Source organism: Maniola hyperantus, chromosome 9 (genome assembly GCF_902806685.2).
Source record: "Maniola hyperantus chromosome 9, iAphHyp1.2, whole genome shotgun sequence".
NCBI classification, from domain to species: Eukaryota; Metazoa; Arthropoda; class Insecta; order Lepidoptera; family Nymphalidae; genus Maniola; species Maniola hyperantus.
Window position 1 is genome coordinate 15,413 of NC_048544.1, and position 60,948 is coordinate 76,360.

At 43.1% G+C, this 60,948-nt stretch overlaps 2 protein-coding genes across 12 annotated transcripts; both read right to left on the reverse strand.

Annotated features, from left to right (window-relative positions):
- Positions 1-15,478: 15,478 nt before the first annotated feature.
- On the reverse strand, positions 15,479-47,527 carry LOC117985123 (protein tramtrack, beta isoform-like). 7 transcript variants are annotated; one of them, XM_069500868.1, is made up of 11 exons: positions 47,047-47,315; positions 39,848-40,175; positions 38,311-38,483; positions 36,621-36,730; positions 36,227-36,352; positions 35,582-35,772; positions 34,492-34,537; positions 20,997-21,160; positions 20,255-20,505; positions 16,315-16,372; positions 15,479-16,001 (listed from the first exon to the last, which is right to left on the reverse strand). In XM_069500868.1, exons 2-11 carry the CDS (start codon positions 39,905-39,907, stop codon positions 15,906-15,908), a joined length of 1,275 nt encoding a protein of 424 aa, XP_069356969.1. In that variant the 5' UTR covers positions 39,908-40,175; positions 47,047-47,315; the 3' UTR covers positions 15,479-15,905. The 7 variants fall into 7 exon arrangements, with proteins under 7 accessions (XP_069356969.1, XP_069356970.1, XP_069356965.1 ...); XM_069500869.1 differs by having other exon boundaries at positions 16,311-16,372; positions 47,047-47,314; XM_069500864.1 differs by lacking the exons at positions 15,479-16,001; positions 16,315-16,372; positions 20,255-20,505; positions 20,997-21,160; positions 47,047-47,315 and adding exons at positions 26,725-32,760; positions 33,312-33,861; positions 47,390-47,527.
- Positions 47,528-49,590: 2,063 nt separating this feature from the next.
- Positions 49,591-59,418, reverse strand: Rpn9 (regulatory particle non-ATPase 9). Of its 5 annotated transcripts, none has more exons than XR_011237068.1 (10): positions 59,265-59,418; positions 59,078-59,191; positions 58,147-58,282; positions 56,761-56,909; positions 52,958-53,117; positions 52,725-52,831; positions 52,499-52,577; positions 51,918-52,058; positions 50,754-51,437; positions 49,674-49,812 (listed from the first exon to the last, which is right to left on the reverse strand). XR_011237068.1 is itself a non-coding variant. In XM_069500529.1 (9 exons), exons 1-9 carry the CDS (start codon positions 59,378-59,380, stop codon positions 49,720-49,722), a joined length of 1,095 nt encoding a protein of 364 aa, XP_069356630.1. In that variant the 5' UTR covers positions 59,381-59,418; the 3' UTR covers positions 49,591-49,719. The 5 variants fall into 5 exon arrangements, 3 of the variants coding, with proteins under 3 accessions (XP_069356630.1, XP_069356629.1, XP_034827855.1); XR_011237067.1 differs by having other exon boundaries at positions 49,676-49,812; positions 50,583-51,437; XM_069500529.1 differs by lacking the exon at positions 50,754-51,437 and having other exon boundaries at positions 49,591-49,812.
- Positions 59,419-60,948: the final 1,530 nt, after the last annotated feature.

Genomic DNA, 60,948 nt, shown 5'->3' on the forward strand with positions numbered 1-60,948 from the left:
GGCAAGAGATGATCAGGATCCGAAGGTCTACTCGATGGATGGAAAAAAAATTCAAAATGGCGGAATTTTTTTTTTCATACAAAAAATTTTATTATTCAAAATGGCGATTATAGACCTCGAGAGCTGCTTTAGCAGCTCGAGCAGCGAGCAAAATACTAGTTATTATTATTATACTATATATAGCTCAATTACCACTCACTCACTCACTGATTGACATAATTGTTCTCCTAGAAAGAGACAGAAAATGATATAATAATGTATGGGAGATATGTTCAGAAGTGGGATTCGACTAGGGAAAAATTATGACATTTCAGAAAAACAAGATGGCGGCCGACCTGACTTTTGTAACTTTTTTGTTTTCCAACCGATTTTGTTACAACTTGCAACAATTGAAGATATTAGTAAACGGTTTTTAGAAAAAGTGAAAAAAATTTGAAAAACAAGATGGCGGCCGAGATTTTCAAAAAATTCCCTCCTGTAAAATTTTGTATGAAACTTTTTTTTTTCACTTACGGTTTCATATAGAAGACAAAGATTTCTTTAGGGGAACACATGGAGGGAGCTGATGATTGAGGATTTCGGAGGCGGGTGAAGGGCACGCTCGAGGTATTGAAGATAGGTGGGAGGTGCTCGACCAAATGTCATTCGAAACCTCATCCAATTGCCAAAAATTTTAAAAAAATTTCAAAATTGTGGAAAAAAGATGGCCGCCATACAAATTTCGTCGGCGTCCATCTCGGAGGGTATGAAAGATGGAAGAGTGGTTTCTTGGCAAGAGATGATCAGGATCCGAAGGTCTACTCGATGGATTGAAAAAAAATTCAAAATGGCGGAATTTATTTTTTCATACAAAAAATTTTATTATTCAAAATGGCCATTATAGACCTCGAGAGCTGCTTTAGCAGCTCGAGCAGCGAGCAAAATACTAGTTTTTTTATTATATATAGCTCAATTACCACTGACTGACTCACTCATTGACATAATTGTTCTCCTAGAAAGAGATAGAAAATGATATAATAATGTATGGGAGATATGTTCAGAAGTGGGATTCGAGTAGGGAAAAATTATGACATTTCAGAAAAACAAGATGGCGGCCGACCTGACTTTTGTAACTTTTTTGTTTTCCAACCGATTTTGTTACAACTTGCAGTTATTTTAGATATTAGCAAACGATTTTTAGAAAAAGTGAAAAAAATTGGAAAAACAAGATGGCGGCCGAGATTTTCAAAAAAAATTCTCCTGTAAAATTTTGTATGAAACTTTTTTTTTCACTTATGGATTCATACAGAAGACAAAGATTCCTTTAGGGCAACACATGGAGGGAGCTGATGATTGAGGATTTCGGAGACGGGTGAAGGGCACGCTCGAGGTATCGAAGATAGGTGGGAGGTGCTCGACCAAATGTCATTCGAAACCTCATCCAATTGCCAAAAATTGGAAAAAAAATTTAAAATTCCGAAAAAAAGATGGCCGCCATACAAATTTCATCGGCGTCCATCTCGGAGGGTACGAAAGATGGAAGAATGGTTTCTTGGCAAGAGATGATCAGGGTCCGAAGGTCTACTCGATGGATGGAAAAAAAATTCAAAATGGCGGAATTTATTTTTTCATACAAAATTAAAATTTTTTTTTATTTATTCAAAATGGCGATTATAGACCTCGAGAGCTGCTTTAGCAGCTCGAGCAGCGAGCAAAATACTAGTTTTATTATAAAGGCACACAAAACAGGTTTCAGCTATAAATGGTCTAAATAAAAATAAAAAACAATAGATTAAGATCTAAGCGGTAACCCTTAATATGTGTACACAACAATGTTTAAATAAATGTATGAACTAACTAACTGATAAGATACAATTTATAAAAACACAGAAAAAAGAAATACAAGAAAATTAACTATGAAAAATATACTTAAAGTGGAGAAGATGCAAAATGTTGATTAATATGTTTTTTAAATGTGTTCAAATTATTATTAAAAATGTCAATATTACGGTTAGCTGTGAAAAGATCATTGTACAGGCGACACATACGGACAACGGGATTGTAAAAGGAAGTATTATTCTTATATACACTAAAGGCAAAAGGTCTAGGGTTTCTAAATCGGACATTATAATTAATATTAATCAAGGACAGCAATACGGGAGAATCTATTTTGGAGTGAATAATCCTATGTAGAGATATTAAATGATAATACTTCCGGCGAAATTGTAAAGTTTGTAACCCAAAGTGTTTCAGTCTGTCGTGGTAAGTGTTTCAGTCTGTCGTGGTAAGTGTTTCAGTCTGTCGTGGTAAGGTGTGCGCCTATGGCCGAAATGATGCCGATAAGATAAAATGCGAATAAATTTCTTTTGTACGCTTTCTAAGCGATGACAATGAACTGCATAGTACGGAGACCATATTACAGAATTATATTCCATTATACTTCGAACCATGGCTTGATAAAGATGTATCGAGCTAGAAGGCTTTTTAAAATTCCTCGTCGATCTTAAAATAAATCCTACCAGTTTGTTACATTTGGCAATTATGTGTTCGTAATGATCTCTAAACGTCAATTAGTCATCAAAAATGACACCAAGATCCTTAGCCGATGTCTTTCTTGTGAGAGTTTGACCTTTCAAAGAGTAATTAAATTCAATCTTCTTAGATTTTCTTTGAGTAAAGCTGACCACAAAACATTTATCAATATTAAGACTCATATGGTTATCGGTGCACCAGTCAGCAACAGCGTTCAAATCATCTTGAAGACAAAGAGCATCATTTATATTGTCAATTGATTTGAAAATTTTGAGGTCATCGGCATAAAACAAACTCTCACAATGTAATTTGTCTACAAGATCATTGACGAATAGGTTAAAGAAGAGTGGACCTAAGAGAGAGCCCTGCGGGACACCCGAGGTGATAATGGTTGGTGACGATACATGCCCTTTAATGGCTACTAATTGTGATCTCTTAAGTAAGTAAGATTGCACCCATCGTAAGAGGTTGCCACAAATACCATAAGCACCTGGTTTATGACAAAGAATTATATGATTGACCTTATCAAATGCAAAGATTCAAAGATTCAAAGATTCAAAGATTCTTTATTTGCGGAAACATTTTACAACGAGATTTTATTACATAAAATTGTCCAGTAGAAATGTTTCGCCTTAAATATTAGGCATGCCTTGGAGAAATCGGTGTAAATTGAGTCTGTTTGACCTTGCCTAGCAAATGACCTGCAAATAAAATTTTTGTATTCTAACAAATTAGTCGTAGTAGAACGATTTTTAACGAAGCCATGTTGTTTTGGTTATGATAGGGAAAACGTGATGGTAAATACTGTCGTATACAACCGACTCTAAAATCTTCGAAAAACAGCATAATATACTAATTGGACGATAGTTTTCACATCGCAACCGGTCTCCGGACTTAAAGATAGCTATAATGTAAGCTGTTTTCCACAATTTAGCACCTGCACACCTGATTGAAGCGATAAATGATTACAATAACCGGCCGCGATAAATATTAGTACTACTAGGTATCAAGTAACTACTTATCTCAATTTATATTTATTATTATTTGACGATTAAGTTTCATAAATACTAGGTAACTAAAACCTCTTTGTAGTTTAAAGATGCTTAGAAACAAGGACAGTAGAGTGAGATGCCCAAATGTCAGTACCTATCTGTGGCGGGAAGCGTGTACGGTGTCGTCCCCGCGCGGACGGACTTCCGCTGTGTTATGTTGCGTGTGTTAGCGTTGTTGTTCTGTGTCAGCGTTATGGCTCATTGTTCGCCGCGATAGGAACTTCGCGCGCAGATGCTCGCAGCTCGCTACGCTTGCTCCGGCGGTCCCCGTGCCCCGCGCCCCGTGCCCCGCGCCCCGCGCCCTGTGCCCCGTGCCCCGCGCCCCGTGCCCCGCGCCCCGCGCCCCGTGCTCCGCGCCCTGTGGACGCTCACAACCTTGCAGCTGAGACCGGTCGATTTACCACTAACCACAGGCGATCTCACAAACCACAGAAAATGGCCTCAAGATGGTAACATTTTTAGGGTTTCATAATATCTCAAAAGGAAAAAAAGGAACCCTCGTAGGATCACTTTGTTGTCTGTCTATCGTGTCTGTCAAGGTAGGTAGGTGTTATAGCACGAGTAATAAAGGAATATTGACCTTTATTACTCGTGCGACACATCCGTCATGCGTCACGGCGACGCAACAGCGGCAGTAGGCTAGGTACAGCGAGCGAGTCGCCAGTGTGACGTCACGAGCTTGTGTCGCAGTGAAAGTGCGCGCCGACTGACCGCTGTGTGACCGTTGTGCGAGAGCCCGGCGTGCGAGTGCGGCTTTGGCGACGAGGATAGGCACCATGTGCTGTGGGAGTGTCCCCTTTATGAGGACTTGCGAGTGACGATGTTGGATGGGATCGTACGCGGGGAAGCGGGGCCGGTCTTCCACACGGACCTCGTCTCATCGGCGGGGAACTACAACCGGCTACGGGAATTCGCGCACCATTGGCATAAGAGGCGAAGCAGCTCGGAGCGTGCAGGTGCCAGGCCGGCACCACGGAGGAGCAGCAGCGGAGATCACAGCTGTATTAGTGACGTCTAGCCCCCAAGGGGGGACAGTGAGCATAAGGGACAAGGAAGAGACAAAATAATTTGTAGGGAGTCAAGAAGGCGCCCCGGGAAATGTCAAGAGCAAGTACCGAACGGGCGCCCTCCCGCGATTCGGCCCATATAACCGAGAGATTGGTGGGGCCATGGGAGGTGGAGGGTTGACCGCTGTGTGACGTAAGACGTGGGCGCACGTCCCAGTTATGTACCTGCTTATTGTTTGTGTACATGTGCGATATATTGCACCGGTCGGTATAGAGGCTAGGGCGCCTTCCAATTAGATATCTAAATAAAAACGCGCGACTGCAGCGCTACACCCGCGCCGCACATTGGTTCATCGATTCAAATTATATGGGTTTACAGAGCAGCGCGGCCGCAGCGCTGTAGACGCGCTTCGTGACAAATGTGAAGGTGTGAAGCACTCTTGTTTCACTCCATAGGTGCGCGGGGGGGACGGGGGGGGGGGGGGGCACTTCCCACTCGCGAGAGATTCCCGCCATTGTCCGTCGCGGCGGAACTCGGCGGCAAACGACACACGGTGGTCTATTGTCTCTGGCCGCGTGATGGGAAAGCTCCACCTGACGGAAATGCCTACCGTTGTGTTTTCTTTTAAGATAACAATTTACTCAAGAAGTGTACACAGGCGGCAGAAGGTACATCATTGAACTTGGGATCCCAACTACAAGGTACTGAACATCTAAGCCGAGGGGAGCCGGGAATTCCTGATGGTGAATTGATATTGTATACGTCCCCCGATTGCCATCTCGACCTGTCGCATACCGTAGTATTTGTATAAAATGGACAGATGGCTGCAGCTAGGTATATTGTCAGGTGACGCAAGTAACACCCGGTAGCGGCGGAATGCGTCGCGCCGCCATCACACTTTCCGGTATCGACGCAGCACGCCACGCCACGCCACGGCACGGCACGGCACGGCACGACGTCGGAACACGCCGCACTACACACTTGTGTTGCAGTTACGCCACACTTCCTGGCATACTAAGTCCCTTCCTTCCGACTCCATCCTTTTTATTGTCTAACAGAGTGAGCATGACATTAACTGTTATCATCCGTTAGTTGTGTAGGTAGGTAGGTAGGTGCCTACTGCCTAGTGGAGTCCGGAAGTTAACTCCATCTCCGAAATTCCTTATCAGTTCTTCGGCAAGATGAAATCAAAATCGGTCCCATTTTAATAAATAATAATTAAACCTGGTTGCGGGGCGTCTATTCTAATGTTTATCTCTAAACTAAATTTAGAGTAGGTACTTACCTGCTTCTTTATCTTTTTAATATTGCTAAAATTAGCCGAAAAATTAATTTTAAATTTAGACTTTTAGTGCACTCTTAAAGACTCTAAACAATAGGTTCACGACCTTCACGACTGACACCTAGTCACGAGCAAAGACTACAATATTATACTGGGTAGTCACGAGGTGTGACAATTCGAAATTAAATTAGATATTTGTCTGTCCATTTCTTATTACACTGGTAAGAGAAAGGAATAAGTAGGTAGGTACTTACTCTAAAGCTACATATGCATCAGTAGGTACCATTATAATATTTGCTTTTAAAGTCAATTACTAAACTGATTTACTCGTAAGTCGTACCTAATTTACAAGTTACATTAAACCTAAAAAATAACATACCTACTTAAATAATAATACCATGATGTTAATAATAACTTACATAATGTTAATGTGGTAACTCTGAGAACCCGCTCCTCCCACAGAACTGCACTTTCACTTATTTCTTTGAAACACGGATTTAGTTCAATCTTGTAATGTTCCTCCAAGTAGTGTTACAGTTAGTTAAACAGCGTAAATAAGGACGGTTGCGGAAGTGTACCTACCACATGCGTACGTCGCTGCAGACTGCCAAAACACGAATGAATTCGAATTTGGAACGAAACGAACGTAAAACGAAAACATGAATGAATGGAGGATTAAAGATACCGCTTAAAGTCATAAATCATTTAACACGCAAGATACTTTATGCCGTAAGACAATGCAATAAGTTTTATATTCCAGAAGCGCGAGATTTGCAAGTAGCCAGCTACGGCGTCGGTTTACGTAGGAGCCGGATGCGGGTGCGGTTTCGTTGCTCTTTCGCGCGTTTAAATTCACAATAGCGAGAGCGAGATGCAGGATTGTTTTTGAGAATCAATAATGAATTCACGCATCCTGTCAGCGTGTGGCTCTGAAACTAATCGTTTCCGCATTGGTACACAATTTGAAGAACAACTTATGTGCACGAATCTTCATTTTGAATATAAAACTCTATTGTGACACAGATAAAGTATGTTTTACTTGTAACCGTCGTGTTGTACTTCAATTGTTGATGTGAGTGTGCAGTTTTGCTGAGTCGGAATCAACGAAGGGCGCCGGTCGCTTTCCGAAGCTATTTACAGTTTCCCGCCAAACTTATTTTTGGAAATGGCGGACGACAGACGTATAACTACTTTTGCTGACGATTCCCTTTAAGGACCTACTTAATTAACGTTTATATTACGTTACGCGCCTTCCTGTCATGGGAAGTGATTAAAATGATTAATTACCTACTTATGGGGAAGGATTCATGCCCGCGACTTCATTCGCGTGGGTTTAGTTTTTAGGGTTCCGTATCCAAAGGGTAAAAATGGAGCCCTATTAAGTACCTACAGTTCATTTAGCGAAACTCATAAAGCATTGTGCGCGCCGGAAGTACCTACCTACAACTTCAATAGATAGGACTACATTTGTGACAAACAATCGAGCTCACCCGGCGATGTCCGCAGTACTGAATGTCGCAGCTCGTGGTCCACAGTCGCTCACCAGCGTGGATGACAACGATCTGATACCTACTGCTATCACTTCAAACGTTCGAACTGGTACCTACCTGTAGTAATTGTTGCTCAGTCTTTTCAAACTTTCATTGTAAACACTTCAAACTATGTATTTCAAAGACAAAAATTGAGTTAGTTCCGTTCATTTGTCCAGCAGTCAGCGGTCAGCGGTCAGCGGTCAGCGGTCAGCGGTCAGCGGTCAGCAGTAACAATGGCGCAACTTGCTACATTATGGATTTTTGTAGTTCGAACCCAATTATCTGTAATACCTTTCCCATTTGTCAAACCATTAACTAGTTTCTTGTAGAGTGTAGGTTGATTTCAGAAAGGGTTTTAGTTTCTAGACACTACCTTGTTAGTTTTCGTCCTAGAAAACTATATACCTACCTAGATAATTCTATTGTAATGCAAGTACGTTAATTGAACTTTTGTTACCAAGAAAGTTGGTGCACGAGCGGCACGAGCGGCACGAGCGACACGAGCGACACGAGCGACACGAGCGACACGAGCGACACGAGCGACACGAGCGACAGCCACCCAAGTCAGTACCTTCGTCCTTACATTGTACCGAATAAAAAGGAATCTTAAAAACATTTAGGTACCTAGGTACTGACTTAAGAAGTGGCTAACGGGGAAGAACTTAGTATTCTGTGTGATTCTGCGCCGGTAGATAGATCTAAACTGAATCTAGACACAACACAGATTAGCTTATCTGTACGACACAACAAGGTGCTCGGTGCTCGGTGCTCGGTGCTGACTCCACTTTACATAATGTGGCTATGTTGTGTGCTTGTACACAATCTCTTGCACATCTCGGGAGCTATCAACTCAAGTTTGTTTACATTCAGAGAATGAGACTGTGAGCGCACACCGCACACCGCACACCGCACACCGCACCAGCGCCAACAACAGAGCGAGATAAGATGAGAGGAAGTGGCTCTCTGCAGGACGTAACTAATTGTGCCAAGACGTTCATATAATACACATAAAAACGTTAGGACGGGCCCCACAATATGTTCGGGGAACCTTTATACAATAACAAGTCGGGCTGCGGCGCGGCGGATGCGGACGTCCTTCGCGCGCCGGAAGAGGTCGTCCGTTTCATTGTTGTCTTTATGATACAGTATTACGGTAGGTAGGTAGGAAGGAAGGTACGTTTAAAGGGATTAAGGGTTTGTTTGCATAGTTTTTGAAAGCATTTAGTTATTAGGTATAAATACAATAGCATGTCCGTCGCCTGTGTCGTCGTCTGTGTCGTCGCCTGTGTCGTCGTCTGTGTCGTCGCCTGTGTCGTCGTCTGTGTCGTCGTCGCTCGGTAGGATTGTAAGACGCTCGACGAACAGCGCAAAGTTGAATGTTTGTAACATCAGGCTCAAGAGATATAATATACTGGCGCCAGTTTCCTACTCATTCATACCTACCTAGTTAGTTGCTTCTGTCCGGCGCCGCGTCCTCTCACATCACAGCAGCAGCTCAGCTCCGTGGAGCTGTGCGCTGTGCGCTGTGCGCTGTGCGCTGTGCGCTGTGCGCTGTGCGCTGTGCACAGCACGGCCTCGGTGCTCGGAAAAATAATGTTGAATTTCTGGATTTGAGTTGGATAGATTTTTAGTGCGTAACGTCGTGTAATTGTGCGTGAAAGTTTTAAATTTGTGCGTCCAACCAATAAGTAGATATTCGAAAAAAACGCGTTCTGCCAGGAATACGTCATCCCAGCTACACATTTTTTTCCCAATGGACGTACGAGAAAAAAAATAGGTCCATGAATTAGTGCGTTTTAAGAGGTAAATGTGCGTGCTAAAATTAAATTTGTGCGTCATAACACTTCGAAGATATTCAGTTTTTTGCTGGGATGACGTTTAACCATTTCTTATATCTTTTAAACGGTTAAACTTATAGATGTGATTTTTTTACACATGTTGCTATGAATTTGTGCGTAATGTTTGTAAAAACAGAATTCAAAAAAAAAATTATCGTTTAGTATTTATAATTAAAAAATAAAATAACGTTATTAAGTCCTAGTACTTTAAATATGACCTATAAAGATTAGCTTCTACTGTTGATTTGTCCCTTATAACTGCCCACAGTATCATATCAAGTTTCATTGGAGTATTTTAAGTATTTATTGAATTATGAAGAAAATTACTACGACAGGACTACGATATTTTTCGACATTTAATTGGTCGAGCTTTTTATGAGTTGGCTAATTAAAATTTCTACCAATAATTAGTGCGTCAGCTCATTTATCCATCTACAAAAATATAGCCCAAAACACAGATAAATTATAGAGATATAATCAAAAAACCTATAAGATGCACAATACAATGATAAACCGACAAAGTTTGAATAGCCACAAAAAAGCGACCGTGTCTTATATCGTGCTAACCTTCCAAAATTGATAGTATTGTACCATTACTTTTTTCGCCCTTAAGTACAGGTGCGTACATAAGAGTTGAGAGTGAAAATTAAAACAACAGAACAGTTCAATATATTTTTTATTTTCTAAGTTTTAGTTGATCAATATTCTGACTGAATACCGATTGTAACTTAAGTAGGTAATCTAAAATTATTGTACCTAGATAATCAGTATATAAGTTTCTAGGTAGTTACTAAAATATGTAAGCAAGAAACAGACTGACGGACCAGGGTTTTTTACTATTTTGGTACGGAACCCTAAAAACATCAGTCAAAGATTTAAAGCTTAGCACATTAATAATAATACCATTTTGTACGAACTAACTTGTTGTTTCGAACCCATCTGGGGTCCTTTTTCCTTTTTCTCAATTCTTTTGCAATGTGGAAGGGAAGGCAAGTATTTTTTTTAAACTATTCCAAATTTTAAATACAATATTATGTCAGATTTGACAGACAGACTACTCCTCGATTGAGGGCACCCAATGTTCATTCTTCTGATTCACGATTGAGTGGCCAAAGCAATCTGATTTCTTGAGGTGTAATTCCGGCCTTATAAAGCAAAAACATTCACTTTAATACTCGTTCAAACTAAGAATACCCGGCCAATGATCTCCGTTTGTCAACTGTCACTTGAAGTCATCGTTCGTTCTCGAACACGAAGGAACAGTTTTATTGCCGTGTTTTGAAGACGAACGGGTGGCTTAGTTTAACAGTTTCCAGAAAACTCTTTTGTTCAATTATGGTTTGTGACCAGACAATAGGACTGTTTGCTTTTGTTTGTTTAAATCCCGTGGGAACTCTTTAATATTTCGGAATAAATGTAACGGGTCACTTATGCAAAAATCACGTCAATGTGTAGCTCTGTTGCGGTGTGATGGACAAACCAACAAACAAACACACTTTATAATAATGCACGCATTTATAATATTAGTATGATTAATAAAAAGCTTAATAATTTTGTGCGCACATGTAGGTACCAGAAAAGAAATGGTAAAATAAGGTTAGCACGATATAAGACACGGTCGCTTTTTTGTGGCTATTCAAACTTTGTCGGTTTATCATTGTATTGCGCATCTTATAGGTTTTTTGATTATATCTCTATAATTTATCTGTGTATTGGGCTATATTTTTGCAGATGGATAAATGAGCTGACGCACTAATTATTGGTAGAAATTTTAATTAGCCAACTCATAAAAAACTCGACCAATTAAATGTCGAAAAATATCGTAGTCCTGTCGTAGTAATTTTCTTCATAATTCAATAAATACTTAAAATACTCCAATGAAACGTGATATGATACTGTGGGCAGTTATGAGGGACAAATCAACAGTAGAAGCTAATCTTTAGAGGTCATATTTAAAGTACTAGGACCTAATAACGTTATTTTATTTTTTAATTATAAATACTGAACGATAATTTTTTTTTGAATTCTGTTTTTACAAACATTACGCACAAATTCATAGCAACATGTGTAAAAAAAAATCACATCTATAAGTTTAACCGTTTAAAAGATATAAGAAATGGTTAAACGTCATCCCAGCAAAACACTGAATATCTTCGAAGTGTTATGACGCACAAATTTAATTTTAGCACGCACATTTACCTCTTAAAACGCACTAATTCATGGGCCTATTTTTTTTCTCGTACGTCCATTGGGAAAAAAATGTGTAGCTGGGATGACGTATTCCTGGCAGAACGCGTTTCTTTCGAATATCTACTTATTGGTTGGACGCACAAATTTAAAACTTTCACGCACAATTACACGACGTTACGCACTAAAAATCTATCCAACTCAAATCCAGAAATTCAACATTATTTTGCTGGGATTACGCACACAATGGAATCATTATGCCTATATTCGTCGACAAGTCGAGACGGCAATTGGGTTATGAGACGGGGGGCGCCCCGCACCAAGTTAGCGCGGGGCCTGTGCGGGTGTGCGGGGCCTGTGCGGGTGTGCGGGGCGGTCCCTGCCCGATTGCTATCTCGACATAAAACAACGGTGAAGACAAACATCGGTCGTGAGGAAACCTGCATGTCTGAGAGTTCTCCATAATGTTTCTGATGTGTGAACTGCGAAGGCAATCCGCATTGGGCCAGCGTGGTTCGACGATTGTCAAACCTTTCTCATTGTGAGAGGAGAGCCGTGCTCGGTAGTGGGCCGGCGAGGAATTAATCGACGATGGTGACTAGGTTAGTGGTGAGGATGCAGGTACAAATGAAAGCCAAGTTGTACACAAAATATTGTATTGATCGCATCTACGCCCGGGCGCCTATCGCCTGCCGCCTGCCGCCTGCCGCCTACTGCCTGCCGCCTAGTGCCTAGTGCCTAGTGCTGCGTCTCTACACTCTACGCATATTCTATGCTACTTATATACATTGTACAACACGAGCCTCTGTATCGCCATGACACATACCTCTTGCAACGCGGACTTGAGGCGGTGCTGCCAGCTCGTGGTGACGGTGGGCAGACAGCACGGCGTGCGTCGCCGTCCTCGACGAACCTGGCGACGCACCTCTGTATCGCCATGACACATACCTCTTGCAACGCGGACTTGAGGCGGTGCTGCCAGCTCGTGGTGACGGTGGGCAGACAGCACGGCGTGCGTCGCCGTCCTCGACGAACCTGGCGACGCACCTCTGATCGCCATGACACATACCTCTTGCAACGCGGACTTGAGGCGGTGCTGCCAGCTCGTGGTGACGGTGGGCAGACAGCACGGCGTGCGTCGCCGTCCTCGACGAACCTGGCGACGCACCTCTGTATCGCCATGACACATACCTCTTGCAACGCGGACTTGAGGCGGTGCTGCCAGCTCGTGGTGACGGTGGGCAGACAGCACGGCGTGCGTCGCCGTCCTCGACGAACCTGGCGACGCACCTCTGTATCGCCATGACACATACCTCTTGCAACGCGGACTTGAGGCGGTGCTGCCAGCTCGTGGTGACGGTGGGCAGACAGCACGGCGTGCGTCGCCGTCCTCGACGAACCTGGCGACGCACCTCTGTATCGCCATGACACATACCTGGCGACGCACACTGCAGTATTGCCAGTAATGGTAGGTATATATTCATGTCGCTAGTACCTATAGTCCGCACAAACTGACAACTCACGCGCCATTTGAACTGTAGGTATGTGTCTCTTTCATGTCAAAAGTACGATTTTAGTCCTAATTTTAAAGGTGAACCGTACTTTTGACATCACAGTTGACACATAGAGTTAAAATGGCGAGTGAGTTGTCATTTTGTGCGCATTATAACTAACTATGCTAATGCTACAACCCTCCCTCAATTTCCCCGAGCAATATTTCACTGTCAATTTAATTTGCTTATAAGATTTGTGTACAAACAGACAAACGCCAATGAATAAATATTGAACAGATATTCCACGACCACAAGTCCCAGACGCCAAGAGTTTTATGTACAAGTACCTAAATCATAGATGAAGTATATCTACTGACTACGTGCAGATGTGTCACGCGGAACTCGGCGATTCCTCTGCCGAGCGAACAGTACAAAAATATCAGAAAAATATTATATTATTTTATTATAGTTGCCATTGAACTATCAAAATATTTCGGCTTCTCTATTTTATCTGTGCATCTATTAACCTTACCCTTAGTACGAGTCCGACATCTCAACTCGATACACGTCAAAGTTACAGTGTTTAAGCTCGAGCGAGAAGCTCTCGTCTCTCAGGAGCGGGACCTTACGTTATGTTACGTCTTGCGAAATTCGAAATATACTGACGTTATTGAGATGAAAATTCATACTAAGAGCATTGTATCGAACAAAATAAATAAAAAATTATAAATGGACAATAAATAATTAATTAACACACGGACCGCCGGCGTGACGCGGATGTCGACGACAGCGAAGGGATGTGCAGAATCTACCAATATGAGCGCTTCGTTTCTCACTGCACTGTTCAGCCGAGCTCAGCTATGTAGACGACTCGTCCTCGCACTAGCTCAGTGTGAAGGCAGCTTTACACCGATTCGACTGACACATTGGAACATCTACATCGCCACAATTATTGTTCAATACACACTTGGGTAAGTAGTAAGTACTCACAATACACACTTGGGTAAGTAGTAAGTACTCACAATACACACTTGGGTAAGTAGTAAGTACTCACAATCTACAAAATAAATATCATAAAAAGATTTTAAGATATATTACAAGCGAGTTTGTTCAAAATATAATATAATACTGGCGTTTATTTACATTTGTATGAAGCAATGCTGACCGTCCACCGGACAGAAACCCCCCTACCACAATGTGCAGCAAAGTCTGCCATCTCGACTCTGCGAGGGTTTGTGTCCGGTGAGTGAACAACCTAAGCTGCCTATCGACTGTTAAACTAATAGTAACATTTAAACTTATAACTAAGACTAAAAATGCGGCCTTAGACCGAAGTATTATTAATACTTTCAGTTTACTAGCAAATGTATTAACAAATTGCAAATGTATTAACATTGCAGTGTTTTTATTTTTTATTTTTTTCATATTTATATTTTTAGCTTTAAGTTAACTGGCAATCCCGCACTTGCAAACTTTTAAAATGCATGTCGGTTTGCCAGTAATTGGGTGTACACTCTAAATTTTTTCTCTGTGAATTGTAATTGTTATTTTATAATATGTGTACTATCTGTTGGCAAACCAATAAAAAAAAAAAAAAAATGCAGTCATGTTCTACTAACGAAACGACACGCTACTCTGATCCGAACCCGAGACACCGAAACGATACGGCTCGCGAGAGGGGCTCCTGCAGTCCTGACTCCTGCCTACAACAGCCACGTAGTTCTATTGGTCACAGTTACCGACTGACACTTGCTCACTATTGGCTGGCATGCAGGCACGCCTAACGGGATTATTGCCAGAATGTCAACGGACGCGCTGGTCCCCTGGCCTCGTGGCCTCGTGGCGTCAGTATCGACACTATTTCGAAGCATTCTTTCCCGGGTTCGGAGCGGAGCAATGCACAAACAGTCAAGCTCAGTCATGTGTCGATAACTAACAGTTTGAGATTCAATATTTACAACATAGGTATGAGTTGGTATTTCACCCACGACCCGCGCGATGTTCGCACATCGCCTATCGCCTACTCGCAAGTCGCAGCTACGAATGTACAGTGATTTTTGAACTTAACTCAAACACGAAGCTTAAGATAGTTTTTTGGAAATTAGAGTGGCTTTTCAGCTTAAATACAATTAAAGTCACTCTGTAGGTATACTTATGTCCACTCTGATATTTTTACAAGTCCTTTGAATCGATGCGATTTTTCAGAAAAGCTAACATTCAGCGAACGAAGCAATTCTACGATTAACATTAAATAATATCATCGGTAGGTATCAGGTAACACAAAAATATAATAACTTTTTGAAAACTCACTACAAATACATTTACATAATAATTAGGTATTGCTGTAATGGTTGTCTTCCCGCGGCAGAAACATTTGCCCCCAGAAGTACCACAGACACAGTCCACAGTGAACTAAATACTATCGAAACATAGAGTTGAACTTCATTACTTAATAAATAGAAAAGTTTTTGTTTAGAATTATTGATAATTTAAAAATAAACCATCAACTTGAAAACGTGAGAAACAATAGTAATTCAGTAGACATAACGTAAACAGTAAGTAAATAATAACGTAACGTAAATAGTAACCATGACATCTTACAAATATAAGTTTATGACAATTAGGAAGAGCAAAATTTTATCAATTCTGAATAATTTGAGTTTGAGTTTGACAAAATCATTTCGCTTCGGGAAAACAACCATTACAATTTCAGCGTATATAAGCGGTTAACCGAGGGTGATGGAAGCCACCCAGTGTATAAGCGGTTAACCGAGGGTGATGGAAGCCACCCACCACCACTTGCACCCGAGAAATCAAAAGGTTACATAACCCGATATCTATACAAAAGATTTTTTTATATTAATAATGTTTACAAATAAAAATGGGTAAGAACTTTTGAAACAGTTTGCGGTCTGCGAATGCGAAGCAAAGGCTCATCGGAGCCCTGCGCTGGTTCCGTGGGGGGCTCGCTGTCGGGGGCTTGCAGCCGGCGCGGGGTCGGCCTAGGCCGGGGGGTCCTGCAGCGCCAGCATGTCGGGCAGCTTGAAGTGCTGCATGTGGAAGGGCGGCTCCTCGGGGCTACTGCACGCGCGCGCCAACTGCAACACAGCCCCTCACTGAACACCACTCGTGCCGGCAAACTAAATAAACAGTTCTAGGAATGGCCACTCTTGTGTGTAGCGCCGCCAAGCGATTTGGCGTCCGGTAGGAAGCCGCGTACGAACCGATAACTGCCTTACCTCTTCCAAGTTAGCACGCTTCCATCGCACACTACTAGAGATTGTCGCTTCGTTGCAAATCATGAACGTTTTCAGGGTATCTTGGGAGTAATCGTCCAAATGTGAATTTGGCGAGTAAGGGCCAGTATAGTGCCAGTATAGTGCCAGTTAAGTAGCGTAGGAAATTACCAACATGAGAGTTGCGCCCGCGCCGCCGCCGCGGCAGGATGCCCTTGCGCGCCATGAAGAACCTGCCACAAACACACAGCCCATTGAGCCAAACATAACATGACCAAGTTACATTATTAACTCATAACCGGCACTGCACGTTCGTCTGGAAAAGGACTTAGCCAAAATAAAGTGACTTTGAATGTTAAACTAACATTAAGTTATTTATCTATAATTAATTTGGCTATTTATATTCCTTTTTTGCTGAGTATTGCTAGCACCTTTTGTAAAAATCCACATCATAACAAACAGTTTCTCATTCACACTCATCACACTAACACTTGCATTCTAAATTTAGTCTACACACAATTTACTAATCAATGCATAAAATATATTTCTTCTTTAATTTGCATGCAACTACACATATACAACACACAATATTATTATCACACCCAGTCTGGCTTTAAAATAAGCATTAAAATTATTTCGTTTCGAGTTCCAAGCAAATACTATCTTTTGTATCCGAACAATTTAATCTGTCTTAAATTGCTTACATTATTATTATCTCATATTATTACAATATTATCTATATATTCATATATTTATTCAATATTTTGGTACTTATTCCATACTGACGGGCGCTAATACAATTGATATATTATACCAGAATGTCCGTGGTCTACGCACCAAAACAAACGAGTTTAGACAAAACATCTTAATCCATGATTACGACTTAATTTTAATCACGGAATCATGGCTTACTAGCGGTATCTATGATAACGAGATTTGTGACAATAGATACGATATCCTACGATGCGATCGAAACCAGGAAACGTCTACGAAAAAAATGGGTGGTGGAGTCCTATTGTGTGCATCAAAGAAGTTACATATCCAACATCAACGTGAGTGGATCTGTCCAGGTGTCGAATCCTTATGGGCAACAATACCAGCTGAATCACTGAAAATTCAAGGGCACCGCAATCTTCATATTGTTTTAATATACGCGCCACCAGACTCAGAGTTGCCTATTCGACTTGAGTCAATCTCCTCTAGTCTCGTTGAAATTCTGTCAACCCACACCAATGACTACTTAATCTTAGCTGGCGATTTTAACTTATCGAATGTTACGTGGACCGATTCCGGCCCCACTCTACAAAAACGTGGCACAGTGGAACTACAAAATGCTTTTTTAAATATTTTAGACATATGTAACCTTTCTGGCTTGGCACAACATAATACTATTTTGAACATTAAGGGTAATACTTTAGACCTCTTGTTTAGCAATGTTGATTTTGTTGTTCACCACGGCCCTAATCCTCTCGTTACAGAAGACGTATATCATCCATGTCTGGAATTTAATCTTTCAAATCTACTTATTCATAATACTCGCCAGAAACCCGTTAAAAGGCCCAATTTCTATAAAGGGGACTATGTTAAAATAAATGAATACCTATCAGAAATTAATTGGCACGATGTACTAGTAGCTGACTCAATTAATAAAATAACAAACATTTTTTACTCCATTCTAAATGATGCCATAAATAAATTTGTCCCAGTTAAAGTTAAATATAAATCTAATTTCCCTGTATGGTACTCTAAGTCTTTATCTCATATAGTGAAAGAAAAACTTCAAAAGCACAAGCAATGGAAACAAAGTAGAAACCCTCGCGATTACGACGAGTTTGTAATACTCAGGGCTCGACAAAAACTTGTACAGAGCCAGTGTTACACCTCTTACACTCGGCGTATGCAATGCTATATCCGTAAAGATCCTAAACTTCTCTTTTCTTATACAAAATCCCTAAGAAATAGTGAACAAGGATATCCCACTAAGCTTACTCTGGGTAATACTACTTACTCAGATGAAACTTCAGCTTGTAACGGATTCAGTCAATATTTTGAGAGTGTCTTTGTAAAACCGGCTAGCTCGTACGATGTAACAAGTTCTATAAATATGAACCACTGTGAAACCATTTGTAAAATTACTGTAAGTGAAGATGATGTTTGTAAACTGCTGAAAACTTTAAAAACGAATAAGGGAGCGGGTAGTGATGGCATTCCACCTGTTTTTCTAAATAAGTGTGCTATCAAGTTAGCTATACCGCTCTCCATAATTTTTAACCTGTCCATTAATGTCTTCAGCAGTTTCCCTGACAAATGGAAAGAAGCACATATAGTACCCATACACAAAAGCGGATCAAAAACCCAAATAGAAAATTATCGACCTATATCAATCCTGAACGTGATGAGTAAGTTATTTGAAAAAGTGGTCTACAGACATATACGCCCCATTATAACTAGATCTATTCCATATGAACAGCACGGTTTCATGAAGAATCGTTCTACCGTTACAAATTTGGCTGTTTTCACGGATTACGTACTACAGAGCATGGACGACAGATGTCAAGTGGATGTGGTCTACACGGACTTCGAAAAAGCATTCGACCGTGTAGATCATGTTATCCTACTTCAAAAACTAAGTGTACTTGGCATAAATGGGAGCTTGCTCCGGTGGTTCACTTCATACATTAAAAACCATATGCAAGCAGTTGTCTTGGGTAGTGCTAGAAGTGACTTCGTGACTATACCCTCAGGAGTACCTCAAGGGTCCATTCTAGGCCCCCTTTTATATAACGCCTATATATTTGACATTGGAAGCTGCTTCCACCATGCGCAATACTTAATGTTTGCGGATGACAAAAAAGTTTTCGCCAAAATACGTTCCATTGAAGATTGTTATAAATTACAAAAAGACCTCAATGCCTTGACAGAATACTACGCAAGGAACAGGATCTCAGTTAATGTTAAAAAGTGCCACCATATAACTTTGACTCGTAAAATAAATATAATTGAATTTGACTACATAATCAATGGCACAAACTTACCCAGAGTGACTACCGTTAGAGATCTGGGTATCCAACTTGATACTAAACTTTCAATGGATGTCCATATTGATAAGGTAGTAAATAGAGCTTACAAACAATTGGGTTTCATCAAACGGGTAACCCGTACTTTTAGTAATGTGGAATGCATAAAAACACTTTACTTCGCGTATGTCCGGAGTATTCTAGAATATGCGTGTAATATCTGGTCGCCTCAATACATAATATATGCCCATAGGCTTGAAACCATACAGAGGCAGTTTCTTAAATACTTAGCTTTTAAAGACTTTAAAAAATTTAATAGTTATGAGGAAGCGTGTACTCACTACGGTATCGGCTCACTGGAACATAGAAGGGAACAATGTGATATGTTGTTACTGCAAGCAATTTTAACCGGCTCAATCGATTGTCCTAGCTTACTCTCAGCCTTTTCATTTAATGCTCAACCTTCAAGAACGCGTCACACGCGCCTTCTAAATGTTCCCAAATCTAACTCAAATTATGCGCGAAATTCTATAATTCCACGCTTGGTACGTACTTATAACAATCAGTTCGCTGAGTTTGACTTATTTTACCTATCAAACAATAAATTTAAAAAGGAATTAAGAAACTATCATCGTAAAACAAAAAAAAGTAGCTAACATCTAAATATGCATGCAATCATACACTCCCATTTACACACACACATGCACACACGCTCACACATACTCATAAGCACACACTCTCACACGCATACACACACACATACAATCATACACACACTGTTGTAATTTTATTTTATTATTGTATATACCTACATTTATTCTAACTCTATTCTGTTAAAATAGTTTAATTATAATTTTAAGTAATCTCTTTTGGCCTTCTGTTATACCTAGATTTAAATTTAAATAATAATTATGTATTTACGCTGTTGATTACTTTCAAATAAACAAAATAAAAATAAAATAAATGACACCTGAACAGACAAGACAAAATAATAAACAACAATAATATAAAAGCCTGGTGGACATTGTAATGTGACAATTCGACGAAGTATACAACCATGTTCACAGAGTATAACTGACATAGTCGTGTAGTACTCACCGTATGGTGGAGATGGGAATGTTGAACTGCTCGGACACGGTCTGGAAGGTGGAGCCGCGCGACACGCAGTCGGCCGCCTGGCGCAGCAGGCCCTCGCTGCGCCGGATGCGCTTGTTGAGCCCGCACTCCGCGGGGCCCGCGTCCGCCGCGCGCTCCGCCAGCTGGATGACGTTGACGGCGGGCGCGCCGCCCGGCGTCAACGTCAGCAGCCCGGGCCGCACCTCCACGAACGGGCCGCGCGGCGACGACGCCTGCAACGTGCCATTCAACTACGTGAGGTACTTCTCGTTCTATCGTCGTTTCAACTTCTCAAACAAACTTGTGGTTGTTTGCAAAGTTTCCACTAGGTTGCTACAACAGGACATAGATGTGGAAAATAACTCGTGCTATACCCTGTTCATCGAAACGAGCTAATAGGTAAGTAAGAATCGTATGGATTTAGGCAATAATAAGAATTATTCTTGTATTTTATTAATTCTACGATGAAACCGCACGTCATTGGTCGCAGATAACGGACGTACGGCATGTCCACGTCGCGTGTCGCGCGTCACGACCGGAATGTCAGTGTTATCTGTCTCTAGTGCGGTGCGGCGTCGAATTAGCTCAGCCATACACAACTAATCGTACTGCTGTCCCTTTCACGACCTTCGCCGTAGAGAAGGATAGCAATTCTAAACTGTTTTACACCTATATCTATCAATAGAGATCGTGTAAAAGCATTGCGTAGCAGTAATGTACGTACGGTGGGGATCTGGTGGATGATGAAGGCGGGCGGCTCATCGCGCGTGTCGTAGTTGTGGTCTCCGGCTGCGGCGCCCGCGCCCGCGCCTGCCCCCCGGCTCGGCCGCTCCTCCGCCTCCGTGTCGCTGCCCTCGTACTGACACTGCACGTTGGCGATCGCAAACTCTGAAACAGGATGTTATACAAACTCCTTCGGAACAGAACGTGTCGAGTCGTATCGCAGCGTCCGGCCTCTGCCCTCTCCGAGCTGGTGCAACAGCACATCAGTCTAGTCTCAAGTTCTGAACTTACCATTCTTTCTTCGATTTTGTCGCCTCCCCAGATGTTGTATATGAGGCGGTTAAAGTAAGGTTACCGTTAAAGTTAACTTAACCACCAACAAATCAATCAGTCTTACACTGATATCTTTCGCGCAAAGAAACGCATAGTCCATATAAAATGACTTCTCACGTGCCATTTTAACTGTATGGGTCAACTGTCATGTCAAAAGTAACATGCTAACCTTCAAAATAAGCTCTTAATCATACTTTTGATTGACACATATAATGGCACGTGAGAAGTAATTTTTTACGCATTATATACGCTAAGGCACTATCACGAAGTAAATCCAGCATCACGGCGATCAATCAGTCAGTGTCAAGTGTGCTTAGTATGAGGTTTCACATTTCACTAACGTTGATAGAATAATTCAAGTTTCGAAGCACATTGGTCATTGGCGCCAGAGTAAAATGAACTTAATTTAACTTAAAATTCAGTAAACTGATTTTAATTTTGCAAGGTTTCCGCTTAGAACGGACTGCTGGCTATGAAATGTGAATGTATGGACGAAGGTTAATTTTACTTGAAAGCGCAAGTATTTCAACGCTCACGGCTCGAATTCTGTAAACGTTGGTGAGATGTAAAACTCACACTAAGCACACTGCTGTAGAAGGTGGGGTAACGAATAGGTCATGTTATACTATGCTCAATGGGACCCATTTAATGATGGGTCTATAATACTGGTTCGGGAGTTACTGAAGTACGCTGAGAGCATTGCATGAATATGTCATTCAATGTTCTCAGCGTACATATTCAAAATTCTTTGATCTTTTATCGTTTTGTATTTTATGTCTTTTTTCTTGTACCTTTATTTGTATTTAAATTTATTATTAATCATCTAGTTAGTGTAAGTGGCACTGCCGTTCTAATTAGATATAAAATAAATAAAATAAAATAAAATAAAATAAAATAAAATAAAATACAACACCTTCCTAGTTACTATTGCTTGTATGTATTTTTATAAAACTATACTATACATGAAATAATAGAACGGATCAGTTTAAATAGTTTTATATTTATTTATCTTAAAATATAATATATTCTTACAAAGTTACAACACCGTTAACCTAATCGTTGCTGTCAAAATTAACGTAAAAATCAACAAAAAATCAACTAACCCTTTGGAATTAAGTGATCTACTTTGGTTTATAGGAACTAAAAGTACAAAACAATTTAAACTAAAATGTTAATTGGCACCAAAAAAAGCTATAAGTACCTACCTACTTAATTATTATAATATTTTTCATTCCTTTATTGTTTTTAATATTCTAGTCTGTAAGGGGAGAGCACTGATGCCTATAACACGACTGTACAACTCACTTTAGGCATCGGTGGCTTAACCTAATTTTGGTTGTAATTCTGGTGAAACAATAAATTATTTATTTATTTATTTATTTATTACGACATGCTGCGAACATCATAATATCACTATGGCGAAAAGCATATTCTTTGGACAGAAAATAGAAATTTTGGATAGACTGTACATTCCTCGAGTACGTGTATCACTGGAGGGACGATGGTCTGCCAAAGCAAAGTACAGCGTGAAGTTTTCCCGCGGCAGAACGATTTGCTCTCAGTGGCAATATCGAAACACAGTCATTTTAATAAAAATGTTTTTGTTTTAAAATAATTTTACTAAACTCGAAAGCGTGAGAAACAATAGTAACTGACTTATATAACGCATTGTTAAGTCATTTATTGATTCTAATAATTATTTTATATTTAAATCATTTGTATTAACAATACAAAATCATTTCACTTCGGGAAAACAACCACGTTGTATGAGAATGAGGAGTGTTCACTTTGCGCGCCCAAATGTAACTTGTGACTGCACACTCCACACGGCAGAGCGGGGCGACTGCAGTCAGTCAGTCACAATAGCGACTTAGTATTAGGTACACTGGACCCAGCACTCCTATTGCGTATCTCAGTGCACATCTAACTTACTTATTTTTAGACTAGCAGTGTTTTTTAATTGCGGGATTCATGCCTATTCACTCTTGATTTGAAGGTATTTAAACGCGCCGCCCGCCGTAGTGGCTCGTATCACATGCTCGTCGATTGGACGTTGACTACAAGATGTCAACGTTAGAAACAACTGTACGGTTACAGTACCTCGATGGCTATACTACTCGCTAGACTATCACCTAGGTTCAGTGCTGATAACAACTCGCCAAAGCTGCCCAAAAACTTGTATTACAAATTTAGAGTTAAAATTTGTTGGACATTTTGCATGGTGTATAATTAAATTGCATACCGTATCCACTTGTTACGCAACAGGCCGGCAGGAGAACGAACACTATCGTTGTTGACTCGGCGCGTAGCCTGTAGCCATAGCCTTCACTACTTTCTCATGGAGCCGCTTCATGCTTGCGGCAAACGACATACAGCAAGCAGCGGCAAACACCACACAGTACTTTTATACAGTGTTTGGCGATGGTTTGGCTTGCAGCGCTTCGGACTGGACGACGAGGCAGGTATACGCCAACATCCGGCCACACGCGTGCCAGTGCTTGTTGTATGTTGTTTACCACAAGCATGAAGCGCATCCATTAGATTTGTCACATATTAATGTTGCCGTACACGAATTTATTTACTAGTTAATTAAAGTTTAGTATTTTTAATTTTTATTAGTAGTTTTTAAACTATTCTTTACATTTTCTTACCTACAATATTTTGAAAATAAATAAATATCAGTTGATAAACCTACCTATTTAAAAGCTAATTTTGACACCTGGATCCTTAAATAACAAATTAGACTAGACAATTTACAATGGGGCCGATTCTCTAGTACACAATCTCTAAACTAAACGAAATTAACAGGTCTAAATCTAATGCTATCCTTCTCCGCAAGCAACATTATGAAAGGGATAGCAATAGATTTAGACGTGCCATTTTAGTTTAGTTTAGAGATTGTGTACAATGGAATTAGCCACTAATGTAGGACTAAGTATCAGGTAGGTATAATATCATAATACATCATTTGTTATACTATAATAAATTATTGAGGTTTGGTATTTTGTATTCGATTTACAACTAGTTAATTGTTTAATTGTAATCGCTGTTCAAGATTAATAATAATAATTATTCGTAGTTAGGTAAGTTTGTAAGTCCAGTCGGAAGTTATAATGGTTATCATCCTGCTTGCAAACTGACTCTTTAAACACAATTGTTAAAGTTTATAGAACTGAAACAAATGGTTTTTACTTACTTATGTTTGATACACGTGTAGGTACATCTTTAAGTTAATCGTTGTTACCTGTCAAACCCCTTGCCTAAGGCTCGCCTTTTAAGCTTTGACTAACTTGACCTTGACTTGGAAATACCTAATTAAATAACCTAGCTCCTGGAGCTCCGTCTCGAGCGTATGAAACACGTCAAATAACCTAGCTCCTGGAGCTCCGTCTCGAGCGTATGAAACACGTCTAGTGGTGAAGGCGTCAGTGCATTTAATATGAGATTTTAAATGTCACCAAAGTTTATATAATTTCAAGATTCCAAACAATCCGAGCGCTGGCTATAAATATATGGACAATTTTGAGCGTTTGGTTCTCTCGTAGCCTTATTTTTAAGGTATTTATTCTGAGAGTTAACGTAATTAATTATCAATTATCATCAACTGACAAACAAAAAGAGTATACAATTTGAATAAACGATTTGAATTTAGAATTTTGCACTTAAGGTCCATTTTACTTTATCGCTGGTGTTCCGACGCTCGAATACGTTGATGAGACGTAAAATCTACTAAGCCTACACCACAGAGTAGGACACTTGGTCTGAATGTCAACTTAACAATGGCTCGAAACAGTGAGTGGTGCTGTCGGATCCGTCGACGGTCGAACTCGGTGTCACAACGAAACTAGGCAATGAGGTAGTCTTAGTTCCGCGTTCCTCAGCGTCTGTTTATGTATGACGGACGATGTGTTTGCATTTGTCTGAGCCAACAGGGAATTACCAATGGTGACCAGTATCTATTTGAACTTGATTTGAAATAACGCGACGCGCATTATAAGTCTTGCATTGCTATCTCTCAGCTGACCAGTGGCTCGGAGAGACTATCGAGTAAAAACTTGCTATTTATTTAAACGTTTTTGCAAAATGATCCTTCTTCTTCCAGGTGTGAAAAGTACCTACTATTAAAAATTGTGTACCTCTCATAGTACATATCAAGTTTTGAGTACATTGTTCAGTCGTTATCACAACGCGCCGTCGAACCTCTCCGACCGCGTCTCGGCCATGAGGTCGAGCGGGTCCAGCGCCTGCGCCGAGCGCGCGCCGCGCCGCCCCTTGGAGAACTGGCTCTTGATGTCGTACTTCTCCATCCAGTTGCGCAGCGTCTTGCGCGGCACGCCGAACTTGTTGGACGCGGCGTACACGCTGTAGCCGCGCTTCACGGCGATGAGCGCGTCGCGCAGGTGCTGCGACGAGTACTGCTTGTACGACTTCTCCTGGAACACGTCCGTCTCGATGTTGACGATGGCGCTGGGGCGGCGGCCCACGAGGCGCGGGCGCGCGTGCACGTCCAGCGGCACGCCGTGCACGTCGATGAAGTGGCGCGTCACGATCTCCGTGGACGTCCGCACGCCTGCAACCAGCGAGGAGAAGAAACGGCCCTTAGTGGTGTCGGTACGACTCTAAACTGCCACACGAGACTGTCTGCGAGGGCGTTTCTTTTCCTGGCTTCCTACAGGCGTGGGAGGGGGGCGATGTAAAAAGCGAGGAAAAGAAGCTCTACAGTAGTCGCTAGTCTGTGACTTTTGATACAAACGTTTCCGTGGTTTCTAAAAAGGTACCTTCTATGCGAACACGTCATTTTCGTTTTTTCTGCAAACTTTATTGGAGTTATGGCACAAAATAGCTGGTAATTTATTTAATAAAATATCGTTCGCACGAAAACAGCGTGATTTAGTTCTTATCTCTTATTTCATACACTTTAGGTACTTTATTTTGTTTTTACCTAAGTTCCACTAAGGCTTCCGACTCCCGAGGCAAGAGTAACATTTCAAGTTAGCTAACATGACAAGTACCTATACGCAAGCGTGTTTTAGTTGGGACGTCCTCATACAATCTGAGTCAACATCTCTCTCTCTATAGTATAGATCTCATTGTAAGACATGGCGCTCGGTATAAGTTTTCAAGTTAACCAACGTGACGCTGGATACGGTGATGCGCCTAATTTGTACGGATCACGACGACACGCGGCGGGTTCAAAATTGCATCACAACATTTATTAACTAGAAAACTCACAATGGGATCAGAACGATTACAACTAAACTTTAAGTAGAATATATATTATTATGTTTAATATGTGTAAGTTTGTAGTTAAATAAATCTAGGCATAATCAACGACATTAGTGATTAGATGCCTGCTTCAGCCTTGAGAGTTGAGGCGCAAATAAAAATACCAGTGGTCGTATGTATATATTTATTTCGTTAAACCCTCAATATAGAACTGATACAATGATTATAATTATATATCTATGTAATAATATAATAATCGGGCGGACGATTCACATATCATACATTTACTTCAGAGAAGTGGTCGGAAGTAACCAACTACAAACATCAGCCTCGAAGAGAAAACCCTTCAGTTTCTTTCAAATTAAGATATTTGCAATGATGCAGCCCAGCATCAAGATTGAACAGATGAATATGTATGCGGAGTTTCTCTACGTGACCAAATCGGAGATGAGGAGATCTGCAGGCGAACCAGAGTAACCCACACAGCTCGACGGGTCGCGAAGCTGAAGTGGCAATGGGCAGGGCACATACATAGACTTTGGGGACCCAAGAGCTACTTCGCTTCGGAAAGCGCAACATTAGCAGACCCACTAGGTGGACAGATGTCATCAGACGAGTCGCCGGGAGCTGCTGGATGGCGGCGGCGCAAGACCGTGGCGTGTGGAACTCCCAACGAGCGACCTATGTCCAGCAGTGGACGTCTATCGGTCGATGACGACGAAAATCACTTGGATTTCTTAAGACATAATACTTATAGGTATGTAGTCACGTTACGTTTGTTAACGATTTACGTACGGTATGTTGTAAAAAATTGGACGAGCGGGCACTTCGAGATGTCGGAATGGCATTTCATGCACAACTAGGCATCGGGACCACTGCAACGCCTCAACAGCTCGACCATACGAGTGGACTGAAGTCCTGCAGGTCGGAATTGTAAACCCCACTAATGTCGAACAGCTACTCCTAGCGCAAGCTTTATTTCTAATTGGAGGGGAAAGGGGAATATTAGTCATGATTAACATGGCTAGTATTGTTTTCAAAAACAAGTATGCGTGTAAATGATAAAGGATATATAAACAAGGTGACGATCTCATCATCGAGTACAGAAACAACACGGAGTAGTGTCGGCGGCGCGCTCCCTCCCACGTGCGGTGCCGCGGCCGTCGCGCGTCGCGCGTCGCGCGTTGCGCGTCGGTAGACACGTCTAAATACATTTTATATTCGAGAGTAACTTCAAAGTGGCGTCGCGCGTCGTATCGAACTGAGTCGTTGTGATGGTAGCTAGGTGGGAACTATCCTGTATCCAAAACTAACAAAAGACTGTGCTGCATGTTGAGCCCACTGTCCGACATTAAGGCGCATGTTGAGCCCACTGTCCGACATTAAGGCGCATGTTGAGCCCACTGTCCGACATTAAGGCGCATGTTGAGCCCACTGTCCGACATTAAGGCAACGGTGGGTCATGGAAAGGTGCTTACACAATAGACGGATTTTTTAATTTTAAAGCGTGTGATAAAATATATTAAAATGTTTCGCTAATTTTGCATGCCTGATTATATACCTAAGGTGCAACATTTCCACTGGACAGACACAGACAGACAGTAGGTATACCTATTGTATAGTAATAAGATCTCATTGTAAAAGATGTTTCTGCAAGTAAAGTATCTTGAATGTCATATGAAAGCTATTGAGGCGTAGGTACTTTACTTCAATGGCAACCAAAGCTCAAATCGAGCGCCAAAATAGTTCAGTTTTTTGAAAATAGTGAAATGAACGCTTACAGCTTTCATATAACATGGGTCTCAACTCTCATCACTGTTGGACAGTAATCATAATATAGAAATTCCCATGGTCCTTTTAGAATAATATCCCAACTAGATCCGTCCTGGTATGGAACCTAGGATCTCCTATTTACACGAGACCCCAGCTGCGTCCAAGAGGTCATCAAACTTTAGCAGTTTTCTATTTCCACAAAGACTAGACGGATGCCGGAAGGAGCGCGCCACGGCCGCCATGGCCGCCACGGTCACCACGGCCGCCACGGCCGCCACGGTCGCCACGGCCGCCACGGTCACCACGGTCACCGCGCACAAACGAAACGAACATAATACTGCGAAACAACACTGATGCATTACATTATATGTACATAGCCTTACGTCCTACGTTACATGTATATACTATACTAATAGGCACTTCATGGATCTGGATCGCGACACGCGCGCCATATTTCTACTAATATTTTCAACTGGCAACACCGAAAAATTCTTTTCGTATTTTATAATTAAAGTTTTAACCGATTAAAATTAATTTCATTGTTGAAAGGATTTTCAACAATGAAAAAACTTTATGGTTTTGTATTATTAATAATTAATAATATTATTAAGTATGTATTATAGCCTTATAGGTGTGTAGGTATGTACCTAGGTATCAACAAAATGTCGCCCAATGAAATTACCAAACAGAAATATGACTCGCGAGCGCAATACCCCAAGTACAAGTTATAATACTGCGAAAGCTAGATTCGATAACATCCACACGTAGACTATATCGCTAGTACGAGTCGATGTCATCGCAACTCACTTCCGACGAGCGAGCTCGCGCTAGGGGTACAGGAAGTTGTAAACAACCGAAACAATACTCGAAATAAACTCACTAGATATAAAATGTAGGAACATATCATTAGTTGCAGGCCTCCAATACTTGTGTGCGAGTGGAGAGGGAGAGTGGACACAGAATACACCCCGGAACACAAATCTTCATGGTTTCATTGTATCTCGGTGATACAAAATGGCGTGTGCCGCATTTATGGACCGTTTTCAATACATTTATTGCGTTCCTATTTTATTTGTGCACTGTATGGTGACAAGTTTCATGTTATCGTGCACGACATTACTGGGCACGATCCAGGCCAGTCGCTAAGAAATTGTCAGTCAGAAAAAATCTGACGCGTGCCATACAAGACACTCTGCTCTTATATTTTTGATTTTTGATGTTCGATCTGCATCGAGTGCAACAGAATTTTCCAGCGGAGAATGTCCCATAATGTGGGGCACCGTGGTTAAAAGACGACATAGAGTTGACAGGCTGATTCCGTTCACTCAAGATTACACTTCACTCGACGCACGGCCTCAACAGTTGAGTGCGGGGCTCCCATGTCGGTGGGGGCTCCCGAGTCGGTGGGGGCTCCAGTCTCCACTCGACGCACGGCCTCGACGGAAACTACTAAACGCTTATCGAAAATCGATGAATCAGAAACAAAACATCGATAAGTACTAATTATATTAAGTACGATACTTTAAATAACAAATAAATTACTATTCCTATCTGTAATAATCACTAAGCATAATATATATTTTGTGACAGCAGACGTTTTACGTTGAAATCAGTTTCAAAAAGTTACGAAAACAAGTACAAATCTAAAATGTACTTATATTTTTAAATGCCGATTGTTTTATCTACGAAGCTTATTTCACACTACCGGATATAATTAAGATACATTGTAGTCCAGTCAAACAAAATAGACATTCAAGGTTACAATAATTCGCATAAAGCAAAAAATTTGTACGAATGTTGGTAACACCAATACTGATATCATTTATATCCCGTAGTGTGAAATGAACTTAAATGTTAAAAATAAGGTCACAGGAGGAGCTCGTAAGCAGAAATTGTTCTATACAATATGAATACCAAAATATACATATTTTTGAATGAAGCCGGTAGGTACTACCACAAAGCAACTGCTGTCACAATACAAATCCGTAAATTATACAAAAATTACGCTAAAATTTCATTTTTTAAGTCTTTTATTTATCTTCGGACGAAGTCCATACAAGCACACGAATTTCATAAAGGCCAATTTCACGTTTCTACTACAATAATTAACTAATAAACTACATTCTTGTATTAAAATAACAAATAAATAAAACGAAACAAAATATGTACCAAGTGTTCCTTATTTCTACCAAATCAGTACATTTTTTTTTACCTTGCAACACTTTACGAAGCTCGAATTCAACGGAATATTGATTTCTCGTAAAATCCTATTCGACGAATAATATGTCGAATGACGTCATTATAAACACTTAAGTAGAATAAATATTTAAAAACAAACAAAATCTTTGGGAATAATATTGCGTGCTGAAAAGTAGGTATTTTGTATAAGAATTAGTATTCTCTTTATAGAAATCTTTGCTTTGTCTTTGGCAGTAAAGATAATATTACAGTATACAATATAAATACGTTATAACAAAATGTTATTTCTATTCGTATATACATATACAATATAACATTGACAGTTTCCAACATAAGATCGTGAAAGATACAACTCGGTTTCAAAATTAACCTTGGCAGTAAACCAATGTACATCTGTACAAGAATAAACTGACTAACTGACTGACGTATCAACGTACAACTTTAACTACTGGTTAGATAAACTTGTGATTTTACAACATGTAGGTTCGTCTACAATAATTATTATTGTGAATATCTATTTGTACAGAGCGACCTTTGACCTTTGACCTTGTCACACTTAAAACGATTTACGTGTCACAAATCTGTCTTTAAGCTCCGGTTGCATGACAGGTGGTTACAGTTACGTTACGATTACTGTTAAACTGGGATCGTCAATAAAAACATTTGTAGCACAATTCAGGGTTTGTTAGCATTTTAATTATATCCTTGGAGGTGCGAATAAAGTCTTATGCCACCATCATCATTGTCATTTTGCTTTATGTTGGTTGTTAAATTTTAACTGTAACGTCACATTGACTTGCTGTTATGCCACTGGACCTCAGTGAAGTCTGAACAAAGTCGGTTAGTCTATACTCCATAGATCTGATCCACTGGTTCTATTGAGAAAGGATTACCAAATGGTATCCTGAGCGAAGCCGGGGCGCGGGGTAGAGAGATACGTGTGAGATTTTGTACTTCACCAACGTCGATACAATGCGAGCGTCAAAACTATATATAGCGTCAGATTAAAATGGAGCTAAAGATCCTTGATTTAACGTTCAAAATTCAGTAACTACTGATTTTAATTTCACAAGGTTTCCACTTGGAGCGCTGGCCGGCTAGAGACGTGTGAACAAACTTGAGCTTTCAAGCGAGGTAATTAAGGTCCATTTTATTTTGACGCTAAAGTGTTTCGACGTTCGGATTATACGAACGTCGGGGGACACGTAAAATCTCATACTAAGGTAACAGATCAGTATGCTTAGTACGAAACTTAACATTTCATCAACGTTGATACAATTCGAGAGTCAAAATATAATTACGTCAAAGTAAAATAGACCTAAGTCCAAAAGTCTAAAGTCTAAGCTAGAATGTTCACAGATGAACAAGGAGCTAAACATGCGAAATTCAGAAAGGAAAATATTATCAAAGTACGTAAAGACGATACAGGTGAAGACCTTTCATTAATTGATACCCCACTTGATATAGTTATCTTATTTATAAATTTAAAATATTAATTATTAATTCATGACCACAATTTAATTTTTTTTTGTGGTATGTAACCACAAATTCACGGTTTTCAGATTTTTTCCCGAATGTTTGCTATAATACCTACCTATCTACCAAATTTCATGATTCTAGGTCAACGGGAAGTACCCTGTAGGTTTCTTGACAGACCGACACACAGACAGACAACAAAGTGATTCTATGAGGGTTCCGCTTTCCTTTTGAGGTACGGAACCCTAAAAATGGGTCTAAAGTTTCTTGATTTGAATTTCGCAACGTTTATGTAGTGTACACGTGTAGACGAACTTGAGTTTTAAGACAACACAATTAAGATGCAGTGTTTGACGCTCGAACCGTACGCGCGTTGCGGAGACGTACAACGTTACTAAGGACAACAGGCAATGAATGCAACTCATTCGTGCAACGACATGTCGATGGCGGCGGCGGCGTCAGTGGCGTCAGTGACGTCAGTGACGTCGGCGCCGCCCGGCGGCTTGGCGTCGTCGTCGCTGGTGGCGGGGTCGGCGCCGTAGGCGAGGAAGTGCTTGCCGAAGTCGAGCTGCGGCTCCCGCTCGCGCTGCCGCTTGCTGTTCTCCACGAACTGCTTGAGCTGCTGCGGCTCGCGCTGCCGCTTGCTGTTCTCCACGAACTGCTTGAGCTGCTGCGGCATGGGGAACGACGACTTGATGTGGCAGCGCTTCATCCAGTTGCGCAGCGACTTGCGCGGCACCTTGTGCGTCTGCGCCGCTCTGACGACAAACGTGCTGTTGCTTTAGCGGCGCTGTGCCCGTGTGCACTCGATACTATGTAAACTGACTGACATCGATTGGTTCAATTGGTTCATTATTTTTATCAAAAACAGACTTCCAAAGCCACTAAAAATCTACAATATCATTTCACTATCAACAGTTGTTGAACACATATGCCTTAGTGCTGTGCCCGGCGTCGTGATGATTGAGGAGAGTCGTTTCTCGGTACCCACAATATTAATTCACCACCAACAGTTCCCGAATCTCCACAAGTTGGGTGCGCAGCGTTCCTGGTTCCTGCCCTGCAGCGACTGCGTCGAGGACTCGGAACTCGGATGCAATAAGTTATGAGACAAACTCGCAAAATTCTTCTATTGAGTAAAAAGGTATTTGCAAATCAATGAACCCAGAAATGTCGGGACGCGCCGCCGCTGAATTGAGAACCTTTGGACTTGAACGTTTTGGTAATTTTGATTTCTGATAACCACTCAATAAATTATGAATACCTACTTAATAATGTTTACGTGAGTAGTATAGATATGAATAGATACCTGTAGATGCTGCCGCCCTTCTTGACGTCCATGAGCGCGGCCCACATGGCCTCGTTGGAGTAGCGCCGGTTGGGGTTGAACTTGCCCATCATCACCCGCTCCAGGTCCTTGCGCGACAAGCCCGACGAGCTCACCTCCTTGCCTTCCAGGAACTGGTCCAGGTCCGCCTTCAGCACGGTCTCCCCGATGTCCAGGTTCTTGTCCTTGAATATCGGCGGGCGGCCGCGCTTGCGGAGCGCCTTGCTCCGCGGGATCAGCTCCACCTCGGACGCGTGCCGCGGCGCGTCGCGCTTGCTCTCCTTCACCTGGCTCGCCCTCAGCAGCGACACCTCGAGCTCGCCGTTCTGCTCGAGCCACGACTTGTAGTAGTCGTTCTCGGCAGTCTTGTGGCCGTCCTCCGCCATGTCGGTCAGGCCGTACTTGGAGAACTCGCTCTGTATCTCGGCGGCGTTCATCTTGGAGAGCCTGTTCATGTACTCCAGGTGCTGCAGCTTGGTCTGGAAGAACAGCTCACTCTCGGGCTTGACGCGCAGGTAGGCGCGGCGACGACCTGCAACAGCCAGCAGCCGCACGTGAGCGTGGAAGAGATCGCTCGTGAACCATGAATGCTTCGACAACACAAATGAAATGTCTGTAAGTCGGAGCTCGTTACGACTGAGTACAACAACAAATTGGTAATTGTTAACAACATTCATGGTTCAGATTCTACCGACAAGGAACAAATCTACCAACTTTGTAATATCGAAACTCGGCCTACCTTACAGACATTCATTTTGTTTGTTTGTTTAGTCTCACAATGCCCATTCACAATATGTTTAGTCTCACAATGCCCATTCACAATATGTTTAGTCTCACAATGCCCATTCACAATATGATCTTCGTTGCACTCGAATGGTTTGAACGCGCCAGAAACGAATTTTAAAAATGTTTGTTTGGAAAAAAAACGTAAAAAAACATGTTTTTAGCAAGTGACGACAGGAGGTCACATTGCAAATAATCATTGACATTAAAAATATTAAAAGAAATAAAAATAATTATAAATTAAAGTGGTATTATTTGAACAATAAGTGAGTCTCGCGCAAGTACGGCGAGCCGTCACCTCGCACCGCACAACACTGTGACGTCGACAACCGTAACCAACGCGCGGGCTAGTGCAGGTAGGAACTCCAAATGTACTCACCGGAAGATTGTCCGAGGCTGCCGCCAGGTTTCCGCGTCTCATCGTCCTGAAATACAAAAATAGCTTTTAGGTTTTCAATTTTACATACAGAATCTTACGAATGGATCTGTGTATCATGAAAAACAAAAAGGTACACGGACCAGACCTAACTTTCTAGATTTAAAAATTAAATTCAGCTATCTTGGATTACAGATAGCCTCATCTGGTGACAGAAAAGCTGGCTCATTTTTTATGCAACGGATCAGCTTGGCTCCTCAGCGCGGAAACGCAGCCAGCCAACCGCCGTCACAGATGCAACTAGATGGCGCTATTGAATCGATAACATTTCATGACGTAGTCCCGAACGAATGTACCGCCGACAGTACTCGCACTAACGGAGTTTTCTGCAATCTGGACTATATATGGAAGTTTCTGAGTTCTACATAAAATTTTCTACTGAGCACAACCAACCGCTAGTTGGAAGATCTCCCTTTGGTACGGTGGAGCCCGCACACCGCTCCCGTACAGCACCATTGTTGTATTATGACGTAGGCATCCGTTAAGAAATGATTTTTGAAAATTCAACCCCTAAGGGGGTGAAATAGGGGTTTGAAATTTGTGTAACTCACGCGGACTCTTGGGACCATCGCTGGTGCCCCTTCACCTCCGTCTTCTCCCTCTCCCTCTCCTCCAACTTGCGCTTCTTGGGGCCATCGCTGGTGCCATGGAGGGGCTCGGACAGCTGTTGCCGGTACCCACCTCGTTGTACTCCAGGTGGTCGTTGTCCAGCTCGCCGTAGTAGAGCCCGTCCTCCTCCACCGTGTCCTCCTTCACCTCCGTCTTCTCCCTCTCCCTCTCCCTCTCCTCCAACTTGCGCTTCTTGGGGCTATCGCTGGTGCCATGGAGGGGCTCGGACAGCTGTTGCCGGTACCCACCTCGTTGTACTCCAGGTGGTCGTTGTCCAGCTCGCCGTAGTAGAGCCCGTCCTCCTCCACCGTGTCCTCCTTCACCTCCGTCTTCTCCCTCTCCCTCTCCCTCTCCTCCAACTTGCGCTTCTTGGGGCTATCGCTGGTGCCATGGAGGGGCTCGGACAGCTGTTGCCGGTACCCACCTCGTTGTACTCCAGGTGGTCGTTGTCCAGCTCGCCGTAGTAGAGCCCGTCCTCCTCCACCGTCTCCTCCTTCACCTCCGTCTTCTCCCTCTCCCTCTCCCTCTCCTCCGACTTGCGCTTCTTGGGGCCATTGCTGGTGCTGTGGAGGGGCTTGGACGCCGGCTGCTGCGGCGGCTGCTGCTGCTGGAGGGCTGCGCCAAATATTACACCGTTAATTAACTCTCTTTAAGGGATTCCATGAAACCAACTATTTTCCTCAGCTTTAGAGTACACACACATAAGAAACAGATAAACTTGTGTGCCTGATCCGCACCGAGTGGCACACACAGACACACACACAGACACACACACACACACTCTTAGCTTAGTCTCCCAATGGAACATATTGGATGAGACAAACTTTGCCTTGTTCTTTTAAGTTTCATGTTGCGTGGGCTTTGCTTGTGACGCACAAAGGCATGTAATGTCTTCACAGACCTGGCCAGGTCACCTGCTGGCTGCTACACCGAGGAACAACAACTAGCGTCGTATGTATGTATGGTGTGGTTTAACTGTGGGCTCAAAGCTTTTCAGAAATCGCACACAGCCAAAGGCCACGTGGGTCAGCTAGTTTCTCAGGTCTGGCGTGTGGTAGGAGTGACTGACCGGTGGTACGATGCGCGTGCAGCAACGCGTCGCTGGCGAGGGTGAAGTCCCGCGAGGAGTCCGCGCCCTCCGCGCCGCCCACGCCGCCCACGCCGCCCACGCCGCCCGCCTCGCCCGAGCACAACCCTGCAGTCATACAACGGTAGCTAGTACAGGAACTCCACCTGACATAGGGCACAATCTCTTGCACAATTGTGTAGGAGGGAAAAGGACGCACTATGATGATCGTGATTGCTGTGAGTGAGTGTGAACATTCCCTAAACAGATATATTTTTTAAATAAATAATTATTATTGTAACAAAAAAAGAAAATTTAAATACCACGTTTTAAAACGGACTTCAAAGTATAATAGCTTAATTAAAAAATGAATAAGGATCAACGAGGATTTGCTGACCTCTGATCTGCAGCGCCTCGGCGGACTTGAGCAGGCTCGGCAGCTCCTCCTGCGTCACGTTGACCTCGCCCTTGTACATGAAGTCCACGAGCGCCTGCATCTCACTGAACCTGCGCACAGACCACACGATGTACTGTGGAGTACATCATCCAGTGATCCCATGTCATATCAGTGCACAGTGCACAGTGCACACTACACTGTACAGCGGTCGTAGAACAAGTAGTTCAACCTGAAGTTGCAACATGCCGACCTGCGCAGCTCATACATATTATAATCTCGTTACGCGCCTGTAGCGCCGCCAGCATTTAGCACATTGTAACGGACACTTCTTATACACGGAGTTCGTGCTCCCAAAACTTACTTTATGCCCAAAATAACATAATCTATATATATAAAAGGAAAAGGTGACTGACTGACTGACTGACTGACTGACTGAATGACTGACTGACTGACTGACTGACTGACTGACGCACAGCTCAAACTACTGGACGGATCGGGCTGAAATTTGGCATGCAGATAGCTATTATGACGTAGGCATCCGCTAAGAAAGGATTTTTGAAAATTCAACTTTTAAGGGGGTGAAATAGGGTTTTGAAATTTTGTAGTCCACGCGGACGAAGTCGCGAGCATAAGCTAGTTTGATATATAATATGAAGTTGGCTAAGCGTTTGCATTTTGGCACCCATCTACTGTGACCTAGCCTTAAGGTGATATCAGACGGGTCGTTCGAAGTGAATGTACCACTGTAGTGATTGTCTCATTTTGTTTGTTACTTTTGATTCATTTTGTGTTTAGACGTTTCATTCCGAGTGAAAGATGCCGAATGAAAGACAGAAATGAACAAAAAAAAATGTTTAATATTACCATTAGGATCTATAGCAGTTAGCGGTGATTGGTCTGTGGCTGCGATTAGTCTTAGAATAAATTTTTCATTTTCATTTTAAAAAATTCACTTTTGTATCTGTTCTACAAAATATCCAACGCATGATACCGTAGCTGCCATGTTAATTCTGACTGTGACGTCACTTGGATTGAAATTTAAATGTATTTCACTAAGAAAACACCGTTGCTTACCAATCCGTGTCACCAACATCATCACACACACTGTGTGTGTGTGTGACCCACACACACAGCTCATGAACCTAAGAAGATGGCGGTTAGTGCACTTATCGACCGACCGATTACGTGACCGTGACCTGTGGTGAGCTTACTCTCACACTTCACCTCTTCAGGGCAATAAGCTCTAGTCTAGATGCATCGACAAATCACCCACTGCGCAGGTAAAAGGTCAAAGGCCCTTTTAATGAAACGCTAAATATATAGCGCGATATATCACTCATTGCGTAAGTGTAAATGTGGGAAGACCTTTTGCGTGACACCAACTGCGGCTTGCATAAAGTACCAGGAGAGCATGGGAGCATAAGAGGCTAGGCTCAGGCATTATAGAGACTTCCACACAACATTTTTATGCACGAGAGCATAAAAAGCAGATTTAGTCCGCTTCCATCCAGCATAAAGAAGAACTTTACGAGCATGGGAAGTGAATTTTTTTTTTCATGATAATTATTGCAATAGAATAACAGTAAAAAATAGGTGGTAGGTGAGTGAGTGAGTGTGTGTGTGTGTGTGTGTGTGAGTGTGTGTGTGTGTGTGTGTGTGAGCAGTATAGCAGAGCACGGCGGAGACTCACCGCATGTCGCGCATGAGCACGATGGGGTGCTTGCAGGGGTTCTGCAGCAGCAGCCGCTCCAGGTAGGCGGAGCAGGCCGACAGCACCAGCTTGTGGCAGCGCAGCTGGCGCGACTCGCACGCCAGCGTCACGTCCGCGAACTGCTCCGTGAGCAGCAGTCGCGGGAACACTGCCTGCGCGGACAGACAGCGCTGATCAGTTCAAAGCTCAAACGTTTAGTATAATACATCGGCGTAAGGTTGTCTTCATCGTCAACGTCTGCACCCGACATAGCCCAATTTCCACGGATTCCTACAAAGTGATTTCTAATACGCACAGATACAACATGGAACTTCGGTGTTTCTCCATCAATTTCAATATCGGGACCTTCAAAAGAAAAGTGAATTGGCATCTTCTAGGATTCTAGGCGCGCTTCATCTTAGACTTTATCATGATCTACTGTTTGGATAGCTATTTAATTATTTCGTTAATTAATTTTTACGTCGACACTAATAACACTACACTCGCAAAAAAAGTTACGACCTCCATGTTGCAGTTCCCTCTACCTTCCCCCGTCTCTCCCCACCGCCCCACACCTAGTTCCCCGTATCCCCCACCTCCCCCTACCTTCCTCCATCTCTCTTTTTCTACATAAAATTTATCAGTATTGATAACAAACGATAGTAAAAAATTATAAAAAATGGCTGTTTTGATAACAAAAATGAAATAAACGCATCCTGTTTGACAGTACGAACAATTTGTATGCGAAAATAAAATAAGTCTTACTAATTTTTTACTGCTTTCATTGCAATTTCCTTATATTTTCTCACCTTGTTTGGACTTGTACAAATATTTGAAAACTAAAATTAGGCAAATCAGTTCAGCTATTCTCGAGTTTTTGAGACTAAAGCTAGGTTTAGACTAGCAAGAACTTCTTGCAAGTATTTGCAGAACTGTTTTCACTACGAACAATATTGTACATGTACATACATTTGTGACTTGCGGCAAGTCCAGCAAGTTACAAAACTTGCGGAAGTGAGCTTGACGTGATTGTTTGCACGGTAGAAATAGCTTGCGGAAGTCAACTTCTGCAAGTTTTGTTGGTAATCTAAAGCTCGCTTAACAAACGTTTCTTAATTCATTTTTATATATACAACGTTAGTTTTAGTATACGCAAAATCTGAAATTAGTTTATTCAGAATCAGTAACAGAATCGATTGCAGTAACTTTCACAACAAAATCCTGCAAGTTTGCACACCTAGTTGAATGACGCATGCATCAGCTGAGTCGAGCCGCGCGAGCGGGAGCGCGCACGATCGACGCTAGCCGTCCCGTTCACTCACACTCGCTTTCTTGGGGTGACCATGTTTTTGCGGGACAACGACTTAACACAACAAGCGTCTTCATTTTTATTAAATATTTTTGGTAGATTCATTCTTTATGTAAAAATATTCGACCCGCGTTTCGGTTGTTGCGTATACTAAAACTAACCTTGTATTTTGTATATTCGGTGTCGATGTTCCGCCACGTCGTCTATGGGAAGTCTGTATGGGCTCACCTGCAGGTTGGTGTGGTAGGAGTTCCATCGCACGCAGAACTGTTGCGGGGGCAGAGCCATCTTGCATCACTAATATTGATTACCTACTATAATACATTATAACTACTCTTTGGCCAAATCTTAATCAGTCCGTTTTTTTGTAAAAAAAATTGCACACTTCTATATAAGTCCACCAAAAAGGTTTTATCACAGATCCTTTACTAACAATAGTTTTAAGTACTGATATAATAATTAAATAATATTTATTTTTATTTAAGTAGAAACTTTACGACTAGACTATTGGTTTAGAATACTGAAACTTGCAAGAGTGTCGGTGTAACTGCGCAACCTGCAAAACAAATAAATTCATCGTCTAAATGACCATCTTTTTGAAAACTAAAATTCTTAATGTAAATCATAATAATAATAATAATATTAAACATCTTAGTAGATAAAGAAAAACTAACAGATTCACACATTCAAATTCAAGACTTAGATTTAGATTCAAAATAATTCAAATACGTTTTTCCTGGAGGATGATTCGCTAACTCAGTGAGCATCACTGCAGTAAAGCCACCAAGTTCATTTAACATTGATTTTTAATCCATCAAAGGTTTCTTACAAAATATTATTTTCGTACCACTTGCTCAAAAAGTGACATTCAATGCCACAAAAAGCGAACATAACAAAAGTCATTTTTAATCTATTAAAAACAAAAAAATGACTCCAAAAAATATTACTATAGAACTACAAGTAACTCTTGTGTACATTATATATTAGGTAATAAATTAAATTATTTTTTAATTTTTAGTGTTTGTAGTTACTGAAGACGGTCTTCATTTTTTTTGAAAAAAATGTATTTCAGAACTTTTAGTGGCCCCATTGTACTAAAATAATACAAATACAAATTTCTTTATTGCGTTCAATATGATATGTCTGGTTAAAACCCTACTGTTTACAAAGCTATTATTAGTACATTATAATAGGCTACTTGACAATTTTTTTGATATAATAGGACAAATATTAACCATTTAAGACCAACTTAAAAAAATTTTCAAGTAGCCTATTCAATGGCTATTACACTGATCGCGAGCAATTTACTCTTATCCATTGAGGAGTTCCGTTCTCCATCTCCGAAGATATTCATCAGATCTATACCAAATTAAAATGGGACCACCTCTGAAGTATGTCCTACAAAACAAAAAAAGAATCATCAAAATCGGTTCATAATTGACGGAGTAATCGCGTAACAAACATACAAAAAAATAAAAAAAAATAAAAAAACATACAGACGAATTGATAACCTCCTCCTTTTTGGAAGTCGGATAAAAATCAGAGTTCTCACGGGATTTTTGAAAAACCTAAATCCACTTGGACGAAGTTGCGGGACATCAGCTAGTTGCAAATATCTGTGATACGTACTAGGAAGGACTACTAGTACTAGGTAGGTATATTGTCGTAGGTCAGAGTCATCATTCCATTCGTTCATCCGACTTCCGAGCTACCTACGTGCACAGAGTACACCTACATCAATGTCCGTGCTCAGAAATTCCGAGGTGTAAACATTTTTTTCCTTATGGATCGCGATATTATATTTAATGACCATTTTATTCGTCACTTTTTTTTCGTAAAATATTAAAATAAATAATAATAAAAATGTTGACAAGAAAATTCAAGCCAATTTTTCGAAGAGATTTCAAACAGAATACGAGTCTATTACCTATTTGCGCATTTTAATAGACAACACATAAGTGAAGTTCCTTTTCCGAACATACCTACTATACTAGGTAATTACTAATCGATAAAACATTATATCGATTTTTCTGTTAGAAACACTTTTAAAATTGAATTATTTTTTGAAAACCCTTTTAATTTTAGTTTTGTAAAATAAATTTAATATTAATCGTATAGGAGATATCGATATCGTATTAGTGCATATATTTTTATACCGAAAAGTTAGACAATGATATTTCTCGTCTATTTTAATTCACGAATTAAAATATACTACGGTTATACTTTACTCCTTCCTATTTTATCTAGATATATAAAAGGAAAAAAAGTTGACTGACTGATCAACGCACAGCCCAAACTACTGGACGAATCGGGCTGAAATTTGGCATGCAGATAGGTAGCTAATATGACGTAGGCATCCGCTAAGAAAGAATTTTTGAAAATTCACCTCCTAAAGGGGTGAAATAGGGGTTTGAAATTAGTGTAGTCCACGCGGACGAAGTCGCGAGCATAAACTAGTGTACAATATAATTAAATAAGTTCATCTTCAAGTGTGGGTGAGACAGCAAATGGCTCCCCTGCTGTAAAAGTTACAAATAAAAAGGCGCTTTCTGAACATAAAAATCAATACTGGCGAAGCGAAACGACTAACGAGGGTGTTGGGACCCTAATCGTGGCTCTTGACTATATATGAAAGAAAATAATCTTGGCATTTAAATTATTATATTATTTATACAGGGTTACAGGAAAATAGGACACGATCCCGTTAAGGGGTTATAGTACAGGACATTAGCTATCAAACGACCCCTAAAGTGCTTATGCGAAAGTGTATCGTTTTCGAGTTATTCATTTTTTTATTTTTTTCTTGGTAAAAGGGTGTTTGCCACTTTAAAAATTAATAAAAAAAAGGAACAATGTATTTCAGCAGATTTTTTTTTATTTATTGCTAGTACATATCCTTGTTAATAATAAACAGTTATAAAACTAAAAAAATCTTCAAGCATTTTAAAATTACAGCCCAAAAACTGTACAAGTTTTCGATTTTTAAATTTAATTCTTTGAATAACTTGCAAATTTTCTGTAAAAATTACTATGGCACTTATCCTGCGGATTATTTTAAAAAGATCTACGTTTCGTTAGCTATCCATTGGTACAAATTTTTTTTAAAAAAAATCATAAAATCAAGAAAAAATTACACAACAAAGAGACCAGGTAGAAAATTCTAACAAATGCTATTGCCAAAGAATTAAATCAGAATCTATGTAAAAACGAGTTTAATGCAAAATGGTTAAAGATTATTTTTAATGAGGTCAAAAGGTAATATAAAATCAGTCAAGTGCGAGTCGGGCTCGCACACGAAGGGTTCCGTACCTTCGTACAAGAAATAACAATTTTTAATTTTCTTTTAATTTTTATGGCGGCCATTTTGCAATTTGTAGTATTTGTTGTTATAGCGGCCATAAAAATACACATTTTGTGAAAATTTCATGTTCGTTCGTCCGTCCGTCCGTCTGTCCGGCCGTCCGTTTGTCAGTCAGTGGACTGTATCTCGTGAACCCTAACACGTAGAGACTTGAAATTTTTACAGAATGTGTATTTTTATTGCCGCTATAACAATAAATACTAAAAATTACAAAATGGCCGCTATAAAAATTAAAAAAAATTAAAAAGTGTTATTTTTTGTACGATGGTACGGAACCCTTCGTGTGTGAGCCCGACTCGCACTTGACTGATTTTATCTTACCTTTTGACCTCATTAAAAATAATCTTTAACTATTTTGCATTTAACTCGTTTTTACATTGATTCTGATTTAATTCTTTAGCAATAGCATTTGTTATAATTTTCTACCTGGTCTCTTTGTTGTGTAATTTTTTCTTGATTTTATGATTTTTTTAATAATTTTTTTGTACCAATGGATAGCTAACGAAACGTAGATGTTTTTAAAATAATCCGCAGGATAAGTGCCATAGTAATTTTTATAGAAAATTTGCAAGTTATTCAAAGAATTAAATTTAAAAATCGAAAACTTGTACAGTTTTTGGGCTGTAATTTTAAAATGCTTGAAGATTTTTTTAGTTTTATAACTGTTTATTATTAACAAGGATATGTACTAGCAATAAATAAAAAAAATCTGCTGAAATACATTGTTCCTTTTTTTTATTAATTTTTAAAGTGGCAACACCCTTTTACCAAAAAAATAAAATAAAAAAATGAATAACTCGAAAACGATACACTTTCGCATAAGCACTTTAGGGGTCGTTTGATAGCTAATGTCCTGTACTATAACCCCTTAACGGGATCGTGTCCTATTTTCCTGTAACCCTGTACATTTGTATTAGTAAGTAGACACATTATTGCTGGTCTTTATTTAATAACTAGATGATGTCCGCGAGCCCGTCCGCGTGGATTTAGGTTTATAAAAAGGCCACGGGAACACTTTGATTTTCCGGGATAAAAAGCAGCCTATGTCCTTCCCCGGGATGCAAGCTATCGCTGTACTTTTCGTCGGTTGAACAAACCCTGAAAAGCTAGCAGACAGAATTGAAAAGAGTCAATGGTCTTATTCTAAAGTTATATAGGTACGGCCAAATGTTACCTTACTGACCTAATATCTCAAAATTACATCTTTCTAATATTTCACAAAGCATGATGTGCCTAAGTAGATACTTTTATTTGGAAAAATGTAACATAGGTACCTATTATGCTAACTAAAGTGGACTGAGCAGCTTAAAATAAAAGTATGTACCTACTCAGTAGGCTAATGATATAGAAACTCAGTGTTTTTGTAGACTGCAACTACCTTTCGAGTAGACAGTAGAAACTAAAGTCTCGAAACATCAGAAGGGAGCGCTATCTTCGTAAAGATAAGCAAAAAAACGCCCTAGCGGGGGGGTCTGGCAGCATCGGCCAACGACCCTAGGGGCGCGACCGAAATAGTCCGCGCGGGGGTCTGTTCTCTGCTCTCCGCACTCCGCAGCTCCATACGTATCGTTTATATTTGGATAGTTTTGAGGCCAACAATCTGGAGAGCTCTTTCTTGGAACGGTGTCGTTACGGAGCCGTTCTTGTTAAATGACCTCATGAAACAATTGCGTTGCGGAGTAGGTACCTATCGTGGTTACACCTACCTAACGCTTTATTATTTCGTTATCAAAATAACATTACTTAGAAACGCTACATTCGAAAGATATTTATATTCTTTCACCAGGAACAAGGTAGGTAGGTACCTACATTTAATTTTACGAGTCATATTTCATGATTTGATACATATAAGACGTAAGATGACCTCGTCACTGTCATGCAAAAATAATGCATTGCATAGGTAGATATTATATAATTCTACTTTACGATCGATAGAAATTTGTTATTTAGTAAGATCCATAGAATATATTATATCCATTTTCTTAATTACTTTCATAGGCTCAATATTTGAATGGGTCTTTACGGAGTTATTTCGAAAAAATATGTTTCTAATCGAATATCGTCCATAGATTCGTTGGTATATAATATGTTAACTTTTTGGCAAGCATGAATAAGTTTATCGTAAACTCTTTACGAATTATTTCAAACTAGACTATCTATTATATTTTTGAATAGGTACGTCTCATCTGCATCGGATGGAACGACGGACGATCCAATCTCATCCAGTTTTATTTATATTTTGAAGTTGTTTTGGAACTATTCTTTCGCTTTTACAATGGAGTATAAAACCATTCAAATAAAACGCTGAGGAATGTTTGTATCTCTACTCGATGATGTAACGATAAGCAGTTTGATGCAAGTAGGTACCTAGTTATCTCTACTGTAGTAGTTTTCGCCTTCAACTTCGTCCACGTGAAATTTAGGTCGAACTAAATCTCGAGTTCTGTCTAATTTTGGTCAAAGTCCCTACTTTGAAAAAGCATGAGGTTAACGAACTGCATAAGTTTTGTCTGATTCAGTTAGCGATTTGAAGTGGCACGCAATTCATTACAACTCTTGCATGGTGATTTGGTAGAAATTCTCATTGGAAGGTGTAGAGATCTGAACAGATTCCTAGGGTAGAAAAACCTAATAACAGATAAACTTTTGTTTTCAAAAGTGCTCGTAATTTGACTATATAAGTATAAAAATATTAGAATTTCTTAAATGGAAATAAAAGGCTTTTAATAATGAATGTTTTTGTCAAATAAAATGACGCAATCCCGGTGTAAAGCTGGTTAGGACAAAATACGATCCGTTAGCGCTGCGCCGGCAGATAAACAATGTTACACGTGATTTGTTACACACAACGTCACACTACCTACCTAATTACCATAATAATTATTTTTTTAACCTTCTTAAGTAAAGCCCGACGAGCAAAGATTACTCTGAAAAAATGTCAACGTACCAAACTACTTTCAATACGAACAGAATTTATAAACTAATGTAATGGATTCATTCAACATCCTGCTTTTTGCAGATGGGAAATTATTGCGATTATTCAGTGACATTTCTTAGCTTTGGGCGACTGGGAATTCAATTAAATTTTTTGCTCTTAATTTATGCTCTGTAAAATATCCATTTCCATTGTTCCGAGAGTAGGCATAATAGGTACCTACAATATTTTTGAGATGATTTCTCTTTTGCTTCATTGATACAATTTTTTGAAATGCACTTCGATGTCCCGAAGACGTTCCTGCATGGTTGAATGCTTGTGGTCGGTGAATCATGCAGTTCTCAGTTCTCGTCCAGCGATATCTGCGATCTATTGAATGTGGCTAACGAGCGGCGACTAACATTGAACGCTTATCTTTTCAAGGGTTTTATTGATACAGCTCTACCTGAGCGTGCGTCGAGTTTTGTCTTCAAATTTACTCCTCATCGCGAAGACACTAAAATTCAAGAAAAATTCTGGGCCTCTAACGAGAAGTGCGCTCGGTCGACCGGTGGGTACTAGGTAGGTACTTATGTCTTATCGGATACACTCCTTGGAACCGTAAACATTAAGTTTGACCAATTGACCGATAAAGTGCAAAATCGCCTAAATATGTACAACGATGTAATTTGTTTTAGTTTATACTCACCGCAGAAGTTAATCCACAGTAACTAAATTAAAAATCATTTACACATGTAAGAACAAAAACAAAACACCAAAACACTAAAATGTCCTTTGAAATCGGAATAACAAATAATTTCATCCAGTCTTGGGCGCTACACGAAAGCATAATGGTTAAAACATGAGCACAAAGCCAACATTTGGCCGATCCCAAAATAGTATATCGCAGGCCCCAACTAATGTTATAAACATTCGTGCATGAGCGCCTGACTCACACATGCAAGCCCTCAATAAAAAAATCAATATTTAAACAATTACTCAAATCTATGTTTGGATCCCGAGAGGTCTGATCCGACGCGAGCGGCGCGGCGTGAGCGAGCGAAATGGTCGTCTATGATGTGCTGAAAAATGTGACTTTTCACGACCACAACCTCTAATATGGGAAATATACTAAAATAGAGTGATACTCACACGAGTGAGCGACCGCGCGGAACCACATCACGTATGCAATTAGCGGCGTCTGATGTTTTTTAACCATGAAAAATCAATAATTTTTAAGAGCATGAAATTGTTCATATTTTTCCACCGGACCCTGCTTTCCTCCCGCGGTCTCAGTCGCGCGGACACATAAAAATGAAAAACCTATTGCAAGAAAACTGCGAGCGAAAGAGACGCATATACACCGTCGATTGTAAATAATGGCAGGAAAGATTCATAACAAACGAGTGAGACGGGGAAATGTCTCGGTAGCTAGACAAAAACATGTACGTACCTAATTATGTAGACCTATTTTGAAAAGCGAAAATATACTCACCATAATATTATTATCTTGTTACAAATAGATTTGAACACACTCTAGGTTTTATTTATTTTTAAAGTATCGTGGATGCATTTTGACGGCCGCAGTCATCCGTCACTGGGCAGTGGGCACTGGGCACTGGGGTGAGAGGAGTGGGGAGTGGGGACGTTATTTGAAGCAGTATTATAGCACTCAACCACCTCAACTTCGTATTAAGTAGATACTTCAAAGGAATTACATTTTTCCAATAATTAATATTTTTGTCACTATCTAGTTACCATATTTTATATTGTAATTGAAACAAAAATTAGTAACTAGTGATAAAAAATCTTGATATCGATTAACTATAACATCGATGCAAAAATGTTACCTGGCTGTTTTGTCTTGTCTGTGAGTCGTTGTCACTGTCATTGTCAAAGGTTTTATGGCGGTTTGTGGGAGGTTTTTAAATGTTTACAATATTAGTAATTGTTTTTACGTTTCTCCAATACTTTCTGTTACAAATCAAATATGTAGTTGTGATTGTGTATTCTATTATTTCCATCCGGCCATGCAGTAAATGTGTTCTGTGCGGCCATGTGATTGATAATTCTTAATAGATAGGTAGCCTTTTAAGTTTTAAGGTAAGTAAATAGTTAGGTAGGTACCTACCTATGATGTTAATTGTTGCTTTTTCAATATTCTCTTTGCTTTTGTCGCGCTTCCTTATTTTGCTTGTCGTTGCGAGGAATATACTACTACTGTTTAACGAGAGGTGTAGTTGTAGTGCTTGACCGGTAAATGATCTATAAAGACAGAGTTAGGGATGATTCACTTCATACCGCCGCGCCGCGCCGGTGAAGCGGCTCAGAATCAGTCTTGATGCCTTTTCAGTACAATAAAAGGTCCCCCTGTGACTATGTTGAAGAGGAAGTGGACGAAACTTGGTAACACCTACGAGTCGGACGCGAGAAGCCGAGAGGTCAACTATTTCTATATTATTACTAGGTAGGTAGGTACTACTAGTGGACTACTCTCTTAATGCATTTTTTATTGGTCTAAGTCTAAACCATCTTCGAATTTCTAATTAAACTAGTGAGGCATATTGGTTGGATGGTTTCAAAGCCCAAGACGGCCATGTAGACACATTTTTTGTGTTTTATAAATATACTTATATATTACTAGATGACGCCATGTATGAAGGTTTAGGTTACATAGTAATATATTAATTTTCAGGATACATAAACTACCTCTGTACCAAAATTCATACAAATCGGTTAAACGGATGGGCCTTGAAGAACACAGCGGGATTTTCCGGGATAAAAAGTAGCCTATGCTCTTTCCTGGGATCTGGGATGTAAGCTAACTATGTAACTACCAAATTTCACCAAAATCAGCTAAAACGTTGGGCAGTGATATGCTAGCAGACAGAGAGACAGGCACACTTTCGCATTCATAATATTAGTATGGATTAAGATTATTATTTTCATGCAATATTCTGGGAAATTACTGCTAATTTCTTATTTTTTAATTTGATAAACAACCCGTTATAATAATAATCAGTGAAGATAGTACAGATGCAATAGTAAACTTATCAGTCCTGTGTTGGTCCTGAACATTATGGTTGGATGACAGACTACACACAAGGCTCCATCATCCTGATCAACCCATTGGACAAAGGTTTGAGCAGTCTCCCACACTGGCCACGTGCAGATTGGCAAATTCACACACCTTTGAGAACATCCATGCAGGTTCCCTCGTGATGTTTCCTTCACCAAGCATGTGATACTTAATTGTTTAAAACGCACAGCACAGATGCGTGGCTGGGATCAAACCTGGACCTCCTGACCGGAGGCTGATGTGTTAACCACTACACTATTGCCCTCAATTTGTGGTGTACTTTTGGACAAATTATATTTTAGGATAATAGCTTTGAACATTTTCCAACACCTATAGTCCGCAACAGGACTAGATGCCAATCGGGGTATGAGGTGGGGGGATGCCCCGCACACCCGCACCGGATTAGCACAGATGCTGTGCGGGTGTGTGGGTTGATCCCTCCCCAATCAGTACCCTTATTATAAATGCGATAGTTTGTTGCTTATTGGTTTGTCCTTCAATCATACCGGAAAATCGAAGAGTTCCCACAGGATTTTAAAAAATCTAATTCCACGCGGACAAAGTCGCGGGCATCAGCTAATTATAAATAAGGAAAATAATCACACAAGACTATTTATTATGTAAGTGAATTTATTTATTCATCTCCAGACATACCTATATTATCTATGTCTATAAAGAATACAATATGTCAAGACACATAATGCACTCATATTGTTTTCCAGGATAGTGTCTTGAAATTGTACTCCTTACGGACAGACACACACACACACACAATATGACAACACTAAAGTATTTCCATTTGGGCCCTCATCGCTCCACCTCTGAATGTTAATCGTGATCTGAAAACAAAGAGCAAGTGTTATAAGATTACAATCATGTAAACCCTGTTTGTAAATGTTCATTGTTCTGCACCCTGTGCCTTACACAACATAATAGTACATACCTACATACTATTTAGTTTTTTAGGGTTCTGTAGTAAACAAGGTACCCTTAGGCAACTCCACACACTCCAACGGCCACACACTTGGCCGGGTTTTTTTTGTGACATATTTTTGTTAATGTTCTGTTAACTTTTAAATGGCGCATACATTTAGTAAGTTATATGTTCGGAATAAGTATTTTTTAATGTATTACTATAAGTAGCCGTAAGTCAACCTAATAAATAAAATAAAATAATTATGGTAATTATGGTGGTATAATAATATTGTAAATTGGTCACTTAAAAAGAGCAACCGCCGAGTTTCTTGCTGGTTGTTCTCGGTAGGAACGGCATTCCGAACCAGTGGTGAATTAAACTAGTTGATGATTCAAAAGGTCTTGTAACAGTTTACTTGGATAAAAATATGTTCTATCCTTTTTAAGGTATGTGTCATCAATACTAACTAAAATATGATTTTGTATTTGGTCGAATTAAATGATTTCATTATTATTATCCTATTATTTTCTATTTTATAAATTAATATTATCTGTCTTATAATTTCTTCAATAAGTGAGAGAAAATTATGTTCATAATAATTATTGATGTAACCCAGTTTCGGAAGGGGCTGCAAATATGAGGACCATTTTACCCATTGTTGTTTAGTTTGTCATGTGATGCTGTCTCGCTCACCCGGCAGACGGCGAGCTAGAGTGTGAGCAGGTCGGGCGCGGTGTTGTGCAGCAGCGAGGCGGCGCTGTCGGCGGCGGCGCACCAGGCGTCGAGGCGCTGCGCCAGCGCGCCGGCGCCCGCGCGGCCCAGCGCCCGCGCGCGCACCCACGTCACCGTCACCGTCTCGCTCACCTGGCAGACGGCGAGCTAGAGTGTGAGCAGGTCGGGCGCGGTGTTGTGCAGCAGCGAGGCGGCGCTGTCGGCGGCGGCGCACCAGGCGTCGAGGCGCTGCGCCAGCGCGCCGGCGCCCGCGCGGCCCAGCGCCCGCGCGCGCACCCACGTCACCGTCACCGTCTCGCTCACCTGGCAGACGGCGAGCTAGAGTGTGAGCAGGTCGGGCGCGGTGTTGTGCAGCAGCGAGGCGGCGCTGTCGGCGGCGGCGCACCAGGCGTCGAGGCGCTGCGCCAGCGCGCCGGCGCCCGCGCGGCCCAGCGCCCGCGCGCGCACCCACGTCACCGTCACCGTCTCGCTCACCTGGCAGACGGCGAGCTAGAGTGTGAGCAGGTCGGGCGCGGTGTTGTGCAGCAGCGAGGCGGCGCTGTCGGCGGCGGCGCACCAGGCGTCGAGGCGCTGCGCCAGCGCGCCGGCGCCCGCGCGGCCCAGCGCCCGCGCGCGCACCCACGTCACCGTCACCGTCTCGCTCACCTGGCAGACGGCGAGCTAGAGTGTGAGCAGGTCGGGCGCGGTGTTGTGCAGCAGCGAGGCGGCGCTGTCGGCGGCGGCGCACCAGGCGTCGAGGCGCTGCGCCAGCGCGCCGGCGCCCGCGCGGCCCAGCGCCCGCGCGCGCACCCACGTCACCGTCACCGTCTCGCTCACCTGGCAGACGGCGAGCTAGAGTGTGAGCAGGTCGGGCGCGGTGTTGTGCAGCAGCGAGGCGGCGCTGTCGGCGGCGGCGCACCAGGCGTCGAGGCGCTGCGCCAGCGCGCCGGCGCCCGCGCGGCCCAGCGCCCGCGCGCGCACCCACGTCACCGTCACCGTCTCGCTCACCTCAACAAACAAATTGTACTAGTTACGTCACTGCATCACCTCCCAACAGACGTCAAAAACAAAATGAGTGATTCGCCGACCAATGACATTTCCTAGGTCCAACTTCATGCTGGGAACTTGTAACTACAGGCATATCACAAGTGTACCAGCTGTTCAGTCTGAAGGCAATTCACAAGTGTACCTGTTCATTGTGAAGGCATGTTACAAGTGTCCCTATTTATTGTGAAGGCATGTTACAAGTGTCCCTATTTATTGTGAAGGCATGTCACAAGTGTACCTGTGCATTGTGAAGGCATGTCACAAGTGTACCTGGTCGATGTGTCCGCGTATGAGCTTGTCGGCGAGCGCCTTCATCACCAGCAGCTCGACGTCGGCGGGCGGCACTCGCGCCTCGCGCGCTATCTCACCGAACGTCAGGCGTCTCTGCGATGACGTGCGGTTGAACGCCATCTGCAAATCATGCTCTTTTTAGAGTTCCATACCTCAAAAAGGAAAAAAGGTCCGTCTGTCTGTCTGTCGAAACTAATTCTCAGGAACACGTGAAAATTTAAATTAACATCAAATATTTAGATCTACAGTCCTTTGGTGCTATAAAAAATGAACCTGCTAAATGTTAAACACAACCAATGTTTTTTGTGATTACAAACCCACATTTACAGTTCAAGATAATTTTAGCAACAAAATGACACACATCCTTCCCTTGGTAAGGAACCCTAAGTGCGCGAGTCCTTGGCTTTATGTCAGTAGGTCAATCTACAAACTATTGCAGTACACACCACTTACCTCCATAAGACACAATATGGCGATCTTCTGCCGCAGCTGGCGGTCCGCTCGGTGCAGCTCCTGGTGCGGCGACTGCGCGCTGCAATATTGCAGTACACACCACTTACCTCCATAAGACACAATATGGCGATCTTCTGCCGCAGCTGGCGGTCCGCTCGGTGCAGCTCCTGGTGCGGCGACTGCGCGCTGCAATATTAAGTCACACGCGCAATTATTAATATTGCATATAGTCTCGTAATAATTGTATGAGATATCCGCGTGGGACGGACACACCGCTGCACGCAGTACGTGTCCCTCGTGAAGCATGCTACATAGACGCAGTGGTGCACTCACCGTATGCGCTCGAACGCCACCACGTCCCCCGCGGCGACGGCGCGCAGCAGCTCGCACGCCCACTCGTCGGGCGAGCCCTGCAGCGACTCGAGGATCGGGTGAGCTAGCTGCAGTACAAGTATACTATTGTTAACACTTAGATCCGGTTCCAAGGACCATATTCATGTGGGGTACTATACCAACAGAATGACAAGTTAAAGTATAGTAAGACGAGCAGGTATGTGAGCACTCACCAGCTCGCCGAGATCGTAGACGGTGGGCGCCAGCACGGCGGCCAGCGCCAGCCGCAGCGCGCACTCGCGGCGCTCGTGGGGCTGCAGGCCCGCGCCGCCGCCCAGGCAGCCCACGTAGCGCAGCGCCGCGCGGTAGTAGCGCGCCATGGGGCCGCGCACCCTGCACCACGACAACCCCCTTACATTGTATATCAGATCGCCTCCACGTGACGCACAACACGTGATGTGCACAATTTACAAAGTAAACGATAGTTTCTCTCTTCCGCCAGATCGAGAGATTGTTCATGTTATTTGGTTCGTTTTCACATTCACACAACACACTAAATGATTTAATTGAACATTTGTCATTTGTCCACAATGAAGGAATGGATCTGTAGTGACCAACTGAAGCTCAAGTTGCAACAAAAGGCCGCAGCACACTATTGTGCTATCAACAACATACAACAGTATGTATTGATAGTACCTACCAATAGGACGCGACACGTTGAAATGCCAATCGGGGACCACCCTGCACCCCGCACACCGCCGCGCTAACCGGTGCGGGCGACGTGCGGGTGTGCGGGGCGTCGCCCTGCCTCAACCTGTCGCGGACTATGCGATGGTGTTAGGGCGACGTGCGGGTGTGCGGGGCGTCGCCCTGCCTCAACCTGTCGCGGACTATGCGATGGTGTTAGGGCGACGTGCGGGTGTGCGGGGCGTCGCCCTGCCTCAACCTGTCGCGGACTATGCGATGGTGTTAGGGCGACGTGCGGGTGTGCGGGGCGTCGCCCTGCCTCAACCTGTCGCGGACTATGCGATGGTGTTAGGGCGACGTGCGGGTGTGCGGGGCGTCGCCCTGCCTCAACCTGTCGCGGACTATGCGATGGTGTTAGGGCGACGTGCGGGTGTGCGGGGCGTCGCCCTGCCCCAACCTGTCGCGGACTATGCGATGGTGTTAGGGCGACGTGCGGGTGTGCGGGGCGTCGCCCTGCCCCAACCTGTCGCGGACTATGCGATGGTGTTAGGGCGACGTGCGGGTGTGCGGGGCGTCGCCCTGCCCCAACCTGTCGCGGACTATGCGATGGTGTTAGGGCGACGTGCGGGTGTGCGGGGCGTCGCCCTGCCCCAACCTGTCGCGGACTATGCGATGGTGTTAGGGCGACGTGCGGGTGTGCGGGGCGTCGCCCTGCCCCAACCTGTCGCGGACTATGCGATGGTGTTAGGGCGACGTGCGGGTGTGCGGGGCGTCGCCCTGCCCCAACCTGTCGCGGACTATGCGATGGTGTTAGGGCGACGTGCGGGTGTGCGGGGCGTCGCCCTGCCCCAACCTGTCGCGGACTATGCGATGGTGTTAGGGCGACGTGCGGGTGTGCGGGGCGTCGCCCTGCCCCAACCTGTCGCGGACTATGCGATGGTGTTAGGGCGACGTGCGGGTGTGCGGGGCGTCGCCCTGCCCCAACCTGTCGCGGACTATGCGATGGTGTTAGGGCGACGTGCGGGTGTGCGGGGCGTCGCCCTGCCCCAACCTGTCGCGGACTATGCGATGGTGTTAGGGCGACGTGCGGGTGTGCGGGGCGTCGCCCTGCCCCAACCTGTCGCGGACTATGCGATGGTGTTAGGGCGACGTGCGGGTGTGCGGGGCGTCGCCCTGCCCCAACCTGTCGCGGACTATGCGATGGTGTTAGGGCGACGTGCGGGTGTGCGGGGCGTCGCCCTGCCCCAACCTGTCGCGGACTATGCGATGGTGTTAGGGCGACGTGCGGGTGTGCGGGGCGTCGCCCTGCCCCAACCTGTCGCGGACTATGCGATGGTGTTAGGGCGACGTGCGGGTGTGCGGGGCGTCGCCCTGCCCCAACCTGTCGCGGACTATGCGATGGTGTTAGGGCGACGTGCGGGTGTGCGGGGCGTCGCCCTGCCCCAACCTGTCGCGGACTATGCGATGGTGTTAGGGCGACGTGCGGGTGTGCGGGGCGTCGCCCTGCCCCAACCTGTCGCGGACTATGCGATGGTGTTAGGGCGACGTGCGGGTGTGCGGGGCGTCGCCCTGCCCCAACCTGTCGCGGACTATGCGATGGTGTTAGGGCGACGTGCGGGTGTGCGGGGCGTCGCCCTGCCCCAACCTGTCGCGGACTATGCGATGGTGTTAGGGCGACGTGCGGGTGTGCGGGGCGTCGCCCTGCCCCAACCTGTCGCGGACTATGCGATGGTGTTAGGGCGACGTGCGGGTGTGCGGGGCGTCGCCCTGCCCCAACCTGTCGCGGACTATGCGATGGTGTTAGGGCGACGTGCGGGTGTGCGGGGCGTCGCCCTGCCCCAACCTGTCGCGGACTATGCGATGGTGTTAGGGCGACGTGCGGGTGTGCGGGGCGTCGCCCTGCCCCAACCTGTCGCGGACTATGCGATGGTGTTAGGGCGACGTGCGGGTGTGCGGGGCGTCGCCCTGCCCCAACCTGTCGCGGACTATGCGATGGTGTTAGGGCGACGTGCGGGTGTGCGGGGCGTCGCCCTGCCCCAACCTGTCGCGGACTATGCGATGGTGTTAGGGCGACGTGCGGGTGTGCGGGGCGTCGCCCTGCCCCAACCTGTCGCGGACTATGCGATGGTGTTAGGGCGACGTGCGGGTGTGCGGGGCGTCGCCCTGCCCCAACCTGTCGCGGACTATGCGATGGTGTTAGGGCGACGTGCGGGTGTGCGGGGCGTCGCCCTGCCCCAACCTGTCGCGGACTATGCGATGGTGTTAGGGCGACGTGCGGGTGTGCGGGGCGTCGCCCTGCCCCAACCTGTCGCGGACTATGCGATGGTGTTAGGGCGACGTGCGGGTGTGCGGGGCGTCGCCCTGCCCCAACCTGTCGCGGACTATGCGATGGTGTTAGGGCGACGTGCGGGTGTGCGGGGCGTCGCCCTGCCCCAACCTGTCGCGGACTATGCGATGGTGTTAGGGCGACGTGCGGGTGTGCGGGGGCGTCGCCCTGCCCCAACCTGTCGCGGACTATGCGATGGTGTTAGGGCGACGTGCGGGTGTGCGGGGCGTCGCCCTGCCCCAACCTGTCGCGGACTATGCGATGGTGTTAGGGCGACGTGCGGGTGTGCGGGGCGTCGCCCTGCCCCAACCTGTCGCGGACTATGCGATGGTGTTAGGGCGACGTGCGGGTGTGCGGGGCGTCGCCCTGCCCCAACCTGTCGCGGACTATGCGATGGTGTTAGGGCGACGTGCGGGTGTGCGGGGCGTCGCCCTGCCCCAACCTGTCGCGGACTATGCGATGGTGTTAGGGCGACGTGCGGGTGTGCGGGGCGTCGCCCTGCCCCAACCTGTCGCGGACTATGCGATGGTGTTAGGGCGACGTGCGGGTGTGCGGGGCGTCGCCCTGCCCCAACCTGTCGTGGACTATGCGATGGTGTTAGGGCGACGTGCGGGTGTGCGGGGCGTCGCCCTGCCCCAACCTGTCGCGGACTATGCGATGGTGTTAGGGCGACGTGCGGGTGTGCGGGGCGTCGCCCTGCCCCAACCTGTCGCGGACTATGCGATGGTGTTAGGGCGACGTGCGGGTGTGCGGGGCGTCGCCCTGCCCCAACCTGTCGTGGACTATGCGATGGTGTTAGGGCGACGTGCGGGTGTGCGGGGCGTCGCCCTGCCCCAACCTGTCGCGGACTATGCGATGGTGTTAGGGCGACGTGCGGGTGTGCGGGGCGTCGCCCTGCCCCAACCTGTCGCGGACTATGCGATGGTGTTAGGGCGACGTGCGGGTGTGCGGGGCGTCGCCCTGCCCCAACCTGTCGCGGACTATGCGATGGTGTTAGGGCATGGACGAGATTTGAATGAACACCTGTAATATTCAGAAGCCAGCTTGTAGAAGCGGCCGTGCACCGGCGTAACTCCATCGGCGTCTTCCAGCGTGTTCTCCAGCTGCTCGATGATCTTCTCCGTGGCGTCCAGGTCGTTCAGGTGCTCCAGGTATATCTGACCTTGCAGCACCTGAAACACACCCACATACTAAAATTAAAGAAAGAAAAAAAACCTATTTCAGGCATAACTACACCCATAATTGTGTGTTAGTACAACAATTAGTAGTAGTAGAAACAATTCCTTAACCTATGTTAGTACCTACTTATTACTAGCTTAAACTTAACAAAAAGGCGAAAGTAATATGTGTATTTCAAGCACAGCCTTCTCACTTTTGTTAACAAACCAATAAAACTATCTTTGTTGGTAGACATGTTAGTTTTATTTTTTCTGTAAAATATACATAAACTCCTATCACCCATAATTATTATTTCAGATTTTTCGACAGGTAAACTTCAGAGATAAGGGAGAAACAGTATTTTTTCGACATTTTGCACAATAAACATAAAAATATTATGCATAAAAATAAATAAAAATCTGTTTTACAATGTACAGGTGAAGCCCTTTTATATTATGATACCGAACTTGATATAGTTATCTTACTTTGAAAATACTAATTATTAATTCATGAACAAATTTTTTTTGTGATGTAACCACATTTTCAGTTTTCAGATTTCCTATAAATAATAAAATAACTCTTGACAGACACAACAGACAGACAGACAGACACCAAAGTGATCCTATGAGGGTTCCTTTTTCCTTTTGAGGTATGGAAGCCTAAAAATTAACTATGTGATAGTGTAAAGTGATAGGTGGGAGCATCTATCACAAGCAGTCAGTTTTCGTTTCACAGGCCATGATGTAAGAGCAACGCATCCCATAGACCTCCTCCTCATTGCTATACCAACATCTTTTCACAAAACAAAGTGTACTTGTATAACAAGTCAAAAAGCCTTTTAAAGTGGCATGCAGTAGTATGTTCCTCCTACCTTGCATAAAGTGGCATGTAGTAGTATGTTCCTCCTACCTTGCATAAAGTGGCATGCAGTAGTATGTTCCTCCTACCTTGCATAAAGTGGCATGTAGTAGTATGTTCCTCCTACCTTGCATAAAGTGGCATGCAGTAGTATGTTCCTCCTACCTTGCATAAAGTGGCATGTAGTAGTATGTTCCTCCTACCTTGCATAAAGTGGCATGCAGTAGTATGTTCCTCCTACCTTGCATAAAGTGGCATGTAGTAGTATGTTCCTCCTACCTTGCATAAAGTGGCATGCAGTAGTATGTTCCTCCTACCTTGCATAAAGTGGCATGTAGTAGTATGTTCCTCCTACCTTGCATAAAGTGGCATGCAGTAGTATGTTCCTCCTACCTTGCATAAAGCCAGCGCCTCATCATTCATCTTGACCTTGGCCTCCACCTTCTCCAGGAAGGCGATGGCCTCTCTCTTGTCGGCGTACTGCACCACCACGTGCGCCACGATCTCCACCAGCGACAGCGGGTTGATTCTGCACCAAGTAGCACAACTTTGCAACATGTTCTGCCTTATGTATATCTTGATGTCAGAATAACTAGTCACTTTATAAATAACATTTCTATGTTAACAATAAGGTACTAATAATAACAAAACATTTTAGTGTTTATACTATTGGGAGTGATATCCGTACCCTTATATAAATGCGAAAGTGTTTGTTTGTTGGTTTGTCCTTCAATCACGTCGCAACGGTGCAATGGATTGACGTGATTTTTTACATGGGTATAGATAAAGACCTGGAGAGTGACATAGGCTACTTTTTATCCCGGAAAATCAAACAGTTCCCATGGGATTTTAAAAACCAAATTCCACATGAACGAAGTTGCGGGCATCAGCTAGTACAATATAAATATAAAGTACAAGATGATGCCTGTGACTTTGTACTTGTAGATTTAGGTTTTTAAAATCCCTGGGAACAGGTACAAATTAATAACAGATTTGTCTGACAGTAGATCTATTTGTAAATGAACAGAATTCCTATTGTAGTGAATATTTGCACTTTGCCAGACAAAATTATCAGTCTATAAATTGCCAGTTTATCACAATACACTTTAAATAATAATATAACCTCTCAACTATTTATGCTTACTATAAAATGAATTTATTTCTTATGGTGAAGTGAAATATATCTATTCTTCAACATGAAGCTTTTAAGAACTGCAAAATATGTGTAAAAGTATAGTTTCAATGATTTGTAATCACAAACAAAAGGTCTATTTCAAGTAAAACTGTAATCGATATATCGATATGACTTGCTAAATGTGCTTACTTATTTTCGAATGTGGTTAAGAAGTGACTGTACAGCTGTATCAGGTTGTCGCCGGTCTGCAGCGACGGGTGCTTCACCAGCTCTTGCACTTTTAGCGTAAGTTGGTGCCATAGCCTGGAAACATTACACATAGGAAATTATTACAATTTTGTCCCACAAATAATAATGGAGGCAGGTGAAAACTTACTTTTTATTGTAAAGTTCCTCTAACTTAGCCCAATCCTCGGATAATTCCGGCTCAGTTGTTTGTTTTTTAGAAAGAAAATCGTTTACATCAACAACTGCAAACTTTACAGAAGCCATGTTTCAAAATTTGTATCCGTAATTGTGTGAAGTTAGCTACAATATCAAATCTTGTATGTCATCTAGACAGACAATTTTTTTGTCTACGCTGATAGCGACATCTAGCGTTGAGTAGTTACCATTTGCCATGTAAATAAAAATATTATAGGTACACTTCAATACTAGATGTCACTACTTGTATAATTTTCGGTAGAGGCGAGATTTGAAAGTGCACTCTACCCACAGAGTACCTAACTTGTAAATTTTTATTAGCTCTACCTTTTTAACCTTTTCATTTCAGTAAAAGTAAACTCAAGTAGGTACTAGGTAGGTAGGTTGTATTCAAACTTTCAGTATACCCAGTGATTTCTAATCACATGTTTACCTAGAGCTGTTAATACTTAAGGAAAAATTTATTTTTCTTTAAAGTTAAAGCATTTTCGCGATTTGACAATTGTTGTTATTGTAGCCATATTATCTCATTTGCAGCTCCGTTTTAGGACATATATTGTTCTGGTGGAGTGTGGACGATCCGTGCGTGCACCCCTTGTGCAGTGTGCACCCAGCAGCGGCTTCAGACGTATATTGTTCTGGTGGAGTGTGGACGATCCGTGCGTGCACCCCTTGTGCAGTGTGCACCCAGCAGCGGCTTCAGACGTATATTGTTCTGGTGGAGTGTGGACGATCCGTGCGTGCACCCCTTGTGCAGTGTGCACCCAGCAGCGGCTTCAGACGTATATTGTTCTGGTGGAGTGTGGACGATCCGTGCGTGCACCCCTTGTGCAGTGTGCACCCAGCAGCGGCTTCAGACGTATATTGTTCTGGTGGAGTGTGGACGATCCGTGCGTGCACCCCTTGTGCAGTGTGCACCCAGCAGCGGCTTCAGACGTATATTGTTCTGGTGGAGTGTGGACGATCCGTGCGTGCACCCCTTGTGCAGTGTGCACCCAGCAGCGGCTTCAGACGTATATTGTTCTGGTGGAGTGTGGACGATCCGTGCGTGCACCCCTTGTGCAGTGTGCACCCAGCAGCGGCTTCAGACGTATATTGTTCTGGTGGAGTGTGGACGATCCGTGCGTGCACCCTTGTGCAGTGTGCACCCAGCAGCGGCTTCAGACGTATATTGTTCTGGTGGAGTGTGGACGATCCGTGCGTGCACCCCTTGTGCAGTGTGCACCCAGCAGCGGCTTCAGACGTATATTGTTCTGGTGGAGTGTGGACGATCCGTGCGTGCACCCCTTGTGCAGTGTGCACCCAGCAGCGGCTTCAGACGTATATTGTTCTGGTGGAGTGTGGACGATCCGTGCGTGCACCCCTTGTGCAGTGTGCACCCAGCAGCGGCTTCAGACGTATATTGTTCTGGTGGAGTGTGGACGATCCGTGCGTGCACCCCTTGTGCAGTGTGCACCCAGCAGCGGCTTCAGACGTATATTGTTCTGGTGGAGTGTGGACGATCCGTGCGTGCACCCCTTGTGCAGTGTGCACCCAGCAGCGGCTTCAGACGTATATTGTTCTGGTGGAGTGTGGACGATCCGTGCGTGCACCCCTTGTGCAGTGTGCACCCAGCAGCGGCTTCAGACGTATATTGT

What these genes read in the sequence shown, in the direction of transcription:
- LOC117985123 (XM_069500864.1), bottom strand. Translation starts at nt 39,907, where the DNA reads ATGGCTCTGCCCCCGCAACAGTTCTGCGTGCGATGGAACTCCTACCAC. An exon ending in GCACGCGCATCGTACCACCG is followed by an intron (nt 35,773 to 36,226) that starts GTCAGTCACTCC and finishes TATTTGGCGCAG; the next exon opens with CCCTCCAGCAGCAGCAGCCG. An exon ending in CAGCCTCGGACAATCTTCCG is followed by an intron (nt 33,862 to 34,491) that starts GTGAGTACATTT and finishes TGGCTGTTGCAG; the next exon opens with GTCGTCGCCGCGCCTACCTG.
- Rpn9 (XM_069500528.1), bottom strand. Translation starts at nt 59,380, where the DNA reads ATGGCTTCTGTAAAGTTTGCAGTTGTTGATGTAAACGATTTTCTTTCT. An exon ending in TCTACGATCTCGGCGAGCTG is followed by an intron (nt 52,832 to 52,957) that starts GTGAGTGCTCAC and finishes CTTGTACTGCAG; the next exon opens with CTAGCTCACCCGATCCTCGA. An exon ending in TACGCGGACACATCGACCAG is followed by an intron (nt 51,609 to 51,917) that starts GTACACTTGTGA and finishes TTGTTTGTTGAG; the next exon opens with GTGAGCGAGACGGTGACGGT.